Source organism: Procambarus clarkii, chromosome 3, assembly GCF_040958095.1.
Source record: "Procambarus clarkii isolate CNS0578487 chromosome 3, FALCON_Pclarkii_2.0, whole genome shotgun sequence".
In the NCBI taxonomy this organism is placed as follows: domain Eukaryota; kingdom Metazoa; phylum Arthropoda; class Malacostraca; order Decapoda; family Cambaridae; genus Procambarus; species Procambarus clarkii.
This window is the reverse complement of record NC_091152.1, coordinates 4,128,896-4,200,984: the sequence shown is the minus strand read 5'-3', so window position 1 is coordinate 4,200,984 and position 72,089 is coordinate 4,128,896. Positions and strand designations below refer to the sequence as shown.

The 72,089-nt window shown below is 47.0% G+C and overlaps 1 long non-coding RNA gene across 1 annotated transcript; it reads left to right on the top strand.

Annotated features, from left to right (window-relative positions):
• The first annotated feature begins 27,599 nt into the window (after positions 1 to 27,599).
• LOC138368188 (uncharacterized) lies at positions 27,600 to 63,771 on the top strand. Its single transcript, XR_011229521.1, has 3 exons — positions 27,600 to 27,710; positions 43,620 to 43,703; positions 63,079 to 63,771. It is a non-coding gene; the product is annotated as an uncharacterized lncRNA (long non-coding RNA).
• Positions 63,772 to 72,089: the final 8,318 nt, after the last annotated feature.

The following is a 72,089-nucleotide window of genomic DNA, read 5'->3' as shown; positions in this document are numbered from 1 at the left end:
CCTTACCCGTCACCACCTCCCTTACCCTCACCACCTCCCTTACCCCTCACCACCTCCCCTACCCCTCACCACCTCCCCTACCCTTCACCACCTCCCTACCCGTCACCACCTCCCTTACCCTTCACCACCTCCCTTACCCTCACCACCTCCCTTACCCCTCACCACCTCCCACCCCCCCACCCCCCTCACCACCTCCCCTACCCTTCACCTCCTCCCCTACCCTTCACCACCTCCCCTACCCTTCACCACCTCCCCTACCCTTCACCACCTCCCCTACCCTTCACCACCTCCCCTACCCTTCACCACCTCCCCTACCCTTCACCACCTCCCCTACCCCTCACCACCTCCCCTACCCTCACCACCTCCCCTACCCTTCACCACCTCCCCTACCCTTTACCACCTCCCCCTACCCTTCACACCTCCCCTACCCTTCACCACCCTCCCTACCCTTCACCACCCTCCCCTACCCTTCACCACCTCCCTTACCCCTTCACCACCTCCCTTACCCTTCACCACCCTCCCCTACCCCTCACCACCTCCCCTACCTTCACCACCCTCCCTCCCCTTCACCACCCTCCCCTACCCTTCACCACCTCCCCTACCCTTCACCACACTCCCCTACCCCTCTCCACCCTCCCCTACCCCTCTCCACCTCCCCTACCCTTCCCCCACCTCCCCTACCCTTCCCCACCCTCCCCTACCCTTCCCCACCTCCCCTACCCTTCCCCACCTCCCCTACCCCTTCCCCACCTCCCCTACCCTTCACCACCCTCCCCTACCCCTCTCCACCTCCCCTACCCTTCCCCACCTCCCCTACCCTTCCCCACCTCCCCTACCCTTCCCCCACCTCCCCTACCCTTCCCCACCTCCCCTACCCTTCACCACCTCCCCTACCCATCACTACCTCCCTTACCCCCTCACCACCTCCCCTACCCCTCACCACCTCCCCTACCCCTCACCAACCTCCCCTACCCCTCACCATCTCCCTTACCCTTCACCACCTCCCCTACCCCCTCACCACCGTCCCTACACCTCACCACCTCCCCTACCCCTCACACCTCCCCTACCCTCACCAACCTCCCTTACCCTCCACCACCTCCCCTACCCTTCACACACCTCCCCTACCCCTCACCACCTCCCCTACCCTCACCACCTTCCCTACCCTTCACCAACCTTCCCTACCCTTCAACCACCCTCCCTATCCTTCACCCACCCTCCCTACCCTTCACCACCTCCCCTACCCTTCACCACCCTCCCCTACCCCTCTCCACATCCCCTACCCTTCACCACCCTCCCCTACCCTTCACCCACCTCCCCTACCCTTCACCACCTCCCCTACCCCTTCACCACCTCCCTACCCTTCACCACCCTCCCCTACCCCCTCTCCACCCTCCCCTACCCCTCTCCACCTCCCCTACCCTTCCCCACCTCCCCTACCCTTCCCCACCTCCCCTACCCTTCCCCCACCTCCCCCTACCCTTCCCCACCTACCCTACCCTTCCCCACCTCCCTTACCCCTCACCACCTCCCCTACCCTTCACCACCTCCCTTACCCGTCACCACCTCCCTTACCCTTCACCACCTCCCTTACCCCTCACCACCTCCCCTACCCTTCACCACCTCCCCTACCCCTCACCACCTCCCCTACCCTTCACCACCTCCCCTACCCTTCACCACCTCCCCTACCCTTCACCACCTCCCCTACCCTTCACCACCTCCCCTACCCTTCACCACCTCCCCTACCCTTCACCACCTCCCTACCCTTCACCACCCTCCCCTACCCTTCACCACCTCCCCTACCCCTCACCACCTCATCTACCCTTCACCACCTCCCCTACCCTTCACCACCTCCCCTACCCTTCACCACCCTCCCCTACCCTTCACCACCCTCCCCTACCCTTCAGCACCCTCCCCTACCCTTCACCACCTCCCTTACCCTTCACCACCTCCCTTACCCTTCACCACCTCCCCTACCCCTCACCACCTCCCCTACCCTTCACCACCTTCCCCTACCCTTCATCACCCTCCCCTACCCTTCATCACCCTCCCCTACCCTTCATCACCCTCCCCTACCCTTCACCACCTCCCCTACCCTTCACCACCCTCCCCTACCCCTCTCCACCCTCCCCTACCCCTCTCCACCTCCCCTACCCTTCCCCACCCTCCCCTACCCTTCCCCACCTCCCCTACCCTTCCCCACCTCCCCTACCCTTCACCACCCTCCCCTACCCCTCTCCACCTCCCCTACCTTCCCCACCTCCCCTACCCTTCCCCACCTCCCCTACCCTTCCCCACCTCCCCTACCCTTCCCCACCTCCCCTACCCTTCACCTCCTCCCCTACCCTTCACTACCTCCCTTACCCTTCACTACCTCCCCTACCCCTCACCACCTCCCCTACCCCTCACCACCTCCCCTACCCCTCACCACCTCCCCTACCCCTCACCACCTCCCCTACCCCTCACCACCTCCCCTACCCCTCACCACCTCCCCTACCCTTCACCACCTCCCCTACCCCTCACCACCTCCCCTACCCCATCACCACCTCCCCTACCCCTCACCACCTCCCCTACCCCTCACCACCTCCCTTACCCTTCACCACCTCCCCTACCCTTCACCACCTCCCCTACCCTTCACCACCTCCCCTACCCCTCTCCACCTCCCCTACCCCTCTCCACCTCCCCTACCCTTCCCCACCTCCCCTACCCTTCCCCACCTCCCTTACCCTTCACCACCTCCCCTACCCTTCACCACCTCCCCTACCCTTCACCACCTCCCCTACCCCTCTCCACCTCCCCTACCCCTCTCCACCCTCCCCTACCCCTCTCCACCTCCCCTACCCCTCTCCACCTCCCCTACCCTTCCCCACCTCCCCTACCCTTCCCCACCTCCCCTACCCTTCACCACCTCCCTACCCTTCACTACCTCCCCTACCCTCACCACCTCCCCTACCCCTCACCACCTCCCTTACCCTTCACCACCTCCCCTACCCCTCACCACCTCCCCTACCCCTCACCACCTCCCTTACCCTTCACCACCTCCCCTACCCCTCACCACCTCCCCTACCCCTCTCCACCTCCCCTACCCCTCTCCACCTCCCCTACCCTTCCCCCCCTTCCCCACCTCCCCTACCCCTCACCACCTCCCCTACCCTTCCCCACCTCCCCTACCCTTCACCACCTCCCCTACCCTTCACCACCTCCCCTACCCTTCACTACCTCCCTTACCCTTCACCACCTCCCCTACCCCTCACCACCTCCCCTACCCCTCACCACCTTCCCTACCCTTCACCACCTCCCCTACCCTTCACCACCTTCCTACACTGTGCCTGCTCTTCACCATCCCCTTCATCACTATCACCATCTTTACTACCTACTACAGTCCTCGTCAATAAAGTACATAAGACAAACTTATATAATCATGTAAAATATAATATTCTGGATGACCTCCGACGACGAGTTACAATAACGTGGCTGATGATATGATGACTAAACCACACACCAGAAGATGAGGAGACGACGACGTTTGGGTCAGGGAGAGATGGAAGGGAAGAGGAGTGTAAGAGGAGAATTATGAGAAGAAAGAGCTAAGAAAGGAATGAACAATCAAGGAAAAGATATAGCACTTGGAAGAGGACAGGATAAGGATTTGGGATGGGACAGGGGAAAGAAATGGTGCCCAATCACTTGGACGGGACGGTAGAGTGGTCTCTTCCTTGGGATGGGCCACAAGGACAAGCAGAGCCAGCAGTCTGATTGCCAATACGCCACATGCTACGCAGACTGCGGTGTCCCCAGGCCTTCTGAGGCCCTGGGGCACTGTAAGACACTTAATTAAGTCAGGCACTTGAGATGCACTCAAGTCTTCCTGCCAGGCAAGGTAAAATGTGTTTCCTGCCAGAAAGAATCGTGTAGAAAATAACTGAGAGGGAAACAGAAGGCCAGAAAATGTGCCACCTTCGCTGCCAAATTTCTTACCAGTTTGCTTTACCTGAGCCAGAATCTAGTTAGGTTTTTGTAAGGAGGGGAAGACGGCCGGAAATAGCACCATCTCCCTGGGGCCCCGTTGAACGAGCGCCTCAATACTTCACACAAAACACACATGACGTATTGACCTTTGTATCTCTTCCTTTCAACACTTTCTCATATACTCATTAAAGCTAATATTCCATGGATTTCTGATTAACTAAACAATACATTAAATATAATAGACGAAGACTGTGTTTAAATTCTGGCCCAGGAGGCCAGCGGGACTATCTAGACTCATCTAGATGGGCTTAAAGGGCCGAGCTTCAGCTCCTGAGCCCCTGATTTCTAACTGTCAATTTATAATAATAATAATAATAATAATTTTTATTTAGGTAAGGTACATACATACAATAAATTTTTACAAAGATTGGTTGACTTATAGGTAGAGCTAGTACATACAATGCCTAAAGCCACTATTACGCAAAGTGTTTCGGGCATGATAAACTTAAATGACAAGCTTAATACTAATTGAGCATAATGAGTAGAATGAAAACAAGAAATGAAAACATAGATGAAAAAGCAGCACAAATACAAGTATGTCGACAAACAGCGCTCTTTAAAGAAAAACAGACATTGGTTGACAATAGAAGGGTAAGGTAGGTTACAGGGAATTTATTAGGTATAGCTTCGTTTTTAACTTAAACTGGTTGAGAGAGGTACAGTCTTTAACATGGTTGGGAAGGTCATTCCACATTCTGGGCCCCTTGATTTGTAGAGCATTTCTAGTTTGATTAAGTCGTACTCTAGGAATATCAAAACTGTATTTATTTCTGGTGTGGTGCTCATGGGTTCTGTTACAACCTTCTATGAAGCTTTTGAGATCAGGATTGGCATTATAGTTTAGTGTTTTATATATGTATAATACACATGAGAGAATGTGCAGTGACTTAATGTCTAACATATTCAGAGATTTGAGTAGGGGTACCGAGTGATGTCTGGGGCCAGAGTTGGATATTGTCCTAATAGCAGCTTTGTGTTGAGTAATTAGAGGACGTAAGTGATTTTGGGTAGTAGAGCCCCAAGCACAAATACCATAGTTGAGATATGGATAGATAAGGGAGTAATAGAGAGTCACCAGGGCAGGGCGTGGTACATAATATCTGATCTTAGAAAGAATGCCCACAGTTTTTGAAACTTTTTTTGATATGTTTAGAATGTGCCCCTGGAAATTCAGCTTGTGGTCAATGAGAATGCCAAGGAATTTGCCATCTAATTTGTTACAAATTTGGGTATTGTTTATTTTGAGATTTATTTGATTAGAGGATTTATTGCCAAACAGAATATAGAAAGTTTTGTCAATGTTAAGGGTGAGTTTGTTGGCAGTTAGCCACAGATGGACTTTATTTAGCTCAGTATTTACTGTGGCATTTAGAGCAAGGGGATCAGGACTGGAGTAAATGAATGTTGTGTCGTCAGCAAATAGAATTGGTTTGAGGTGTTGGGAGGCATTTGGAAGGTCATTAATGTAGATGAGAAAGAGGAGGGGGCCAAGTATGCTGCCCTGGGGAACACCAATGTTGATGGGTAGGGTGGGAGAAATTGTATTATTCACAAACATATTGGAGCCTGTCAGTAAGGTAGGATTTGAGGTATTGTAGGGAGTGTCCTCTGACTCCATAATGATGTAATTTAAGAAGGTGGTTTTGGTGGTTGACAGTATCAAAAGCTTTACGCAGGTCCACAAATAACCCAACAGGGAACTCATTTTTATCAAGAGCTGTATGAATCGAGTTAAGCATACTAGTAAGTGCATCGTTAGTGCTTTTTTTGGGACTGAAGCCATATTGGCAAGGGCTAAGTATATTGAGTTTGGCTAGATATGAGTAAAGCTGCTTATAGATTAGTTTTTCAAAAATTTTTGACAAGTTTGGCAGGATTGATATAGGTCTGTAGTTGTTAACATCTGTGAGATCACCACATTTGTGGACAGGCGTTACTCTCGCTTTTTTTAGAATATCTGGAAAGGTTTGGAGTTCAAGTGACTTGTTGAAGAGCAAAGCAATAGCAGGGGCTAAAGATCTGGAGGCTTTTTTGTAAATTAAAGTTGGTATCTCCTCAAGGGCACCAGACTTGGTTTTAAGGGAAAGGATTATCTCATTGACGTCAGTGGAATTAATAGGCTTTAGGTACAGAGACTGTGGATAGTTACCTGTAAGATAGTCCTTAATGTCAGTACTGGAAGATGGAATATCATTTGCAAGGGATGAACCAATGGAAGAGAAGAACCTATTGAACTCAATAGCAGAATCAGAGGCTGAAAGCTGACCATCGTTATTAGACAGGAGAGTCAGTTTGTTATTTAAAGACTTCTTTGATCCCAATATTTGTGAAATTGTTCTCCAAGTTTGTTTAATGTTGCTCTTTATTTGGGTAAATTTATCTTCGTAGTATTTAGTTTTGGCTCGTCTAATTATCTTAGATAGCAATAATGAGTAATTCTTTGAGAATTCTTTGGAGACAATTCCTAACCTATACTTCTTCTCAAGGTGATGTTTTTTATTAATAGATTTCAGTATCCCCTTTGTAAGCCAGGGATTGTTAAACCTTTTGGTTGTGACTTGCTTTGTAAGCATAGGACAGTGAGTATTATAAAGGCTAAGAGTTTTTTGAAGAAAAGATTGCACTGCTAGGTTGATGTCCTCTATGTTACCTAACTCGGACACCCAGTTGACATTATCCGCAGCAGTTATAAAATTGTCTATAGCAGTTTCATTGTGTAGTCTAAAACGTATCTCTCTTGACTCAAGAGGTGGTTTGCTAATGTTAGTTAAGAGAAATGTGGGGTAATGGTCTGTAGTGCTATCGGTGATTATACCTGAAGTAAGCGGAAAGGTTATGTTTGTCCAGATGTGATCTAGAGTCGTGGCAGTGCTATCAGTGATTCTAGTAGGTCTAGTGATTAAGGGTATGAGGAAGCAGGAATTCATACAGTTGAGGAAGCTAACAGCAGTAGGGTGTTCTGGCTCGCAGAGGTCAATATTAAAGTCCCCTGCGATAATTAGGTGGTTTTTGTTCAGTCTGTTATCAAGTAGTAGATTTCTTAGGTTTGAGTTGAATTCGGACACATCAGTGTTAGGAATTCTATAAACTGCACCCACACTCAGGACAGACTCGGCACCCTTGACTCTGAAGCTGGCGATGATATACTCCCCATAGCAGACTCTAGTTCTAATTTCTTTTAAGCATGTTAGTTCTTGGTGGTAGTAAAGAGCAGTGCCACCACCTCTCTGAAGTTGACGACAGTTGTGGATTGCTGAGTAGTTAGGCATGTTGAAGAGTTGAGTAGTATCCTCTTTCAACCATGTTTCAGTAAGTATAATAAAAGAGAATTTGTTGTCAATAGCTTCAATCAAGGCACTAACATCATCGAAGTGTTTACCTAGGGATCTAACGTTCAAATTGATTACAGAGATATTGTGATTATGAGTTAATACATTGTTTACATCATGTGCTGCAAAATATCTGCAATTTAGATCATTAAAGTGATTATTGTCATAGATAGTGGATAAGAGGTTAAGTTCTGGGTCTATACTTGTCTGCATAAAAAAAGCTGATTGCAGGAAAAACAAGGAAAGAAAGGCAAATTACAAGGTAGAAATAAGCTATAAAATAGGGGAAAAAAAAATGTACACAATACTGTACAAAACAAACACAAAAGGGGCTTACAGGGGTACAATGGAGTAAGGGAGTATGGCGAGGCTAGGCAACCTAGGTAATAAATGAGATTAAAGAAAAAACATATAAACATGGACTATACAAAACAAAAGATATAGAAATACAAAACAAAAATATAAACAAGTAAACAAGACTAAGCAATACAAAAACAAATTGAGCAAAAATGAAAAATGAGGTAGATTGCTTACAAGTATTCTCAGGTACACTGTAAGTAACAATTTGCAATTTGAGATGCAGGCAAAGCCAGGGGTACAATGGAGTAAGGGAGCATGGCGAGGCTAGGCAACCTAGGTAAAAAAAAAAAAAAAAAAAAAGGTAGCTTACAAGGGGCTTACAGGGGTACATAAATGAAATTAGGTAATAAATGAAATCAAAGAAAAGTTGAATAATAAACATAGGCAAATTTAAGCTAATGATTATTAACTATAAATAGTTCAGTTATGACTGTATAATTAATAAGACCTGAAGAACTATTAATGCACTCAATTAAATAATTTCAGTAAATGACTAGTTAAGAGTAAGTTAAAAATTAAGTCAGAAAATGAAACAAGGAGACTTAGGATACCTAGCCCCACTAGTTGACAGGGGGTTAATTAAGTTAATTCACTGGGAGTGATAATGTGGTGAGACAAACCACATTGGGAGAGGAAAGTGTTGAGGTTCTCTTCTTTAGTAATTGTGAACATTTTGCCCTCTGCGGTTTTTCTCACCTTTATCAGTCCATCTCTAACAAAGCACTGATGAATCGCATCTGGGTTTTGTTGACGGATTTGACGCAGGCGGTAGAGGAGTTGCTGTCTGTTCCTAGTCAAGCACTCGTTGATGTATAATCCCTTCCGTTGGGATGCAGCTGTCCTGACTATATGGGATTTCGTGAACTGGGAAGACAGCTTCAGGCGAATTTTCCGCTGGTTTTGACATGATGGATTCTTTTTGCCTACTCTGTAGGCAGCAATAACGTCAGTTTTGTTTAGAATGAGCTGCAATTTGTTTTTAAAGAGATCCTGAGCTATTTCGACACAGTTTTCACCTTCATGTTCCACAGGTATATCTTGGGACGACACGATAACAGAGTCTAGCAGCTTTTGCTGGTCTTGTTCATCCTGGGAGACGGAACGTTGGGCTGAAAATGTACTGATACATGCAGTCATTTTGCTGAGAGCTTCCTCCTGTTTTTTTATGGCTTCATCAGTTATCAGAAGGTTGTTTTGCTCACGGAGATCATTCAAATCATGCTGTAGTTGGTCTTGGCTTGCCTTGCAGTTTCTAATATCCTCGCGGAGGAGGGTTATTTCTTGGTGTTGTTGATGGAGATTAGCGCGGTTCGCTAGATTCTCATTTAGAAGACTCAAGATGATAGTATTTTGAGACTCGAGGACTAGGCACAACTTTTTGAACCACTGATTCTCGGTCCAGTTTGCGAATTCCTTTGAAGGACCGGAAGCTCGCTTGAGTTGCTTAAACTGGGATGCTAGCATGTCCATAGGATAGGGTTGAGAGGACTCTGCTCCCTTGCTCAACTTGCTCAATGGGGTGGAGAGGAGGGCAGCACCGTCGCCCCGGACCCCAGAGCTTCCAGACGGAGAAACACGAATATTGTTAGAGTTGGCCGGGATGGATGCCTTGTTAAGGGGTTTGTTGTCCTTATTTCCCTGCACAGTCATATTTTTAGGAGACATGATTGGTTAGAATGGACTGGGGGTATATTTTGTGAAGAAACTTGCGTCAGGCAGCGCGGTGGCGGCAGCATGCACTGGAACTCACAGCCGTAGAGATTGTTTTGAAACTTATTTGAGATGGAATGAGTTGATTTTGGTCAGTTACTTTGGTTTTACTATAACATGCTTGGACTCCATGTACTTAGCTGCCTGTGGGTGGCGGTCTACATCATCTGGCGATAGTTTAAGGGCTAATATACACCTTAGAGTGAGGAGCGTAGCGTGCACTCAACCGCGTCAGACGACAGCCGATATAGTGTCTATGATTATTACATTTCACGTCATTACATTTCTTAATTTAATGACGTGTTGCTGGTGCTGCTTCACCCTGTGGTGGTGGTGCTGCTTCACCCCTGTGGTGGTGGTGCTGCTTCACCCCTGTGGTGGTGGTGCTGCTTCACCCTGTGGTGGTGGTGCTGCTTCACCCCTGTGGTGGTGGTGCTGCTTCACCCTGTGGAGGTGGTGGTGCTGCTTCACCCTGTGGAGGTGGTGGTGCTGCTTCACCCTGTGGTGGTGGTGCTGCTTCACCCCTGTGGTGGTGGTGCTGCTTCACCCCTGTGGTGGTGGTGCTGCTTCACCCCTGTGGTGGTGGTGCTGCTTCACCCCTGTGGTGGTGGTGCTGCTTCACCCTGTGGTGGTGGTGCTGCTTCACCCTGTGGTGGTGGTGCTGCTTCACCCTGTGGAGGTGGTGGTGCTGCTTCACCCTGTGGTGGTGGTGGTGCTGCTTCACCCTGTGGTGGTGGTGCTGCTTCACCCTGTGGTGGTGGTGCTTCACTCTGTGGCAGTGCTGCTGCTTCACCCTGTGGTGGTGGTGGTGCTGCTGCTTCACCCTGTGATGGTGCTGCTTCATCCTGTGGTGGTGGTGCTGCTTCACCCTGTGGTGGTGGTGCTGCTTCATCCTGTGGTGGTGCTATTTCACCCTGTGGTGGTGGTGGTGCTGCTTCACACTGTGGTGGTGGTGCTTCACTCTGTGGTGGTGCTGCTGCTGCTTCACCCTGTGGTGGTAGTGCTGCTTCACCCTGTGGTGGTGGTGCTGCTTCACACTGTGGTGGTGGTGCTTCACCCTGTGGTGGTGCTGCTGCTGCTTCACCCTGTGGTGGTAGTGCTGCTTCAACCTGTGGTGGTGGTGCTGCTGCTTCACCCTGTGGTGGTGGTGGTGCTGCTTCACCCTGTGGTGGTGCTGCTTCACCCTGTGGTGGTGCTGCTTCACCCTGTGGTGGTGCTGCTTCACCCTGTGGTGGTGCTGCTTCACGCTGTGGTGATGGTGCTGCTTCATCCTGTGGTGGTGGTGGTGCTTCACCCTGTGGTGGTGGTGGTGGTGCTTCACCCTGTGGTGGTGCTGCTGCTTCACCCCTGTGGTGGTGGTGCTGCTTCACCCTGTGGTGGTGCTGCTTCACCCTGTGGTGGTGCTGCTTCACCCTGTGGTGGTGCTGCTTCACCCTGTGGTGGTGCTGCTTCACCCTGTGGTGGTGGTGCTGCTTCACCCTGTGGTGGTGGTGCTGCTTCACCCTGTGGTGGTGGTGCTGCTTCACCCCGTGGTGGTGGTGCTGCTTCACCCCGTGGTGGTGGTGCTGCTTCACCCCGTGGTGGTGGTGCTGCTTCACCCCGTGGTGGTGGTGCTGCTTCACCCCGTGGTGGTGGTGCTACTTCACCCTGTGGTGGTGGTGCTGCTTCACCCTGTGCTGGTGCTGCTGCTGCACCCTGTGGTGATGCTGCTGCTTCACCCTGTGGTGATGGTGGTGCTGCTTCACCCTGTGGTGATGGTGGTGCTGCTTCGCCCTGTGGTGGTGGTGCTGCTGCTTCACCCTGTGGTGCTGGTGCTGCTGCTTCACCCTGTGGTGGTGCTGCTGCTTCACCCTGTGGTGGTGGTGCTGCTGCTTCACCCTGTGGTGGTGCTGATGCTTCACCCTGTGGTGGTGGTGCGGCTTCACCCTGTGGTGGTGGTGCTGCTTCACCCTGTGGTGATGTTGCTGCTTCACCCCTGTGGTGGTGCTACTTCACCCCTGTGGTGGTGGTGCTGCTACACCCATTTGTGGTGGTGCTGCTTCACCCCTGTGGTGGTGGTGCTGCTTCGCCCTGTGGTGGTGGTGCTGCTTCGCCCTGTGGTGGTGGTGCTGCTTCACCCTGTGGTGGTGCTGCTGCTTCACCCTGTGGTGGTGCTGCTGCTTCACCATGTGGTGGTGCTGCTTCACCCTGTGGTGGTGGTGCTGCTGCTTCACCCTGTGGTGGTGGTGCTGCTGCTTCACCCTGTGGTGGTGGTGCTGCTGCTTCACCCTGTGGTGGTGGTGCTGCTGCTTCACCCTGTGGTGGTGGTGCTGCTGCTTCACCCTGTGGTGGTGGTGCTGCTGCTTCACCCTGTGGTGGTGGTGCTGCTTCACCCTGTGGTGGTGCTGCTGCTTCACCCTGTGGTGGTGGTGCTGCTGCTTCACCCTGTGGTGGTGGTGCTGCTGCTTCACCCTGTGGTGGTGGTGCTGCTGCTTCACCCTGTGGTGATGCTGCTGCTTCACCCCGTGGTGGTGGTGCTGCTGCTTCACCCCGTGGTGGTGGTGCTGCTTCACCCTGTGGTGGTGGTGCTACTTCACCCTGTGGTGTTGCTGCTGCTTCACCCCGTGGTGGTGGTGGTGGTGCTGCTGCTTCACCCTGTGATGATGCTTCACCCTGTGGTGGTGCTGCTGCTTCACCCTGTGGTGGTGGTGCTGCTTCACCCTGTGGTGGTGGTGCTGCTTCACCCTGTGGTGGTGGTGCTGCTTCACCCCTGTGATGGTGGTGCTGCTTCACCCTGTGGTGGTGGTGCTGCTTCACCCTGTGGTGGTGGTGGTGCTTCACTCTGGTGGTGGTGCTGCTGCTTCACCCTGTGATGGTGCTGCTTCATCCTGTGGTGGTGGTGCTGCTTCACCCTGTGGTGGTGGTGCTGTTTCATCCTGTGGTGGTGCTGCTTCACCCTGTGGTGGTGGTGCTGCTTCACACTGTGGTGGTGCTGCTTCACTCTGTGGTGGTGCTGCTGCTTCACCCTGTGGTGGTGCTGCTGCTGCTTCACCCTGTGGTGGTGCTGCTGCTGCTTCACCCTGTGGTGGTGGTGCTGCTTCACCCTGTGGTGGTGGTGCTGCTGCTTCACCCTGTGGTGGTGCTGCTTCACCCTGTGGTGGTGCTGCTTCACCCTGTGGTGATGGTGCTGCTTCATCCTTTGGTGGTGGTGCTGCTTCACCCTGCGGTGGTGGTGCTGCTTTGCCCTGTGGTGGTGGTGGTGCTTCACCCTGTGGTGGTGCTGCTGCTTCACCCCTGTGGTGGTGGTGCTGCTTCACCCTGTGGTGGTGGTGCTGCTTCACCCTGTGGTGATGCTGCTGCTTCACCCCTGTGGTGGTGCTGCTGCTTCACCCCTGTGGTGGTGGTGCTGCTTCACCCTGTGGTGGTGGTGGTGCTGCTTCACCCTGTGGTGGTGGTGGTGCTGCTTCACCCTGTGGTGGTTCTGCTGCTTCACCCCTGTGGTGGTGGTGCTGCTACACCCTGTGGTGGTGGTGCTGCTACACCCTGTGGTGGTGGTGCTGCTTCACCCCTGTGGTAGTGGTGCTGCTTCATCCTGTGGTGGTGGTGCTGCTTCACCCTGTGGTAGTGGTGGTGCTGCTTCACCCCTGTGGTGGTGGTGCTGCTTCACCCCTGTGGTGGTGCTGCTGCTTCACCCCTGTGGTGGTGCTGCTGCTTCACCCCTGTGGTGGTGCTGCTGCTTCACCCCTGTGGTGGTGCTGCTGCTTCACCCCTGTGGTGGTGCTGCTGCTTCACCCCTGTGGTGGTGCTGCTGCTTCACCCCTGTGGTGGTGGTGCTGCTTCACCCTGTGGTGGTGGTGGTGCTGCTTCACCCTGTGGTGATGTTGTGTCGTGACGCTGAACCCCGGTTCATTCCGAACACAGTGATTACACAACACATAACACCTTGCCTCAGCAACCGTTACTACCACCATGTACTCCTACACACACCAGACCCTTGCGGCGTACCACTAGGTTTGTACTGGAACACAATGAGTGAACATATGGAAGGTATTTAAAGGCCGTCGGGTTTTGTCATTTAATTATAAAAAATAGACTCTGACAAATAATTACATATTAACATACTCTATTAGGTCAATACACTTCCAATACCCATAGACCACTTGACCTCCGCGGTCACCACTTGCGCTCGTAACTTCCACCTAACTCCCTAATACGGAATGATTACTACAACGCTCCACACCCGGTTAGTCTTTCATTCAATACTCACATACTGCAGACTTAACTTGGTCACTAAGATCACATCAGGTTCTCGCATAGCTGTCTGCTACACTTCGCTGCTGCCACACACAGAGACCTCGGAGGACTTGCCAGTTCCACTCCCACAACAAGACTGCCTTCAGCCAGCCATGGCCTCAACCATTTCACCCTGCCTCTCAAGGAAGGTATAATCCGATTAACCTTATCCCTAGAAGCGGTAACCTTGTTCCTAGAAGCCTGAGTCCTCTTTCCAGGAATTATTAGTTTGGCTAATAGCTGCGGTCTTAATCCCTTTGACCTTTCTTAGATATGTGATCCATAGTCTGTCTACTTGTACTTCCAATCATCATTCGTTAAGTGTTGTAGTAATGATCCTCTAGCTAATAATCCCTACTAACTTGTGGATTACAACACCTGCTTCACCCTGTGGTGATGCTGCTTCACCCTGTGGTGGCGCTGCTTCACCCTGTGGTGGTACTGCTTCACCCTGTGGTGGTACTGCTTCACCCTGTGGTGGCACTGCTTCACCCCTGTGGTGGTGGCACTGCTTCACCCTGTGGTGGTGGCACTGCTTCACCCTGTGGTGGTGATGCTTCACCCTGTGGTGGTGCTGCTTCACCCCTGTGGTGGTGCTGCTTCACCCCTGTGGTGGTGGTGCTGCTTCACCCCTGTGGTGGTGGTGCTGCTTCACCCCTGTGGTGGTGGTGCTGCTTCACCCCTGTGGTGGTGGTGCTGCTTCACCCCTGTGGTGGTGGTGCTGCTTCACCCCTGTGGTGGTGGTGCTGCTTCACCCCTGTGGTGGTGGTGCTGCTTCACCCCTGTGGTGGTGGTGCTGCTTCACCCCTGTGGTGGTGGTGCTGCTTCACCCCTGTGGTGGTGGTGCTGCTTCACCCCTGTGGTGGTGCTGCTGCTTCACCCCTGTGGTGGTGGTGGTGCTGCTGCTTCACCCCTGTGGTGGTGGTGGTGCTGCTGCTTCACCCCTGTGGTGGTGGTGGTGCTGCTTCACCCCTGTGGTGGTGGTGGTGCTGCTTCACCCCTGTGGTGGTGGTGGTGGTGCTTCACCCCTGTGGTGGTGGTGGTGCTGCTTCACCCCTGTGGTGGTGGTGGTGCTGCTTCACCCCTGTGGTGGTGGTGGTGCTGCTTCACCCCTGTGGTGGTGGTGGTGCTGCTTCACCCCTGTGGTGGTGGTGGTGCTGCTTCACCCCTGTGGTGGTGGTGGTGCTGCTTCACCCCTGTGGTGGTGGTGGTGCTGCTTCACCCCTGTGGTGGTGGTGGTGCTGCTGCTTCACCCCTGTGGTGGTGGTGGTGCTGCTGCTTCACCCCTGTGGTGGTGGTGGTGGTGCTGCTTCACCCCTGTGGTGGTGGTGGTGGTGCTGCTTCACCCCTGTGGTGGTGGTGGTGGTGCTGCTTCACCCCTGTGGTGGTGGTGGTGGTGCTGCTTCACCCCTGTGGTGGTGGTGGTGGTGCTGCTTCACCCCTGTGGTGGTGGTGGTGCTGCTTCACCCCTGTGGTGGTGGTGGTGCTGCTTCACCCCTGTGGTGGTGGTGGTGCTGCTTCACCCCTGTGGTGGTGGTGGTGCTGCTTCACCCCTGTGGTGGTGGTGGTGCTGCTTCACCCCTGTGGTGGTGGTGGTGCTGCTTCACCCCTGTGGTGGTGGTGGTGCTGCTTCACCCCTGTGGTGGTGGTGGTTCTGCTTCACCCCTGTGGTGGTGGTGGTGCTGCTTCACCCCTGTGGTGGTGGTGGTGCTGCTTCACCCCTGTGGTGGTGGTGGTGCTGCTTCACCCCTGTGGTGGTGGTGGTGCTGCTTCACCCCTGTGGTGGTGGTGGTGCTGCTTCACCCCTGTGGTGGTGGTGCTGCTGCTTCACCCCTGTGGTGGTGGTGCTGCTGCTTCACCCCTGTGGTGGTGGTGGTGCTGCTTCACCCCTGTGGTGGTGGTGCTGCTGCTTCACCCCTGTGGTGGTGGTGCTGCTGCTTCACCCCTGTGGTGGTGGTGGTGCTGCTTCACCCCTGTGGTGGTGGTGGTGCTGCTTCACCCCTGTGGTGGTGGTGCTGCTGCTTCACCCCTGTGGTGGTGGTGCTGCTGCTTCACCCCTGTGGTGGTGGTGGTGCTGCTTCACCCCTGTGGTGGTGGTGGTGCTGCTTCACCCCTGTGGTGGTGGTGGTGCTGCTTCACCCCTGTGGTGGTGGTGGTGCTGCTTCACCCCTGTGGTGGTGGTGGTGCTGCTTCACCCCTGTGGTGGTGGTGGTGCTGCTTCACCCCTGTGGTGGTGGTGGTGCTGCTTCACCCCTGTGGTGGTGGTGGTGCTGCTTCACCCTGTGGTGGTGGTGGTGCTGCTTCACCCTGTGGTGGTGGTGGTGCTGCTTCACCCTGTGGTGGTGGTGGTGCTGCTTCACCCTGTGGTGGTGGTGCTGCTTCACCCTGTGGTGGTGCTGCTGCTTCACCCTGTGGTGGTGCTGCTGCTTCACCCTGTGGTGGTGCTGCTGCTTCACCCTGTGGTGGTGCTGCTGCTTCACCCTGTGGTGGTGGTGCTGCTTCACCCTGTGGTGGTGGTGCTGCTTCACCCTGTGGTGGTGGTGCTGCTTCACCCTGTGGTGGTGGTGCTGCTGCTTCACCCTGTGGTGATGCTGCTGCTTCACCCTGTGGTGATGCTGCTGCTTCACCCCGTGGTGGTGGTGCTGCTGCTTCACCCTGTGGTGGTGGTGCTGCTTCACCCTGTGGTGGTGGTGCTGCTTCACCCTGTGGTGGTGCTGCTGCTTCACCCCGTGGTGGTGGTGGTGGTGCTGCTGCTTCACCCTGTGATGATGCTTCACCCTGTGGTGGTGCTGCTGCTTCACCCTGTGGTGGTGCTGCTGCTTCACCCTGTGGTGGTGGTGCTGCTTCACCCTGTGGTGGTGGTGCTTCACCCCTGTGATGGTGGTGCTGCTTCACCCTGTGGTGGTGGTGCTGCTTCACCCTGTGGTGGTGCTGCTTCACCCCTGTGATGGTGGTGCTGCTTCACCCTGTGGTGGTGGTGCTGCTTCACCCTGTGGTGGTGGTGGTGCTTCACTCTGGTGCTGCTGCTTCACCCTGTGATGGTGCTGCTTCATCCTGTGGTGGTGGTGCTGCTTCACCCTGTGGTGGTGGTGCTGTTTCATCCTGTGGTGGTGCTGCTTCACCCTGTGGTGGTGGTGCTGCTTCACCCTGTGGTGGTGCTGCTGCTTCACCCCGTGGTGGTGGTGGTGGTGCTGCTGCTTCACCCTGTGATGATGCTTCACCCTGTGGTGGTGCTGCTGCTTCACCCTGTGGTGGTGCTGCTGCTTCACCCTGTGGTGGTGCTGCTGCTTCACCCTGTGGTGGTGCTGCTGCTTCACCCTGTGGTGGTGGTGCTGCTTCACCCTGTGGTGGTGGTGCTTCACCCCTGTGATGGTGGTGCTGCTTCACCCTGTGGTGGTGGTGCTGCTTCACCCTGTGGTGGTGCTGCTTCACCCCTGTGATGGTGGTGCTGCTTCACCCTGTGGTGGTGGTGCTGCTTCACCCTGTGGTGGTGGTGGTGCTTCACTCTGGTGCTGCTGCTTCACCCTGTGATGGTGCTGCTTCATCCTGTGGTGGTGGTGCTGCTTCACCCTGTGGTGGTGGTGCTGTTTCATCCTGTGGTGGTGCTGCTTCACCCTGTGGTGGTGGTGCTGCTTCACACTGTGGTGGTGCTGCTTCACTCTGTGGTGGTGCTGCTGCTTCACCCTGTGGTGGTGCTGCTGCTGCTTCACCCTGTGGTGGTGGTGCTGCTTCACCCTGTGGTGGTGGTGCTGCTTCACCCTGTGGTGGTGGTGGTGCTGCTTCACCCTGTGGTGGTGGTGGTGCTGCTTCACCCTGTGGTGGTGCTGCTTCACCCTGTGGTGATGGTGCTGCTTCATCCTTTGGTGGTGGTGCTGCTTCACCCTGCGGTGGTGGTGCTGCTTTGCCCTGTGGTGGTGGTGGTGCTTCACCCTGTGGTGGTGGTGGTGCTTCACCCTGTGGTGGTGCTGCTGCTTCACCCCTGTGGTGGTGGTGCTGCTTCACCCTGTGGTGGTGGTGCTGCTTCACCCTGTGGTGATGCTGCTGCTTCACCCCTGTGGTGGTGCTGCTGCTTCACCCCTGTGGTGGTGGTGCTGCTTCACCCTGTGGTGGTGCTGCTTCACCCTGTGGTGGTGCTGCTGCTTCACCCCTGTGGTGGTGGTGCTGCTACACCCTGTGGTGGTGGTGCTGCTACACCCTGTGGTGGTGGTGCTGCTTCACCCCTGTGGTAGTGGTGCTGCTTCATCCTGTGGTGGTGGTGCTGCTTCACCCTGTGGTAGTGGTGGTGCTGCTTCACCCCTGTGGTGGTGGTGCTGCCTCACCCCTGTGGTGGTGCTGCTGCTTCACCCCTGTGGTGGTGCTGCTGCTTCACCCCTGTGGTGGTGCTGCTGCTTCACCCCTGTGGTGGTGCTGCTGCTTCACCCCTGTGGTGGTGCTGCTGCTTCACCCCTGTGGTGGTGGTGCTGCTTCACCCTGTGGTGGTGGTGGTGCTGCTTCACCCTGTGGTGATGTTGTGTCGTGACGCTGAACCCCGGTTCATTCCGAACACAGTGATTACACAACACATAACACCTTGCCTCAGCAACCGTTACTACCACCATGTACTCCTACACACACCAGACCCTTGCGGCGTACCACTAGGTTTGTACTGGAACACAATGAGTGAACATATGGAAGGTATTTAAAGGCCGTCGGGTTTTGTCATTTAATTATAAAGAATAGACTCTGACAAATAATTACATATTAACATACTCTATTAGGTCAATACACTTCCAATACCCATAGACCACTTGACCTCCGCGGTCACCACTTGCGCTCGTAACTTCCACCTAACTCCCTAATACGGAATGATTACTACAACGCTCCACACCCGGTTAGTCTTTCATTCAATACTCACATACTGCAGACTTAACTTGGTCACTAAGATCACATCAGGTTCTCGCATAGCTGTCTGCTACACTTCGCTGCTGCCACACACAGAGACCTCGGAGGACTTGCCAGTTCCACTCCCACAACAAGACTGCCTTCAGCCAGCCATGGCCTCAACCATTTCACCCTGCCTCTCAAGGAAGGTATAATCCGATTAACCTTATCCCTAGAAGCGGTAACCTTGTTCCTAGAAGCCTGAGTCCTCTTTCCAGGAATTATTAGTTTGGCTAATAGCTGCGGTCTTAATCCCTTTGACCTTTCTTAGATATGTGATCCATAGTCTGTCTACTTGTACTTCCAATCATCATTCGTTAAGTGTTGTAGTAATGATCCTCTAGCTAATAATCCCTACTAACTTGTGGATTACAACACCTGCTTCACCCTGTGGTGATGCTGCTTCACCCTGTGGTGGCGCTGCTTCACCCTGTGGTGGTACTGCTTCACCCTGTGGTGGTACTGCTTCACCCTGTGGTGGCACTGCTTCACCCCTGTGGTGGTGGCACTGCTTCACCCTGTGGTGGTGGCACTGCTTCACCCTGTGATGGTGATGCTTCACCCTGTGGTGGTGCTGCTTCACCCCTGTGGTGGTGCTGCTTCACCCCTGTGGTGGTGGTGCTGCTTCACCCCTGTGGTGGTGGTGCTGCTTCACCCCTGTGGTGGTGGTGCTGCTTCACCCCTGTGGTGGTGGTGCTGCTTCACCCCTGTGGTGGTGGTGCTGCTTCACCCCTGTGGTGGTGGTGCTGCTTCACCCCTGTGGTGGTGGTGCTGCTTCACCCCTGTGGTGGTGGTGCTGCTTCACCCCTGTGGTGGTGGTGCTGCTTCACCCCTGTGGTGGTGGTGGTGCTGCTTTACCCCTGTGGTGGTGGTGGTGCTGCTTCACCCCTGTGGTGGTGGTGGTGCTGCTTCACCCCTGTGGTGGTGGTGGTGCTGCTTCACCCCTGTGGTGGTGGTGGTGCTGCTTCACCCCTGTGGTGGTGGTGGTGCTGCTTCACCCCTGTGGTGGTGGTGGTGCTGCTTCACCCCTGTGGTGGCGGCGCCGCTTCACCCTGGGGAGTGGGGGAGAGGGGTGGAGGGACAGGATACTACGAGCCTTTAACCGATGATAACACAACTGAATTATAGGGACAGGTTAGGGAACTCTCCCTAATGACACTATATGATATCAAATTCAGAGGAGAAAACCTGGATTGTACCTAGATTGGGTTTTGGGAGTTCATCTACTCCCCAAGCCCGACCCGGGGGCCAGACTTGACTTGAGAGCTTGGTTCAACAGTCTGTTGCTTGCAGCAGCCCACATATGACCACTGGTGTTGGAATTATCACTGAATGGAATTATCGAGAATGGTAGGGACGAACTACACAGCCTGTGTACTGGACGTGGGGAACCCCAGTGATTCAGAGACACTGGATGTGGGGAACCCCAGTGATTCAGAGGTACTGGACATGGGGAACCCCAGTGATTCAGAGACACTGGACGTGGGGAACCCCAGTGATTCAGAGACACTGGACGTGGGGAACCCCAGTGATTCAGTGGTACTGGACGTGGGGAACCCCAGTGATTCAGAGACACTGGACGTGGGGAACCCCAGTGATTCAGAGGTACTGGACGTGGGGAACCCCAGTGATTCAGAGACACTGGACGTAGGGAAGTATTGAGAGTAGTTAACGTGAGAAGAGAAATTTGGGCAGAATAGGTATACAGCTGACCCATTAACAGCTTCAATAATTAGGCACCTCCCAGCTCCTCTATGGACCTCCCAGCTCCTCTCTGGACCTTGCAGCACCTCCCTGGACCTCCCAGAACCTCCCTGGACCTCCGAGCACATCCCTGGACCTCCCAGCACCTCCCTGGGCCTCCCAGAACCTCCCTGGACCTCCGAGCACATCCCCGGACCTCCCAGCACCTCCCCGGACCTCCCAGCACCTCCCCGGACCTCCCAGCACCTCCCCGGACCTCCCAGCACCTCCCAGGTCCTCCCAGCACCTCCCCGGACCTCCCAGCACCTCCCAGGTCCTCCCAGCACCTCCCCGGTCCTCCCAGCACCTCCCCGGTCCTCCCAGCACCTCCCCGGACCTCCCAGCACCTCCCCGGACCTCCCAGCACCTCCCCGGACCTCCCAGGACCTCCCTGGGCCTCTCGGCACCACCCAAGACCTCCCTGGACCTTTCTCTATGGAAAACATATCCCTGATCTCATTTTAAGCAATAAAAATAACAAGGGCAGAATTTGCTATGGATCGTGATATTTATTAAACGGTGGCACTTGGGCCGACCCTGACTGTCCTGTGGCCCTTCCATATACCCCTTCCCAATCCCATGTTACATTCTAGCCCTAGGCTTATGGCCTCCTACTTTAGACAGTCATACAGACAGACACAGACACACACACTCATACAATTATATATATACCACAGAATCTTGCAGATTCCTAATATGTCCTCTTGTGTTGGGGTTCTGTGAAGTTTCAGCTTTACTCAACTGTAACAGTGTTTTGCGCTCTCCAACACACCAACCTCACACTCTCGTCTACCAGCCTGCAATGGTTCCCCCCAACCACTTGGTCTGGATGGTCTCGCTTCATGCAGGTCTGCGCTCAATCCCCGACCATGGTGCTTTCTTCTGATAATTCCTTCATTTCCCCTGATAGTTCCCTTCCCATACCTTTATCCATTGCATCCATAACTACAATAATTCTATCTAAGACATAAATATGTGCTCAGCAAGCCAGTACAAGGATTATTATTTCTTATCTTGCCTAGACTGTCAGCAAGGAGACAAGATGGCGGCACACAACCGGAACAGAACAAACCAAGGAATCGAAAACAAGACATTTTTTGACTATTTCGAATTCCAGCAGCAGCTGCAAGAGCTGGACAATGGAGTAGTTGTCTATCCCAACTCTATTGTGACATACATCATTCCTCCCAACACCAATATACACAAACTCCGGGCACATGTAAAGCAAGAAATTGTTTAGGCAAAAAATATAAAATCCTGTGCTAACAGGAACTCCGTTATTGATTCTTTGCGGCAAGTTTCAACGTATTTAGAAAATTGTAAGGAGTTCTCGCAAAAAAATGGTGTAGCCATGTTTTTTACCAATCATTTTCGTAACGAAAATGTTGGGATTGACGGCCCGCTGGAGTGTGTGATGGAGCCCCCCTTCAAAATTAGGTCGACAATTTATAGGTGTAGCAACAAAATATGCACCGAGCCCCTGTGGAAGCAGGCCAAAAACTCACAGGGAAATCTCATATATGTCATCATTGATGCCAGCGATATTTTGATCGCGCTGGTAAGTGTCCACGAAGAAAAAGTTCTTTACCACAAGAACAACAACGCTCCCTCCAAGCACGGCCGAGGGGGGCAATCCGCCTCCAGGTTCGAGAGAATAAGGACTGAAAAGGTTTAACAGTTTACAAAGAATTGTGTTGACCGGTTGACAGAAGTGTTGACGCAACACGAGGACACTGACGTTGTGCTAGGAGGCGTCGGCCAAGTTAAGGACACGTTCCTACAAATGATAAACAAAACCCAAAAACAGAAAATAAAACTAACTCTTTCCTTTGGGAAAAATGGCGGCGAAGGACTGCACGAAGCAATCCAAAAGTCTCAACCTCTCTTGAAAAACATCGGCGGAGACACAAACACAAAGCTGATCGAAGAGATCTTCGGACACCTAAAGCAGGGGGAGGACGACATGGTGTGTCTGGGTCAACAGGCCGTCACTGCAGCAGTGACCTGTGGTGCAGCCCGCGTCGTGCTTCTCTGGGATGGCCTCCCTCTTAACACTGATCTAATAAACAGTTGTTTCGAGTTCCGTACTGAAGTGAAAATATTCCGGAACACAACCAGCGATACGGACACTCTTGTTAAGACCTTCGGAGGACTGGCAGCAATCAATAGGTTCCCTTACACTCCATTGGAAGCCCTCCTCAGCGAGATCCACCTCGACCACTGAGTTCATGAAGGAAACGAGGAGCTCCGTGCCCACCCCGGATAGTGAGGAGCTCCGTGCCCACCCCGGATAGTGAGGAGCTCCGCGCCCACCCCGGATAGTGAGGAGCTCCGTGCCCACCCCGGATAGTGAGGAGCTCCGCGCCCACCCTGGATAGTGAGGAGCTCCGCGCCCATCCCGGATAGTGAGGAGCTCCGTGCCCACCCCGGATAGTGAGGAGCTCCGCGCCCACCCCGGATAGTGAGGAGCTCCGTACCCACCCCGGATAGTGAGGAGCTCCGTGCCCACCCCGGATAGTGAGGAGCTCCGCGCCCATCCCGGATAGTGAGGAGCTCCGTGCCCACCCCGGATAGTGAGGAGCTCCGTGCCCACCCCGGATAGTGAGGAGCTCCGTGCCCACCCCGGATAGTGAGGAGCTCCGTGCCCACCCCGGATAGTGAGGAGCTCCGTGCCCACCTGAGGAGAATTGACCTGTAACATTTATATGTATTTAATTTATATGGAATTTATATTTATTTCAAAACAAACTGTAATAGTAAAAGTGAACTGTATTTCTTAAAATTCAATAAATATTATTGACCACATAGGTAATTTAATTGTCTTCAACTCATACACTGATGCTAGGTAACTAGTTAATTCTTCTTCCTCTTCTCTTACACCTGTCAAAGGTCACTCACAAATAATAGCAGGAATCCTACATGACAGCTATATCAGAGGAAATATTGGTATATTGATCATGAGATAATGACCAAGGAATATTTACCATATATCAGAGGAAATATTGGTATATTGATCATGAGATAATGACCAAGGAATATTTACCATATATCAGAGGAAATATTGGTATATTGATCATGAGATAATGACCAAGGAATATTTACCATATATCAGAGGAAATATTGGTATATTGATCATGAGATAATGACCAAGGAATATTTACCATATATCAGAGGAAATATTGGTATATTGATCATGAGATAATGACCAAGGAATATTTACCATATATCAGAGGAAATATTGGTATATTGATCATGAGATAATGACCAAGGAATATTTACCATATATCAGGGGGGGGGGGGGGGGGACACGAATGAGCGTCGCATCAGGATGATGACAACTTGCTTGTTTCCTCGTTTTTCTGAGAGGAAGTTTTTAGTCCATGTTGTGGTCTCTGATTGCAATTTTCTACCAGTTGGGGTCTGTTTTGGGGCGTCTACCTTTCTGGGTGCCTAACCACGGTCGATGACGAACATGACTATACTCTCAAAGAGTGGAGTTTTCATAGGCCATTGCTCTGTGTGCCTCTCTGAGGGAACCAGGTTCTGGCTCGTGGTTCCTGGTAGACATGCCAACTCCATATGACTGAAGCCCCCTCAGACTAATATAGCTATTATCAATCCTATAGCTCCAGGGAGTCATTATAACAATACTGTATAATAAATAAAATAAATAAATAAATATGTTTATTCAGGTAAGGTACATACATACAAGTGATGTTACATTAATGGATTGATATAAAGATAGAGCTAGTACATACAATGCCTAAAGCCACTATTACGCAATGCGTTTCGGGCAAGAAAAACATTAATATCTAGAACTTAATACTAATTGAGCATAAAGAATAAAAAGTGTTGAAAACAAATACAAATAAAGATAAAAAAAAGGGGAAACATGACTGAAAAAGCAGCACAAATACAATAGGTTGACAAACAGTGTTGATTAAAAAAAAAAAAATAATAATAATAAAATAAAATAACAGACATGGGTTGACAATAAAGGAGTGAGGTGGGTTACAGGGAATTTATTAGGTAGTGTTTAGTTTTTATCTTAAACTGGTTGAGAGAGGTACAGTCTTTAACATGGTTGGGAAGGTCATTCCACATTCTGGGTCCCTTGATTTGTAGAGCATTTCTAGTTTGATTAAGTCGTACTCTAGGAATATCAAAACTGTATTTATTCCTGGTGTGGTGCTCATGGGTTCTGTTACAACCTTCAATGAAGCTTTTGAGGTCAGGATTGGCATTACAGTTCAGCGTTTTATATATGTATAATACACAAGAGAGAATGTGCAGTGACTTAATATCTAACATATTCAGAGATTTGAGTAAGGGTACCGAGTGATGTCTGGGGCCAGAGTTGGTTATTGTCCTAATAGCAGCTTTGTGTTGGGTAATGAGAGGACGTAAATGATTTTGGGTAGTAGAACCCCAAGCACAAATACCATAGTTGAGGTATGGATAGATGAGGGAGTAATAGAGAGTAACCAGGGCAGGGCGGGGTACATAATATCTGATCTTAGAAAGAATGCCAACAGTTTTTGAAACTTTTTTTGATATATTTAGAATGTGACCCTGGAAATTCAGCTTGTGGTCGATGAGAACGCCAAGGAATTTGCCATCTAATTTGTTACAAATTTGGGTATTGTTTATTTTGAGATTTATCTGATTAGAGGATTTATTGCCAAACAGAATATAGAAAGTTTTGTCAATGTTAAGGGTGAGTTTGTTGGCAGTTAGCCAAAGATGGACTTTCTCTAGCTCAGTATTTACTGTGGCATTTAGAGCAAGGGGGTCAGGACTGGAGTAAATGAAGGTTGTGTCGTCAGCAAATAGAATTGGTTTGAGGTGTTGGGAGGCATTTGGAAGGTCATTAATGTAGATGAGAAAGAGGAGAGGGCCAAGTATGCTGCCCTGAGGAACACCAATGTTGATGGGTAGGGTGGGAGAAATTGTATTATTCACAGAAACATACTGGAGCCTTTCAGTAAGATAAGATTTGAGGTATTGCAGGGAGTGTCCTCTGACTCCATAATGATGTAATTTAAGAAGAAGGTTTTGATGGTTGACAGTGTCAAAAGCCTTACGCAGGTCCACAAATAACCCAACAGGAAACTCCTTTTTATCAAGAGCTGCGTGAATTACGTTAATCATACTAATAAGTGCATCGTTAGTGCTTTTTTTGGGTCTGAAGCCATATTGACAAGAGCTAAGTATATTGTGTTTGGCTAGAAAAGAGTAAAGCTGCTTGTAGATTAGCTTTTCGAATATTTTTGACAAGTTAGGCAGGATTGATATAGGTCTATAGTTGTTAACATCAGTGAGATCACCACATTTGTAGACAGGGGTTACTCTTGCTTTTTTTAGAATGACAGGAAAGGTTTGGAGTTCAAGTGACTTGTTGAAGAGCAATGCAATAGCAGGGGCTAGAGATCTGGAGGCTTTTTTGTAAATTAAAGTTGGTATCTCCTCGAGGGCACTAGACTTGGTTTTAAGGGAAAGGATTATTTCATTGACATCAGTGGAACTAGTAGGCTTTAGGTACAGAGACTGTGAATAGTTACCTGTAAGATAGTCCTTAACATCAGTACAGGAAGATGGAATATCATTTGCAAGGGATGACCCAATGGAAGAGAAGAACCTATTGAACTCAATAGCAGAATCAGAGGCTGAAAGCGGACCAACGTTATTGGAAAGGAGTGTTGGTTTGTTATTTAAAATCTTCTTTGATCCCAATATTTGTGAAATTGTGCTCCAAGTTTTTTAATGTTGCTCTTTATTTGGGTAAATTTATCTTCATAGTATTTAGTTTTGGCTCGTCTAATTATTTTAGATAGCAATAACGAGTAATTCTTTGAGAATTCTTTGGAGACTGTTCCTAGCCTATACTTCTTCTCAAGGTCGTGTTTTTTGTTAATGGATTTAAGTATTCCCTTTGTAAGCCAAGGATTGTTAAGTCTTTTGCTTGTGACTTGTTTTGTAAGCATAGGACAGTGGGTGTTATAAAGGCTAAGAGTTGTTTGTAGAAAAGATTTCACTGCTAGGTTGATGTCCCCTATGTTACCTAACTCGGACTCCCAGTTGACATTATCAGCAGCAGTTATAAAATTGTTTATAGCAGTTTCATTGTGCAGCCTAAAGCTTAACTCCCTTGTCTCTAGAGGTGGTTTGCTAATGTTAGTTAAGAGAAATGTGGGGTAATGGTCTGTAGTGCTATCGGTGATTATACCTGAAGTAAGCGGAGAGGTTATGTTGGTCCAGATGTGATCTAGAGTCGTAGCAGTACTATCAGTGATTCTAGTTGGTCTAGTGATTAAGGGTATGAGGAAGCAGGAATTCATACAGTTGAGGAAGCTAACAGCAGTAGGGTGTTCAGGCTCGCAGAGGTCAATATTAAAGTCCCCTGCGATAATTAGATGGTTTTTGTTCAATCTGTTATCTAGTATTAGATTTCTAAGGTTTGAGTTGAATTCAGACACATCAGTGTTAGGAATTCTATAGACTGCACCCACAGACAGGACAGACTCGGCACCCTTGACTCTGAAACTGGCGAAGATATACTCCCCACAGCAGTCTCTAGTTCTAATTATTTTTAAGCATGTTAGTTCTTGGTGGTAGTAAAGAGCAGTACCACCACCTCTCTGCATTTGACGACAGTTGTGAATTGCCGAGTAGTTAGGCATGTTAAAGAGTTGAGTATTATCCTCTTTCAACCACGTTTCAGTAAGTATAATAAAAGAGAATTTGTTGTCAATAGTTTCAATCAAGGCACTAACATCATCGAAGTGTTTACCTAGGGATCTAACGTTCAAGTTGATTACAGAGATATTGAGATTATCTGTTAATACATTGTTTACATCATGTGCTGTAAAATATCTGCAATTTTGATCATTGAAGTGATGATTGTCATAGATAGTGGATAAGAGGTTTAGTTCTGGGTCTATACTTGTCTGCATAAAAAGGCTGATTGCAGGAAAACAAGGTAATAATTAATAATTAATATCTATTATTCATTATCTATTATTAATATCTATTCCTCATGTTATTCGAACCAATCCTTCATTGCTCTATTCATCTTTTTGCCTTGACTGACCTTTCTCTTACAGTTGTACAAATTCGTCTATAACAATTCTTATCCCAGGTGTGTTTAATCAGCCACTTCTAGCCCTTCACTATATTATATGTTTTGAACAAAAATTCATATTCCTGCACATGTGAAACAAGTTAGTTCCTAATAATTACAGGACATGTTTGAGCGTGTGTACGTCTCTGCCAGTGGACACGACTCTCACAGACAAGCAGAAACAACGTGCCAAAAGCTTTCCTCCAAAACTTCTCAAATTTATCACTGAGGTAATAGAGTAATACAAAATATTTTAATCTTTGTTCTATGGATTAAGAAGTTTTTGTTTTCCCGAGTAAATTAAAAATATTTTCTGGTGTAATAATTTTATCTATGAATCTATTAGAAAATGTGTTATGATGTATTTACTGGTTGGGGCAAGTTGTTACTCCCAGTAGCTAGTTGCACTGAGATTGTTCCATATGTTAGAGCATCCCTTGTTTGTCATAAAAGCCTACCGTAAGAAGCCAAAACGTGGTACTTTTAGACAGGCACAGAACTTGTCAAAAATATTTGCCTAAATATTGTCAAAAATAACTTGCCTAACTTGTCAAAAATATTTAGAAAACTAATCTACAAGCAGCTTTACTCTTATCTAGCCAAACACAATATACTTAGCTCTTGTTAATATGCCTTCAGACCCAAAAAAAGCACTAACGATGCACTTATCGTATGATTAACTTGATACATGCAGCTCTTGATAAGAATGAGTTCCCTGTTGGGTTATTTGTGGACCTGCGTAAGGCTTTTGACACTGACAACCACCAAAACCTTCTTCTTAAATTACATCAATATGGAGTTAGAGGATACTCCCTGCAATACCTCAAATCTTACCTTACTGACAGGCTCCAGTATGTTTCTGTGAATAATTCAATTTCTCCCACCCTACCCATCAACATTGGTGTTCCTCAGGGCAGCATACTTGGCCCTCTCCTCTTTCTCATCTACATTAATGACCTTCCAAATGCCTCCCAACACTTCAAACCAATTCTATTTGCTGATGAAACAACCTTCATTTACTCCAGTCCTGACCCCCTTGCTCTAAATGTCACAGTGAAATACTGTGCTAAACAAAGTCCATCTTTGGCTAACTGCCAACAAACTCACCCTTAACATTGACAAAACTTTCTATATTCTGTTTGGCAATAAATCCTCTAATCTAATCAAAAAAATCTCAGGATAAACAATACCCAAATTTGTAACAAAATAGATGGCAAATTCCTTGGCGTTCTCATTGACCGCATGCTAAATTTCCAGGGACACATTCTAAATATATCTAGAAAAGGTTAAAAAACTGTTGGCATTCTTTCTAAGATCAGATATTATGTACCTCGCCCAGCCTGGTGACACTCTATTACTTTCTCATCTATCCATATCTCAACTATGGTATTTGTGCTTGGGGTTCTACTACCCAAAATCATTTACGTCCTCTAATTACTCAACACAAAGCTGCTATTAGGACAATATCCATCTCTGGCCCCAGACATCACTCGGTACCCTTACTCAAATCTCTGAATATGTTAGATATTAAGTCACTGCACATCCTCTCGTGTGTGTGTGTGTGTGTGTGTGTGTGTGTGTGTGTGTGTGTGTGTGTGTGTGTGTGTGTGTGTGTGTGTGTGTGTGTATGTGTGTATATATATATATATATATATATATATATATATATATATATATATATATATATATATATATATATATATATATATATATATATATATCTCACACACACACACACACACACACACACACACACATATATATATATATACACATATATATATACACATATACATATATATATATTATTAAATATGACCGAAAAAGTAAGATTAATAATTCTAACACGAATTTTCTCAATCTTTCGTACATTTCGTTTCACTGTTGGAGGTAAATAAAAAATCAATTCTCCAAAATTCATTTTTATTTCTAGTCTGACGCGACACAAGCGCGTTTCGTAAAACTTATTACATTTTCAAAGACTTTAGTTCACAAATACACAACTGAATAGAACTTACGCATCTCCGATTTTATATCTACATTTGAGTGAAGTGGAAGGGGTGATGTGGCATTAACACAAGACAGAACAAGATGTCGTATTAATAGGGTATTAATTTCATCAACACAAGACAGAACACGAAACAATGGATATTGAATAGAAGTGTTTGTAGAAAGCCTATTGGTCCATATTTCTTGATGCTTCTATATTGGAGCGGAGTCTTGAGGTGGGTAAAATATAGTTGTGCAATAATTGGCTGTTGATTGCTGGTGTTGACTTCTTGATGTGTAGTGCCTCGCAAACGTCAAGCCGCCTGCTATCGCTGTATCTATCGATGATTTCTGTGTTGTTTACTAGGATTTCTCTGGCGATGGTTTGGTTGTGGGAAGAGATTATATGTTCCTTAATGGAGCCCTGTTGCTTATGCATCGTTAAACGCCTAGAAAGAGATGTTGTTGTCTTGCCTATATACTGTTTTTTTTTGGAGCTTACAGTCCCCAAGAGGGCATTTGAAGGCATAGACGACGTTAGTCTCTTTTAAAGCGTTCTGTTTTGTGTCTGGAGAGTTTCTCATGAGTAGGCTGGCCGTTTTTCTGGTTTTATAGTAAATCGTCAGTTGTATCCTCTGATTTTTGTCTGTAGGGATAACGTTTCTATTAACAATATCTTTCAGGACCCTTTCCTCCGTTTTATGAGCTGTGGAAAAGAAGTTCCTGTAAAATAGTCTAATAGGGGGTATAGGTGTTGTGTTAGTTGTCTCTTCAGAGGTTGCATGGCTTTTCACTTTCCTTCTTATGATGTCTTCGACGAAACCATTGGAGAAGCCGTTATTGACTAGGACCTGCCTTACCCTACAGAGTTCTTCGTCGACTTGCTTCCATTCTGAGCTGTGGCTGAGAGCACGGTCGACATATGCGTTAACAACACTCCTCTTGTACCTGTCTGGGCAGTCGCTGTTGGCATTTAGGCACATTCCTATGTTTGTTTCCTTAGTGTAGACTGCAGTGTGGAAACCTCCGCCCTTTTCCATGACTGTTACATCTAGAAAGGGCAGCTTCCCATCCTTTTCCATCTCGTAAGTGAAACGCAGCACGGAACTCTGCTCAAATGCCTCCTTCAGCTCCTGCAGATGTCTGACATCAGGTACCTGTGTAAAAATGTCGTCAACATACCTGCAGTATATGGCCGGTTTCAAGTTCATGTCGACTAAGACTTTTTGCTCGATGGTACCCATGTAGAAGTTTGCAAACAGGACACCTAGGGGAGAACCCATGGCGACCCCATCTACTTGCTTATACATGTGCCCATCCGGGCTCAAGAAGGGTGCCTCTTTAGTACAAGCTTGGAGTAGTTTCCTCAGAATATTTTCTGGTATGTCAAGAGGAGTACAGGCTGGATCACGATACACTCTGTCGGCTATCATTCCGATTGTCTCGTCCACAGGTACGTTGGTAAACAGCGATTCTACGTCCAACGAGGCTCTTATCCCTGTGGCCCGTGTGCCCCGCAGTAAGTCAACAAATTCCTTTGGAGACTTAAGGCTGAAGGCGCAAGGAACATAAGAAGTCAGCAGGCCGTTGAGTCGCTTCGCCAGTCTGTACGTGGGTGTGGGTATCTGGCTAATGATTGGCCGAAGTGGGTTTCCAGGCTTGTGCGTCTTGACATTTCCATACGCATATCCAGGTTTATATTCCCCAATGATCTTTGGCAGGTGGAGTCCGGATTTCTTGGCGTTCACAGTTTCAATCAGTTTGTTGACCTTTGCTTTTAATTCGGCTGTAGTGTCCTTCGTTACCCTTTGGAACTTAGTTTGGTCAGAGAGTATGATGTTCATTTTCGCCAGATATTCGTCTTTTTTAAGAATGACATATATTGGCGACTTGTCACCTCTCCTGACAACTATCTCCTTGTTCTCACGAAGGCTTTTAGCTGCCGCTTTAAGCTCGGGGAACAGTATGGTGCTTCTGTAGTTGCCTCGATTCTTTCCTCCTTCTGCAATAAGTTCTGCTTGTAAGGTATCTTTGGTAGTGACCTTCTTTTGTGTCTCGAGGTCGAATATGTCGTCCAACAGAATTTCCAACTCTACTTTCCGGGCCATCTCACTCGGTCTGGACATAACATGACAGTTTATGCCCAGATTTAGGAGAGTGACTTGGTCCTCAGTGAGGTTAATTCCTGCAAGGTTCAGGAAGCCATCTCTTGGTCGTGGAATTGCCATAGGTCCTCCATATAATGTTGTTAGTTTCTTGATAATCCTTGTTTCAGTGCTGAGGTGATGTTGGTCTGTGAGGATGTCGAGGTTTCCTTGTCGAGAAAGAGCGGAGGTTTCCACACTGCAGTCTACACTAAGGAAACGAACATAGGAATGTGCCTAAATGCCAACAGCGACTGCCCAGACAGGTACAAGAGGAGTGTTGTTAACGCATATGTCGACCGTGCTCTCAGCCACAGCTCAGAATGGAAGCAAGTCGACGAAGAACTCTGTAGGGTAAGGCAGGTCCTAGTCAACAACGGCTTCTCCAATGGTTTCGTCGAAGACATCATAAGAAGGAAAGTGAAACGCCATGCAACCTCTGAAGAGACAACTAACACAACACCTATACCCCCTATTAGACTATTTTACAGGAACTTCTTTTCCACAGCTCATAAAACGGAGGAAAGGGTCCTGAAAGATATTGTTAATAGAAACGTTATCCCTACAGACAAAAATCAGAGGATACAACTGACGATTTACTATAAAACCAGAAAAACGGCCTGCCTACTCATGAGAAACTCTCCAGACACAAAACAGAACGCTTTAAAAGAGACTAACGTCGTCTATGCCTTCAAATGCCCTCTTGGGGACTGTAAGCTCCAAAAAAAACAGTATATAGGCAAGACAACAACATCTCTTTCTAGGCGTTTAACGATGCATAAGCAACAGGGCTCCATTAAGGAACATATAATCTCTTCCCACAACCAAACCATCGCCAGAGAAATCCTAGTAAACAACACAGAAATCATCGATAGATACAGCGATAGCAGGCGGCTTGACGTTTGCGAGGCACTACACATCAAGAAGTCAACACAAGCAATCAACAGCCAATTAATGCACAACTATATTCTGCCCACCTCAAGACTCCGCTCCAATATAGAAGCATCAAGAAATATGGACCAATAGGCTTTCTACAATCACTTCTATTCAATACCCATTGTTTCGTGTTCTGTCTTGTGTTGATGAAATTAATACCCTATTAATGCCACCTCACCCCATCCACCTCTCTCAAATGTAGATATAAACAAAATCGGAGATACGTAAGTTCTATTCAGTTGTGTATTTGTAAACTAAAGTCTTTGAAAATGTAATAAGTTTTACGAAATGCGCTCGTGTCGCGTCAGACTAGAAATAAAAATGAATTTTGGAGAATTGATTTTTGATTTACCTCCAACAGTGAAAAGAAATGTACGAAAGATTGAGAAAATTCGTGTTAGAATTATTAATCTTACTTTTTCGGTCATATTTAATAATATATGTCTACAGGAAAGACTGCTACCGAAATATTATATATATATATATATATATATATATATATATATATATATATATATATATATATATATATATATATATATATATATATATATATATATATATATATATATGTCGTACCTAGTAGCCAGAACGCACTTCTCAGCCTACTATGCAAGGCCCGATTTGCATAATAAGCTAAGTTTTCATGAATTAATATTTTTTCGACTACCTAACCTACCTAACCTAACCTACCTTTTTCGGCTACCTAACCCAACCTAACCTATAAAGATACGTTAGGTTAGGTTAGGTAGGGTTGGTTAGGTTCGGTCATATATCTACGTTAATTTTAACTCCAATAAAAAATAATTGACCTCATACATAATGAAATGGGTAGCTTTATCATTTTATAAGAAAAAAATTAGAGAAAATATATTAATTCAGGAAAAATTGGCTTATTAGGCAAATAGGGCCTTGCATAGTAGGCTGAGAAGTGCGTTCTGGCTACTAGGTACGACATATATATATATATATATATATATATATATATATATATATATATATATATATATATATATATATATATATATATATAAATAAATATAAATATATATACAGTATATAAAAAGGCTGTACTGTAATGCCAATTCCTGACCTCAAAAGCTTCATTGAAGGTTGTAACAGATCCCATGAGCACCACACCAGAAACAAATACCTATTTGATATTCCAAGAGTACGACTTAATCAAACTAGAAATGCTCTACAAGTCAAGGGACCCAGTATGTGGAATGACCTTATCAATCATGTTAAAGACTGTACCTCTCTTAACCAGTTTAAGATAAAAACTAAGCACTACCTAATAAATTCCCTGTAACCTACCTTACCCCTATATTGTCAACCCATGTCTGTTGTTTTTTAAACAATCGCTATTTGTCGACCTAATCGTATTTGTGCTGCTTTTTCTGCCATGTTCCCCCTTTTTATCTCTATTTTTATTTGTTCTCAACACATTTTAAACTTTAATCTCAATTAGTATTAAGTTTTAGTCTTTAATGTTTTTCCTGCCTTAAACGCTTTGCGTAATAGTGGCTTTAGGCATTGTATGTACTAGCTCTATCTATAAATCTATCAATTTTTGTATAACCTCTTGTATGTATGTATTTTACCTGAATAAACATTTGAATTTTTTAACTTGAATTTGAGAAATCACAGGATTCATGATAACCTTCAAGCAAAAGAATTCAACCCCCGAAATTGAGAGGCAAAACAGACAACTGCAAGATCTACAAAAAGTAAACAAACAATGCAGAAAAACGAATCTATAGACTATTCACCCAGTAATTAGGTAATTACCAAAGTGTAGCTACAGGATGAGAGCTACGCTCGTGGTGTCCCGTCTTCCCAGCACTCTTTGTCATATAACGCTTTGAAACTACTGACGGTTTTGGCCTCCACCACCTTCTCACCTAACTTGTTCCAACCGTCTACCACTCTGTTTGCGAAAGTGAATTTTCTTATATTTCTTCGGCATCTGTGTTTAGCTAGTTTAAATCATTACCTCTTGTTCTTAAAGTTCCAGGTCTCAGGAAATCTTCCCTATCAATTTTATCAATTCCTGTTACTATTTTGTATGTAGTGATCATATCACCTCTTTTTCTTCTGTCTTCTAGTTTTGTCATATATAATGCCTCTAACCTCTCCTCCTAGCGCTTGCCCTTCAGTTCTGGGAGCCACTTAGTAGCGTGTCTGCACCTTTTCCAGTTTGTTGATGTGCTTCTTAAGATATGGGCACCACACAACAGCTGCATATTCTAGCTTTGGCCTAACAAAAGTCGTGAACAATTTCTTTAGTATATTGCCATCCATGTATTTAAAAGCAATTCTGAAGTTAGAAAGCGTGGCATAGGCTCCTCGCACAATATTCTTTGTGGTCCTCAGGTGATAGTTTTCTATCTAGAACCACCCCTAGATCTTTCTTTATCAGAATTCTTTAAAGATTTCTCACATAATATATAGGTTGTGTGGGGTCTATGTTCTCCTATTCCACATTCCATAACATGGCATTTATTAACATTAAATTCCATTTGCCAAGTGGTGCTCCATATACTTATTTTTTCCAGGTCATCTTGAAGCGCATGACAATCATCTAAGTTTCTTATCCTTCCTATTATCTTAGCATCATCAGCAAACATGTTCATATAATTCTGTATACCAACTGGTAGATCATATGTAGACAATAATCACTGGTGCAAGAACTGAACCCTGTGGTTCTCCACTTGTGACATTTTTTCAGTCCGATACATTGCCTCTGATCACTGCCCTCATTTTTCTATGTCAGAAGATTTTTCATCCATGTTAGAAGCTTACCTGTCACCCCTCCAATATTTTCCAGTTTCCAGAACAATTTCTTATGTGGAACTCTGTCGAAAGCCTATTTTAGGTCCAGATAGATGCTGTCAACCCAACCATCTCTTTCCTGTAGTATATCTGTTGCTCGATCATAGAAACTGAGTAAATTCGATACACAGGCTCTTCCAGATCGAAAACCATACTGTCTGTCTGATATTATATCATTTCTCTCCAGGTGTTCTACCCATTTAGTTTTAATTATTTTGACTATTACACTTGTCAATGATAGAGGTCTATAATTAAGGTGGTCTTCCCTGCTTCCACTTTTGTAGATTGGAACTATGTTAGCCTTTTTCCACACATCAGCTACAACTCCTGTAAACAGGGGTGCCTGAACAATCAGTTGAAGTGGAATGCTGAGCTCAGGTGCACATTCTCTCAGAACCCATGGTGAAACTCCATCTGGACCAACTGCTTTGTTCTTATTTAGCTCCTTGAGCATTTTTTCCACTTCGTCTCTAGACACCTCTAATGTGCTCTATGTTGTTCTCTGGAATTCTTATTGTCTGGTTCCCTGAAGATTTCATTTTGTACAAACACACTTTGGAACTTTTTGTTTTAATATTTCACACGTTTCCTTTTCATTTTCTGTGAATCTATTTCCCATTTTCAACCTCTGAATATTATCCTTTACCTGCAATTTGTTGTTTATGAATTTATAGAATAGACCTGGTTCTGTTTTACATACATGTCTGCAATCCCATTTTCAAAATTTCTTTCTGCCTCTCTCCTCACTGCCGTGTAGCTGTTTCTTGCATCTTTGTATCGCTGGTATGTTTGGGGGTTTGGCCTCTTCCTGTATTGATTCCATTTTTGTCCCTTTTGGTCTCTGGCCCTCTTGCAATTTCTGTTGAACCAATCCTGTTTCCTAGTTCTGCATCTCTGTTTTGGTATAAATGTTTTTGTGCCTTTATCATATATTTCACAAAACTTGACATACATCTCATTCACTTCCTTGCCTAGCAACAAGTCTGTCCAATTATACTCACTAAAAAAATTTCTAAGGTTGCCATAATGTCCTCTCCTAAAGTCAGGTTTTTCAATTGCATCAGCCTTATTTTCTTCCAGATTATAATGCATTGCATACTTTATTCCCAAAAAGACATGGTCACTTTTACCCAAGGAAGGAAGGTACTGAATTTCAAATATTTCTTCCTCCTTCCTGATAAATATCAAATCTAGCATGGAGTGAACGTCCTCTTCCCTCATCCTCGTAGCTTGTTTAACATGTTGATAGAAGAATGTTTCCAGGATGAGGTCTACAAATTTACAGGTCATTTAGCATGGGTGCTGCAGTGCTGCCAGCTGCTGGTGTTAATCCTCAGTCATTCACTTGATGTCAGATTAGTTGACTGCTCTGAGTCACAAACCCTTAGGTCCCAGAAATTTCAAAATGTGTGTCAGCTATCTTTTGAACTCTGGCCTGATGGGACCTATATGCCTGTGTACCATTCCAATCTTTAGTACTGTAGTTGCTTTTCATATGCATGTTTACAAGCCTCACTTGTTGAGTGAAATTTTGGTAACTGTTTACCTGGAGCTGCATGTGCTTAGGGCTACTCTTCCCTAGATACTTACTGGTGCTGCCCCTGCCCTGACAGGGTTACATTCCCGCTAGGTTCAGGTACGTGTTCTATAGAGATTGGCCTCCAATGGAGAGTGCCTCACTCTGAGTAGTGCAAGGGTACCTCCTCACTGAGGTTCTGCATTTGGGTGCATTTTAACCACTGCAATGCACTGAATTAAAATGACACCCCCTGTGGTGCGCCAAAAATAAATTCTTTCTAAAAGATTATTTTCTCTTCTTATATTGTTAAAATCCAGTCACTGATCACAGGAAACTAAAAAAAAAAAAAAAATATTGTATGTGACATACTTTAGCTGTGATGGTGCTGGGACGTTGAGCAAATTATGGGCACTGAATGATGGAGCGCTCAGGGTCACTCGGCCCCGCTATTCCATGGGGCAGCAGTTGCAGCGAATATAATGTTTCACGATTATTTTGATGTTTCACATTCATTTCTTCTCTGGATTTTTGCTGTAATAATATTCAAAAGTGTATAATTTGTAGAATTTATATACAGTGGAACCGTGAGTGACGCACGACTCCAGTTACGAGCATTTTGAGTAATGAGCGAGCCACTCGCAGAAAATATGTCTTGATTTACGAGCTTTCGCTTGATTAACGAGCATACTACATGGTGCTTCCTAGCATTCCCGCTGGTTCTTGGACACCTCCGATGACAGTGGTGGTGTTGTTTTCGCAAGACGAGCGTTTCGCATTACGAGCTCAGTGCAGGAACTGATTAAATTCATTAATAGACGTCCCTTCCACCTCTCTTGCGACTGCTGGGTTCGGCCTCCGGAGGCCTTGCATCGGTTGCTGCATCGCTGGCTTCCTCTTCGGGTTTTTCGGGGTTCAGTGCCTTGGCGCCGACCTGAGCCCTCGCTCGATGTGTTCATGGACACGTCGTCTCTAGCGGGGATATGTGACCAGTGCTTACCAGGCCTGCCAGGGGCGATGGGTTCCATCCCTCCATTGGGCTCGCAGCACGGTGTGGGAGTTCGTGGCTGTGTGGATCTCGCTCCAGAGGACTCGGGTCTCTCGCGGATTGAGGGTCTGGCTCCATTCGGACTGTTCCCCAGTGGGTCATTGCCTGAACAGTGGGGGTATGTGGGCCTGCGGGCCGCTCTAAGCAACAGCCTGGTGGACCAAACTATTACACGTCAATCCTAGCCTCGGGCCGGGCTTGGAGTAGAAGAACCCCATCAACCAGGTATCAACCAGGGTTCAATGTGGTCTTTGGCTCTTTGGGGCTGGTCACTTCGGGTGACTAAGTTCTGAGTTTTTGGGGCTTGGCTCTCCTGGCAGTTCACGTTTGGGGGGGGGAGGGGGGTGCCCAATGTCATGTCAGATGGCCTGTCCAGGTTCATTCCCCTGTCCACAGAATGGATGGTCGCCGCCAACTCGTTCAGTTGGCTAAGCCGGATGTTTGGGCCTTTGCGTCAGCGTGGTCGAGGCGTCTCCCGGTATACGTGGCGCTCTTCGCCAACTGCTAGGCCGTCTGGGTGGATGCCTTCAGGCAGGACTGGAGGGAGGTGGGATTACCTGTACCTATTCCCCCACGTTCAGCTGTTGCTCCAAGTCCTGGCTCGCTTGGTGACTTACCTGGGAAGAGTAGTCCTCTTGGCCTCTTGGTGACCGGCCCAGCCTTGGTTTTAGGCACTGCTTGCTTGGTGTTCAAACCTGAGGGTCTTCCCACAGCTTTGCCTCTTTCAGGATATTGGTCATGCCTGTTACAAGGCTGGTTTGCTCTTCTCGAGACTTTGCGTCTGGCCTTTCTGACTTGAGTATATCACCATTTGTATGGGGCGCAAGTGACTTCATTTTGGCTTCGTCTCCCATCTGCGTGCCTTGTCTTGGCGGCAGTATGAGGTGTCCTAGCGGTCCTTCCATTTTTTTCCTAATACTGCGTAGGTGTACTTTTATCTGATATGGTTGTTTTGTCCTTGTCGTGGTTGTTTCAGGACCGTCATCTTATGTCGCCTCCTATCATGCGGCGCTGGCGGAGCCACTCCAGCTTGCGTTTCCACAAGTTGCTCCATTCCGCAAGTTGTCTCGTACGTTGTTTCACCTCTGGCCTGCTCATGCGTCGCCTGAGTCCTGGTCCTTGGACCGGGTGCTCTTTCCTCTCCTCCTCGGTTTGTAGTGGCTCTTTCAGTTCAAGATTGTTTTTCCATGACTTTTTCCTGTTGGCATTGGCCTCTGGGGGTCGGGTCGGGGGAGTTTCATGCTCTCCCCCGGCGCAAGGGTTTCTGCTCTTTTGGTCCTGGTGGTAGGTTTGTTCGGTTGCAGCCGTCTCCCTCTTTTCTGGTGAAGAATGAGGCTGCTGCTTTCCGGAGTGGTCCTTGGGTTGTTGATGCTTGGTTGGTCAGGCCGGGGGTGCATCATGTCTTGTGTCTGGTTGCAGCTCTCCTCCGTTATTTGCACGCCATGGCTTCGGTGGCCAGGGATGCGCTTTGGGTTGATCTGGTTTCCCTTCTTCCCTGTTCCCGGGCTCGGGTCTCTCAGGTTGTCCATAGGATTATTAAGGCTAACCAGCCTGTGGTCTATTCTTGTGCCCACGACATGTACAAGTTTACTGCTTTGGCTGCCGTCTTTGGTTGACATTCAGGCACAGGGTTTTTAGAGGTCGAAGAGGGTCCTGGCCACTCTCTAACTTGTCATTGTCCCTGATCTTCAAACACAAGGACACGAGAGGTCCTGGTCCTCTCTACCTTGTCAGTGTCCCTGGGCCTGCGTTGCATTGGGTCGGCAGTTGCAGCCAGTTGTCTTGGCTTTGTATTGAGGAGTGAGGACTGACCGCTATCTGGGTAAGTCCCTGTTTTTCCTTGTCTTTAGATAGATAGCTCCTGGGAGCTGATGGGGCTTCCCCAGCGTTGAACGTAATTAAACGCCATTTTCTGAGCGAGTCCCGGAGTCTCACTGGCATACCTCCTGCGCTCCGGTCGGTGGGGTATTTGTGTATTTTGACATCCAACCTAAGAACTGAAGGTTGGATTGCCGGCATGGTGGGTCTTGGGCTCCTCCTTTCCCCCTCTCAGGGGGGGGGGGGGAGGGGGTTTGCACAGGCAGCGGGGTGGCGACATGTCATGTTCATTTGCTAATATTTGTTTGTGGAGTTCTGTATACTCGTTTGGCTTTTGGTTGCAATAGTTTCACCAGAATAGGGGGTTTGTTTTGGGGTGCTTACCTTTCTGGGTGCCAGATCCGTTCGATGACACACATAGAATGCTCCCAACCATATGGGGTTTTCTATAGGCCATTGTTCCTCATGCCCCTCTTGAGGGGGCCAGGTTCTGGTTCATGGTCCTCTGTAGGCAAGAACTCCGTGCACATTGACGGATGCCAGAAAGTTGTACATACCCATTCAGCCTGGATAGCTCTTGGGAGCCTCTGGGACTCGCCCAGAAAATGGCGTTTCATTACATTCAACGCTGGTTTTATGTGCATATTTTTCAGATTGTTTTACAATAAATCCAATTGTTAGAAAGCAATCAGGCTAGATTGCAGTCATGTCCTTCATTCACTGATACTGGTTCGGGTTGTGAGGTGTTGCACCCGGATTTATTATTAAAACAAAATTGTAAAAAAATCAATTTCTTAAAACATTGGGAAGAACTTTTCACAATGGTGATGCCAAATAATGTGATCCTTAGGTCAAATCATTACACATTACATAATTATCTGGGCCACAAAAGGTATAATTTTAGTGTTTAAAAATTGACAATAACCCATAAGTTAGAACAGTGCACTAGGGATTTGTTCCAGATTTATATCAATAGTTCCACTAAGTTCAATTGATTTATTTTCATTTAAATTTATAAGTTAGAAACAAAATACTAAGCATGATAAAAATACATGGTCAAGACAAGTATGGATAGTTATCAATTACTTTTAGTAATTTCTTAACTAGATTTATAACCCGAGTATGTATACTGTAACCCCGCGATTATCCGGGATTCAAACATCCGGAAAACGCCCTTATACGGCCAAAATCGTGATCGGATAAAGTTATCACAATATCCAGCCAAAATGGCCACAGGATCCGGATAAAAGCTGGTTTAGCCGGATGAAAATACGGCCATACCGTATTAATCCCGTCTGTGGCTCTAGACGCATGGTGGAGGAGGAGGTGGGGTGGGTAGGTGGTGTTGGGACGGTGGAAGGGGAGCGTCAGGAAGGACCACCTGGGTACAGGAACTACCATTAATTTTAGAACAATTAATCATAGCCAAAAACAAATGAAATAAGTACTAGTAATTATGTAATAACAAATAAATAAGTTTTCTAAAAGCATTGTTCACAGGCTGAAGTTTCCTTCAAAAATATTGTGAATTTTTTCCTCCTGGCGGCCTACGTAACGTGCTATAGCTGCCCCACCCCAAGTGGACCTGTCCAACACTGGTCAACCCATGTGCGTCCGTCCCTCGTGTTATACACAGTGCTGCGCCATTAGCGAAATATTTTTTTACATAGCTTTTTTATTTTCATAGTAACTGAACAATTTTGGCCAAGACTATGTCTGGTAGCAGCATCAATCGTTCTAGAAGTGTTAGGACAACTTTCTTCCTCTTAACAATTAAAGACAAGTCACTGTTATACACCTCAACCAGTGCGGCGTCACAGTGCTGCGCCATTAGTGAAATATTTTTTTAAATAACTTTCTTAATTTTCATAGTAACTTTGAACATTTTTGGCCAAGAATATGTCTGGTAGCAGCATCAATCGTTCTGGAAGTGATAAGAGGAAGAAGATTGTCCTAGCAATTAAAGACAAGTTACGTGTTGTTCAACCAGTGAGGCGTCACAGGCAGCCAAGCGCCTTCAACAAGTGAGGCGCTACAGGCAAGCCAAGCACTTTCAACAAGTGAAGCGCCACAGGCAGCCAAGCGCCCTCAACAAGTGAGGCGCCACAGGCAAGCCAAGCTCCTTCAACAAGCGAGGCATTACAGGCAAGCCAAGTGCTTTCAACAAGTGAAGCGCCACAGGCAAGCCAAGCGCCTTCAACAAGTGAGGCGCAAGCAAGCGCCTTTAACAAGTGAGGTGCCACAGGCAAGCCAAGCGCCTTCAACAAGTGAGGCGCAAGCAAGCGCCTTTAACAAGTGAGGCGCCACAGGCAAGCCAAGCGCCTTCAACAAGTGAGGCATTACAGGCAAGCCAAGCGCTTTCAACAAGTGAAGCACCACAGGCAAGCCAAGCGCCTTCAACAAGTGAGGTGCAAGCAAGCGCCTTCAACAAGTGAGGCCTCACAGGCAACCCAAATGCCTTTAACCAGTGAGGCTTCAGCAGCTGGCAGTCAAAACTAACTTAGCTTATGAACTGTACAGTAATTTTAAGTGTTAATTTTAGTGTTGTGTTAGTATAGGTTACGTAAATTGTTAAGAATTTTTAACTTCAAGATGTGTGGCATCAATCAAGAAAACGAACACCAAGAAGGTAAGTTGAGGTTTCTAGTTGAATATTTAATAATTGTATGTGGCAAGGCAATTCAAATTATGTTGTTTGTAGTATAAAAATAGTTGGAAATGGTCACTTTTGGACTCGTAGGTGAAAAAGTACCATTATCCGAAAAATGTGATAATCCGGCTGGGGGTCCTTCCCATATAGTCCGGATGATCGAGTGGAGACAGTATACAGTGGCACCTCGACTAACGATTGCCCCTACTTACGATAATTTCGAATTACAATGTAAATTTCATCAGAAAATGCGACTCGACATCCAATGGTGTCGTCGACTTAAAATATTTGTTGGTACACGTTCGGGTCGACCGAGCTCGTGGTTCCCAGTCACGCCGCCGACCTGCTTCAGTTTACTACAGCTGCCTGCTTAGTGACGATCGCGCCTATAAGAAATTTCGCTTTTGTAGTGATTTGTTGCATTTTGAACATTAAAGTGATTATTATATATCACGCCATGAGTCCCAGGAAAGTCAGTGGTAAGGCTCAACATATGAGATCCCATGTAAGGATGACCATAGAGCAGAAACAAGAGATCATTCGTAAATATGAAGATGGTGTGCGGGTTGTTGGACTGGCTAGGCAGTACAACAAATCTCAGTCAATGATATCCACCATACTGGCTAAGAAAAAGGACATTATGGGTGCTAAAGTGATGCATCATTACAGACAAATGTTAAAACGAAGGGAAAAACAAATGTCTCTTGACAAATTTGTAGTGAGACAAACAAGCACTGAACCACAACCAGGTCCTAGTGGTATTCAGGCAAAACGTAGGAGAGAGAGTACCCCCAGAGAAAACATCACTGCCTGTTGTGATAATGGAAGGGAACTCCCCTTCCAGACAGTAAGAACTTTCCTTCCCCCCTCTCATCACCATCTTCTATATGCCATCAAGAGCCCTCCATAAAGGTAAGATAAACTTAGGTACTGTATTGTAGTTAGAAAAAAACATTGTATTCAGTATAAAATGTATTTGTATGTTAATATTTTGGAGGGTGGGGGAACGGATTAATTCAATTCCCTTTATTTTTTGTGGGAAAAATTGCTTCGACTTACGATATTTTGACTTACGATCCATCTCTGGGAACGAATTAGCATCGTAAGTCAAGGCCCCATTGTACTACTAATTTTTTCTAATTTTGTTCCAAATTAATGTAATATAGATGTGTCATTATAAGTTTGTATTCTTTGTGTTGACAGGATGAGATGAGGCAAGCAAGACGGATGATGCTCTGTAAGTGGCTGCTGGACTGTGCTAGGCAAGACGGCAATGACCATAATGTGGTGAGTATCATCCCCTCCATCATAATGTGTTGTGTATCATTCCCTCCATCATAATGTGGTGAGTATCATCCCCTCCATCATAATGTGGTGTGTATCATCCCCTCCATCATAATGTGTTGTGTATCATCCCCTCCATCATAATGTGTTGTGTATCATCCCCTCCATCATAATGTGGTGAGTATCATCCCCTCCATCATAATGTGGTGTGTATCATTCCCTCCATCATAATGTGTTGTGTATCATCCCCTCCATCATAATGTGTTGTGTATCATCCCCTCCATCATAATGTGTTGTGTATCATCCCCTCCATCATAATGTGTTGTGTATCATTCCCTCCATCATAATGTGGTGAGTATCATCCCCTCCATCATAATGTGTTGTGTATCATTCCCTCCATCATAATGTGTTGTGTATCATCCCCTCCATCATAATGTGGTGAGTATCATCCCCTCCATCATAATGTGTTGTGTATCATCCCCTCCATCATAATGTATTGTGTATCATCCCCTCCATCATAATGTGTTGTGTATCATTCCCTCCATCATAATGTGTTGTGTATCATCCCCTCCATCATAATGTGTTGTGTATCATCCCCTCCATCATAATGTGTTGTGTATCATTCCCTCCATCATAATGTGTTGTGTATCATTCCCTCCATCATAATGTGTTGTGTATCATCCCCTCCATCATAATGTGGTGAGTATCATCCCCTCCATCATAATGTGGTGAGTATCATCCCCTCCATCATAATGTATTGTGTATCATCCCCTCCATCATAATGTGTTGTGTATCATCCCCTCCATCATAATGTGTTGTGTATCATTCCCTCCATCATAATGTGGTGAGTATCATCCCCTCCATCATAATGTGTTGTGTATCATTCCCTCCATCATAATGTGTTGTGTATCATTCCCTCCATCATAATGTGTTGTGTATCATCCCCTCCATCATAATGTGGTGAGTATCATCCCCTCCATCATAATGTGTTGTGTATCATTCCCACCATCATAATGTGGTGTGTATCATCCCCTCCATCATAATGTGTTGTGTATCATTCCCTCCATCATAATGTGTTGTGTATCATCCCCTCCATCATAATGTGGTGAGTATCATCCCCTCCATCATAATGTGTTGTGTATCATTCCCTCCATCATAATGTGGTGAGTATCATCCCCTCCATCATAATGTGTTGTGTATCATTCCCTCCATCATAATGTGTTGTGTATCATTCCCTCCATCATAATGTGTTGTGTATCATCCCCTCCATCATAATGTGGTGAGTATCATCCCCTCCATCATAATGTGTTGTGTATCATCCCCTCCATCATAATGTGGTGAGTATCATCCCCTCCATCATAATGTGTTGTGTATCATTCCCTCCATCATAATGTGTTGTGTATCATTCCCTCCATCATAATGTGTTGTGTATCATCCCCTCCATCATAATGTGGTGAGTATCATCCCCTCCATCATAATGTGTTGTGTATCATTCCCACCATCATAATGTGGTGTGTATCATCCCCTCCATCATAATGTGGTGAGTATCATCCCCTCCATCATAATGTGGTGTGTATCATCCCCTCCATCATAATGTGGTGTATCATCCCCTCCATCATAATGTGGTATCATCCCCCTCCATCATAATGTGGTGTGTATCATCCCCCTCCATCATAATGTGGTGTGTATCATCCCCTCCATCATAATGTGGTGTATCATCCCCTCCATCATAATGTGGTGTGTATCATCCCCCTCCATCATAATGTGGTGTGTATCATTCCCTCCATCATAATGTGGTGTGTATCATTCCCACCATCATAATGTGGTGTGTATCATCCCCCTCCATCATAATGTGGTGTGTATCATCCCCTCCATCATAATGTGGTGTATCATCCCCTCCATCATAATGTGGTATCATCCCCCTCCATCATAATGTGGTGTGTATCATTCCCACCATCATAATGTGGTGTATCATCCCCTCCATCATAATGTGGTGTGTATCATCCCCCTCCATCATAATGTGGTGTGTATCATCCCCCTCCATCATAATGTGGTGTGTATCATCCCCTCCATCATAATGTGGTGTATCATCCCCTCCATCATAATGTGGTGTGTATCATCCCCCTCCATCATAATGTGGTGTGTATCATTCCCTCCATCATAATGTGGTGTGTATCATTCCCTCCATCATAATGTGGTGTGTATCATCCCATCCATCATAATGTGTTGTGTATCATTCCCTCCATCATAATGTGGTGTGTATCATCTCCTCCATCATAATGTGGTGTGTATCATCCCCTCCATCATAATGTGGTGTGTATCATCCCCTCCATCATAATGTGGTGTATCATCCCCTCCATCATAATGTGGTGTGTATCATCCCCCTCCATCATAATGTGGTGTGTATCATTCCCTCCATCATAATGTGGTGTGTATCATCCCCTCCATCATAATGTGTTGTGTATCATTCCCTCCATCATAATGTGGTGTGTATCATCCCCTCCATCATAATGTGGTGTATCATCCCCTCCATCATAATGTGGTGTGTATCATCCCCCTCCATCATAATGTGGTGTGTATCATTCCCTCCATCATAATGTGGTGTGTATCATCCCCTCCATCATAATGTGGTGAGTATCATCCCCTCCATCATAATGTGGTGTGTATCATTCCCTCCATCATAATGTGGTGTGTATCATCCCCTCCATCATAATGTGGTGTGTATCATCCCCTCCATCATAATGTGGTGTATCATTCCCTCCATCATAATGTGGTGTATCATTCCCTCCATCATAATGTGTTGTGTATCATTCCCTCCATCATAATGTGTTGTGTATCATTCCCTCCATCATAATGTGGTGTGTATCATCCCCTCCATCATAATGTGGTGAGTATCATCCCCCTCCATCATATTGTGGTGTGTATCATCCCCCTCCATCATAATGTGGTGTATCCCCCCTCCATCATAATGTGTTGTGTATCATCCCCTCCATCATAATGTAGCATGTATCATCCACTCCATCATAATGTAGGATGTATCATCCCCTCCATCATAATGTGGCATGTATCATCCCTCTCCATCATAATATAGCATGTATCATCCCCTCCATCATAATGTAGCATGTATCATCCCTCTCCATCATAATGTGGCATGTATCATCCCCCTCCATCCATAATGTGTTGTGTATCATTCCCTGTGGGAAAATCTGACTCCAATATTTGAATTAAATAATGAAAACTTCAATAGCTATGAAGGACCACCACTTTATGAGAGTGGAAAACAAAAATGAGCAAGTGGATTAAGGGGCCGTTAGATAGTTCTTTTAAAAGTTGTTCAATATCGACCAATATTTTTTGACTAGTTATATATGAAAAGGGCTGCAATTGTTCAAAGTTTCAGTACTACAGCCTAAATAGAAAGGGAGATTTAATTTTTTTGTTTTTTCAACGAATATTACACAATTTCAAATGAGTTGAAACCTTTCACCTTTTCAGATATAATCATACTATGACACTTTTCTGACACATTAACATATAATAAAGGATCTGTAGAAAAGGGTTTTCCAAAACATCTTTAGTTTTCCTAATACAAATAGTCAAAGTTCCCCCCCAAATATTATGCAAATATATCATGTTTATTGCTATTTATAAAATCAATAAATGAACTTAGGAAAAAATGCTTCCTTCAGATTTTAGAGACCTAAACTTTACATATAAGGTGTAAGTTTCATGTAAATTGAATAAAAATGAAAGTCCCGACTGGTTTATGTTACTTGAAAAATAAATCTTTAAAATATTAAAGTCTAAGGTACTGCCATTTGTGGCTGAGGTTGACATCAACCAATTTCATCCAAAATTGGCACCCTTCAGATAGGCTTACGTGCAGTCAGGTGTATAAGTTTCATGCAAATCGCCCGATAAACAAATAAGAAAAAAAATGTTAATTTTTTTTTAATAAAACTAATTATAATTTGTTTTTAATATATGCTATTGTGATAGCTGAGAGTCATAGACATGATTTCAGTTGACACTTTTGTTTGATAATCGTTTTTGACCATTTTGGAAAATTTTTTACATTAAATATTTTTTTCTCCCTTCCTATTTACGCTACAATGCTGAGACTTGGACCAGATGAAACCCTTTTCATATACAACTTGTCAAAAAAGTTTGATTGAAATTAAACTAGTTTTCATTTATTGCATATTTTTGGCATATTTGGAACTAACCACCCCCTAATATTGATACCAAGAACTAGTGTCCTATGGATCTTAACCCCTCAACTGCACAGCTTCCAAATATGGCACCACCCCCCTCCCCCAGTGTGCAGGAAATAAATTATCTGGAAAAAGTTTTGAAAGTGTCAAAAACCCTTCCCTGAGTATGGTTATAGTAACTGAAACTCAAATTTGTACTTACTTTGGCTGCTATGGGGTCCAAAAGTTGGCACATGATGTCATCATTACCTGTTCGCCCGTGGCGTACGCGCCCGGGGCAGGATGCGCGCGCTGCCGCGAATATATTTTTGTTAATTATTTGCGCACAGTTCCTAATACATTCTATTTGTTTTTGCGTATCAATCCTATGTATAATGAACACATACACTATATTATGCAAATACAAATACACATATTTATTCAGGTAAAGTACATACATACAAGGTGAGATACAAAACGATGATGGATTTATAGATAGAGCTAGTACATACAATGCCTAAAGCCACTATTACGCAAAGCGTTTCGGGCAGGAAAAACACTAAGACTGACCTACCTGACTTGTGAGGTTGATGGGGTTCTGGGAGTTGTTCTTCTCCCTAAGCCCAGCCCGTGGCCAGGCTCAACTTGTGAGAGTTTGGTCCACCTGGCTGTTGCTTGCAGCAGCCCACAGGCCCACCACAGCCCGGTTGGTCCGGTACTCTTTGCAGGAAACAATCTAGTTTCCTCTTGAAGATGTCCACGGTTGTTCCGGCAATATTTCTTATGCTCGCTGGGAGGGTGTTAAACAACCGTGGACCTCTGATGTTTATACAGTGTTCTCTGATTGTGCCTATGGCACCCCTGCTCTAAACTGGTTCTATTCTGCATTTTCTTCCATATCATTCACTCCAGTACGTTGTTATTTTACTGTGTAGATTTGGTACTTGGCCCTCCAGTATCTTCCACGTGTATATTATTTGATATCTCTCTCGTCTCCTTTCTAGTGAGTACATTTGGAGGGCTTTGAGATGATCCCAATAATTTAGGTGCTTTATCACATCTATGCATGCTGTATATGTTCTCTGAATTCACTCTATTTCAGCAATCTCTCCTGCTCTGAAGGGGGAAGTGAGTACTGAGCAGTATTCAAGATGGGACAACACAAGTGACTTGAAGAGTACAACCATTGTGATGGGGTCCCTGGATTTTAAAGTTCTCGTAATCCATCTGATCATTTTTCTGGCTGATGCAATATTTGCTTGGTTATGCTCCCTAAACGTTAGGTCGTCAGACATCATTATTCCCAAATCCTTGACATGACGTTTTCCTACTATGGGCAGATTCGATTGTGTTTTGTACCCTGTATTATGTTTAAGGTCCTCATTTTTACCGTATCTGAGTACCTGGAATTTATCACTGTTAAACATAATGTTATTTTCTGGGGGGAGCCCCGTCGGCTCCCCGGAGCTATCCCAGGCTGATATGCTAATGTCAGACTTTGGCATCAGTCATGTGTATGGAGTTCTTAGGCCTACCGGGGACCACGGCTAGAACCGGGCCCCCTCAGAGAGGCAAGGGGAGCAATGGCCTATAGAAGCCCCCGTGTAGTTGGAAGCATTCTATGTCTGCCATCGACCGGAACAGGCACCCAGAAAGGTAAGCGCCCCAAAACAAATCCCTATTCTGGTTAAAATTGCTACCTAATACCGAACTAGTGGATAGAACTCCCCAACCGAAAACAAGCAAATTAGTGTGACGTCACACACTGCCGCGCCGCTGTCTGCGCAGCTCCCCCCTCCCCGGGAGGGGGAAGGGGGAGCCCCAGACCCCCCGCGCCGGCTACCCACACCTCAGTTCTTGAGGCTGATGCTATAGGCGATGGTCGTGTGCTCTGGCTCCGGTGTCGCTACTGCACTGTGCTTTGAGTGTGGTGTTAGTTTTGTGGGTGCGAGAGCCAGGAGTTATCTTCAGTACTCGGGCTGCATGCGCCTAGGGCTGCCTTCCCTAGGTGCCCTGTAAGTACTGCCCTTGGGGCTTGGGGCCGCCTTCCACAGGCTCCTCGGGGTCTGCCTCTGCTGGTCCGTTTTACCTTTCGGTTTTTCGGCCGCCTCTTGGGCTCTTGGGTGTTCTGTTCTCCCTTGTTACCGGCAGGTAAGAGGCAGTTTGCACTGGTAGGGGCGCAGGGTGCTGCTCAGCTTGTATTTCCCGACATCGCGGCCGGCTCTGTTCCTTGGGGTTCGCTGTCCTCTTGCGGGGTTTTGTTTTTCTTTTTGTTTTTGCCTGGTGGGGGGTTCTGTCATTTTATTCAGTTTGTTTTTGCCCTTCCACTGTTCTCCTCGGTGGCGCCCCCTGCTAGGTCCCCGTGAGTGTACACGTCCCTGGGGTTCAGCTTTAGAAGTGTTGCTTGGTAGTTTTGGGCGCCGGTTTGCAGCACCCTGCCTGGGACTACCTGAGCGCGAGTCCTCTTAAAGTAAACGCTCAGGACCCTGGGAATCCCCTAGGGGGCGCGTGGGTCCGATGGATGTGACCCCGGAGTCCCCACTCGCTGTGTGCGAGTTTGAGGGTTGCTCGGTCCCCTTGTCTCAGGGTGACCCTCGTTGTTTTTGCCTCTGCCACGCTGCCTGTTGGGTCGGTGATACTTTCGACCCTGAGTCCTGTGAGTGTTGCTGCTTGCTTATGACTCAATTTACCCAATCCTCTGATGATTCTATTCGGGTACAGGCGGCACGTGCGTTGCAGTCTAGGTTTCGTCTGTTGCAACGCGCTCGGTTGCTTGCTTCCCCGGATGCCCCGGGGCTGCCCCGCTTTGCTTTTCGAGACCCGGACTTGGGGGTGGGGGTCGCTTCGATCCTGGTTCAGTCCGCACCTCCTCGTCCTTCCCCTTCTGTTCGTTCTGGTCCCCCGCCCCTGCTTCCGGCCCCGAAGCGTCTGAGGGTTTCGGGTTCGGAGCAGGGGTTACTTGATCTCGAGACTCGGGCAGCTTCGGGGGTTGCCCCTTCCGGGGGGGCGGCAGAGGCATTCGAGTCTTGTCTCCCGGCCGAAGCTTCAGGGTCTGACCAGTGGGCCCCCCTTCCTCCAGCTTTTCTGGCTGCTCCGTCCTTGTCTTGTGGGGTCGGGGTTTGGGGAGAGGACTCGGCCTCGGGTCCTGTGGTGACGGACCTCGAGGCTGGGGAGGGGCTGACTTGGGGGGCCTTGGGCCCCGCTGGACCCCGCCTGGGTTTTTCTTCCCACTGAGCGGGGCTTATTGTTACAAGGAGTGGGGTTTTCTTTCCCCCCCTCTGCGTACGAGTTGGATTTGGTGTCGGCCCCTCCCCGGGTACGGTTCCGTGTTCCCCCGGGTACGTCGGTTCCGTCCTTCCGGAGGTTTTCAGCTTATCGCATCCAACCTGGTGTGGTGCGAGCGGCCTTTGCAGCTTACCTCCTGCGTGACCCGGATTATGCCTCGGAAATGGATCCGTCCACGTTCAGGTTTGGGACTTCGTTCCTTTTCTGGCTCCGTTACGAGGTTCCGGAGTCGTCCTGGCTAGCAGACTGCCCCTTGTTTGGTCTGGATTCCTGGCATTCCTTCTGTCGTTCCCGCACGCTGGAGTGGCGGGAAGCTTCCACGGTGCTTCAGGTTTTCCTGGGGGGTGAACTTGAGTACCTGAATGAGTGCTTGTTTGCCCCTGCCCTTCCCCGCGATGTGGGCGTTATTCAGCTCCATGTGCAGGTTCCCTCCCTTTCGGCGGCGCTCGTGGCGGAGGACTTGCGCGCTCGGGGCCTTTTGTGTTCGGCCTTGCGGTTCTTTTCCCTCCTGGAGCTGTCTTCGGATTGGCTCGTGGAGGATGTGGGGACGCTTGGGTCCGTCCCGGGGTCCGGCACCTTGTCCTCGGCTGCGCGTTCGTCGGCTGCCTTGTTGAAGCTGTTCACGCCGATTTTGCGGGATGCGGTTTCCCTGTTCTATGCTTCCCGTCTCGCGTGTCGGCAGGCGGTGCTGGGTTCCTCCGTGGAATCTGCTTGGGCTCTGGCTCTTAGGCGTTCTTCACCTTTTTGTCCTCTCCTGTTTGGGGAGTCGGCCGTGGCGCAGTTTATTCAGGCTGCGTCGGTGGCTTGTCGTCCGATGTCGGACTTGTTGGTTTTCCGGGGGTCCCGGGGTGGGTCTTCCCGGAAAGGTCGTGCCAGGGCTCGGGGTTCCTCTCGTCGTGGTAGGCCTCTGGTGTCAGGTTTGGGGTTGGCTCCTCCTGCGGACCCTCCCTCGTCTAGTCGGCGCGGTGTTCGCGCTGTGCGGGGTTCTGGGTCTCGTAAGGGTCGCCGGCCCTTTCGCAGTTTGCCCCTTTGACGGGGCGATGGGGGGGCGGCTTGCGCTGTTCGCCCGCGCCTGGTCCCACGATTCGTGGGCCTTTCGGGTCGTGTCTCGCGGCCTGCGGTGGCGTTGGGTGGCCCCTCCCCTCTTTGGGGGGTCGGGGCTGGCGGGGCAGGCTTCTTTCCCTGCGCTCTGTCGAGTCGTCTTGGAGTGGGTACGCTTGGGCGTCGTTGAAACGACGTCGTCCCTCAGATGGGTTTCCCGTCTGTTTCCGGTTCCGAAACGGGACTGCGCGGACCTGCGGTTCATTCTGGACTTGTCCCGTCTGAACCCCTGGGTTCATTGCCCCTCCTTTCGGATGACTACGCTGTCTCAGGTTCGGCTCCTCTTGGAGCCGGGTGCTTGGATGGTGTCCCTGGACCTCCGGGACGCTTATTGGCATGTCCCGATTCATCCGCGGTTCAGGGACTGGCTCGGTTTTGTAGTGGGGCGTCTGAGTTACCGCTTTCGTTGTCTCCCGTTCGGGTTGAACCTGGCACCTTGCGTGTTCACACGCCTTACATGGGTTGTGGTGGCTCGTTTGCGTCTCCTAGGTGTTCGGGTGTTGGCCTACCTCAACGACTGGCTGGTTTGGGCTCCCAGCCAGTCAGCTTGCTTGCTAGCCAGGGATTTGGTTCTTTCCCAGCTCGCCGGGTTCGGGTTCTTGGTGAACTGGAGGAAGTCCCATCTGGTTCCCTCTCAGGTTCGGACTTGGCTGGGTCTCGTGTGGGACTCTCGGACCGCCTCCTTGTCTCTCCCTCCGGAGTCTCTCCTGCGGCTGCGGTCCCGCCTTCGTCTGTTTCTGGAGGGCCCTCGGGTCACCCGGCGGTTGCTCGAGGGGCTGTGCGGGAGCCTGAACTTCGCGATGGTGGTCTACCCGCCGGGTCGGGTTTGGCTTCGACGGCTGTTCTGGTTCCTTCGGGGTTCCCCCTTCCGCCTCTCTCGCAATCGCAGAGTTCGACCCCCGGGGGACTTGCGTCGGTTGCTGCGTCACCGGCTTCCTCTTCGGGTTTTTCGGGGTTCAGTGCCTTGGCGCCTACCCGAGCCCTCGCTCGATGTGTACACGGATGCGTCGTCTCTCGGCTGGGGTTTTGTGACCAGTGCTCACGAGGCCGGCCAGGGGTGTTGGGATCCGTCCTTCCGTCGAGCTCACAGTACGGTGCGGGAGTTCGCGGCAGTGTGGTTTGCTCTGGGGAGGATTCGGGTGGCCCGCGGATCGACGATTCGGCTCCATTCGGACTGCTCTCTGGTGGTTCATTGCCTGAACCGCGGGGGTTCGATGCGGTCCTTGTCTCTTTGGGGTTGGTCGCTTCGGGTGACTCGTCTGCTGAGTTCTCGGGGTTTGGCTCTCCTGGCGGTTCACGTGCGGGGCGTGTCCAACGTCTTGGCCGACGCCCTGTCTCGCTTCGTTCCCCTCTCCACGGAGTGGACGGTCGACGACGAGTCCTTCCGTTGGCTTTGCCAGACGTTCGGGCGCCCCGAGGTGGACCTCTTCGCGTCGGCGTGGTCGCGGCGTCTTCCCGTTTATGCGGCGCCCTTCCCCCGATTGCGAGGCCGTCGGGGTCGATGCCTTTCGGCTCGACTGGTCGAGGTGGGGGTTCCTGTACCTCTTTCCCCCGGTTCGGCTGTTGCTCCAGGTCCTGACTCGCTTAGAGACTTACCAGGGGAGAGTTGTCCTTCTGGCCCCTTGGTGGCCGGCCCAGCCTTGGTTTCAGGCGCTGGTTGCTCGGTGTCCGAACCCGAGGGTTTTCCCGCGGCTCCGCCTCTTTCAGCAGATCGGGCCGGTACGTCACGTAGCTGGTTCGATCTTCTCCTCGAGTCTTCGCGTATGGTTTTTTTGACTCGAGTCTATCATCATCTCTATGGTGATCGGGTGGCCTCCTTGTTGGTGTCCCACCTGAGGGCTTCTTCTCGGCGGCAGTATGAAGTTTCCTGGCGGTCCTTCCGTTTCTTTTTGCGTCTTCGTCGTGTTAGCTCCTTGTCTGTTCGGGTGGTCTTGTCCTTCCTCTCGTGGTTGTTTCAGGACCGTCATCTTATGCCTAACACTGTCGCTTCGTATCGTGCGGCGCTGGCGGAGCCGCTTCAGCTTGCTTTCGGTATCGATGTTACGTCTGTGCCGTTTCGCAAGCTGTCTCGTGCATTGTTTCACCTCCGGCCTGCTCATGCGTCGCCCGAGCCGTCCTGGTCTTTGGACAGAGTGCTCGCTTTCCTTTCATCTCCTCGTTTCGTTGTGGCCCCTTCGGTCCAGGATTGTTTTTCCAAGGCACTTTTCTTGTTGGCTTTGGCCTCTGGGGGTCGGGTAGGGGAGCTTCATGCTCTCCTCCGGCGCAGGGGTTTCTGCTCTTTTGGTCGTGGTGATAGTTTTGTTCGTTTGCAGCCGTCTCCTTCTTTTCTGGCGAAGAATGAGACTGCTGCGTTCCGGAGGGGTCCATGGGTGGTTGATGCTTGGTTGGTCAGGCCGGGGGTGCATCATGTTTTGTGTCCGGTTGCGGCGCTTCGCCGTTATTTGCGCGCCACAACTTCTGTGTCCGGGGACGCGCTGTGGGTTGATCCGGTTTCCCTTCTTCCCTGTTCGCGGGTTCGGGTCTCTCAGGTCGTCCGCAGGGTTATTAGGTCTAGCCAGCCTGCGGTCTATCCCCGTGCCCATGACGTTCGTAAGTTCGCGGCTCTTGCTGCCGTCTTTGGGAATATGTCTTGGTCTGATATTCGGGCGCGGGGATTTTGGCGGTCGAACAGGGTCCTGGCTGCTCGTTACCTTGTGAATGTCCCTGGCCCTCGTCGGGCCTGTGTTGCTTTGGGTCGGCGGTTGCAGCCAGTTGTCTCGGCTTCGAGTTGAGGGGTGAGCGACGACCGCCTCCCGGGTAAGTCCCTCTTTTTCTGTCTGTGGGTAGTTAGCTCCGGGGAGCCGACGGGGCTCCCCCCAGAAAACCAGCGTTGAATGTAATGAAACGCCATTTTCTGGGTGAGTCCCGGAGGCTCCCCGGCATCCCTCCCTCCCTCCGGTCGGCGGTTTTTCGCGTTTTTGACATCCAGCCTCGAACTGAGGTGTGGGTAGCCGGCGCAGGGGGTCTGGGGCTCCCCCTTCCCCCTCCCGGGGAGGGGGGAGCTGCGCAGACAGCGGCGCGGCAGTGTGTGACGTCACACTAATTTGCTTGTTTTCGGTTGGGGAGTTCTATCCACTAGTTCGGTATTAGGTAGCAATTTTAACCAGAATAGGGGTTTGTTTTGGGGCGCTTACCTTTCTGGGTGCCTGTTCCGGTCGATGGCAGACATAGAATGCTTCCAACTACACGGGGGCTTCTATAGGCCATTGCTCCCCTTGCCTCTCTGAGGGGGCCCGGTTCTGGCCGTGGTCCCCGGTAGGCCTAAGAACTCCATACACATGACTGATGCCAAAGTCTGACATTAGCATATCAGCCTGGGATAGCTCCGGGGAGCCTCCGGGACTCACCCAGAAAATGGCGTTTCATTACATTCAATGCTGGTTTTCTGATGCCCAGTCAAAAACTTTATTAATATCAGCTTGAAGTTTTTCAATGTTTTCAGCCGAGGTAATTTTCATACTGATTTTTGTGTCATCTGCAAAGGATGATACGAAGCTGTGAGTTGTATTTTTGTCTATATCTGATATATGAATAAGGAAAAGCACCGGTGCAAGAACTGTACCCTGCGGTACAGAGCTTCTAACTGCGTTTGGACTAGATTTTATATGGTTGACTGTTACTCGCCGAGTCCTGTTTGACAGAAAACTGAGTATCCAGCATCCTACTTTACCGGTTATTCCCATTGACTTCATTTTGTGTGTTATCACGCCATGGTCACATTTATCGAAAGCCTTTGCAAAGTCCGTGTATATCACATCAGCATTCTGTTTTTCTTCTAATGCCTCAGGGACTTTGTCGTAGTGATCAAGTAGCTGTGAGAGGCACGATCTTCCCGCTCGAAATCCATGTTGGCCGGGGTTGTTAAGGTCATTGGTCTCCATGAAATTGGTGACCTGACTCCTAATCACTCTCTCAAATACTTTTATTATGTGCAACGTTAGTGCAACTGGTCTATAATTCTTTGCCAGTGCTTTGCTCCCTCCCTTGTGTAGAGGTGCTGTGTCTGCTACTTTAAGTGCATCTGGTATCTCCCCCGTGTCCAAGCTCTTCCTCCACACTATACTGAATGCCTGTGCTACCGGCACTTTGCATTTCTTTATAAATATTGAATTCCATGAATCTGGACCTGGGGCCGAGTGCATGGGCAAGTTTTCAATTTTTCTTTCAAAGTCTAGTACGCTCGTGTTGATATCGGTTATATTTACAGGGGTTTGGATGTCCTGCATAAAGAAATTGTCTGGATCTTCCACTTTTATGTTGTTTATTGGAGTGCTAAACGTGTCCTTGTACTGCTTTTTTTTTTTTAGGATTTCACTAATTTCTTTGTCATCCTCCGTGTATGAACCTTCACTTGTACGAATAGGTCCAATACTGGCAGTGGTTTCTGCTTTTGATTTTGCATATGTGAAGAAGTATTTTGGATTTTTCTTTATTTCCTGAATTGCTTTCTGTTCTAGCTGCCTTTCTTCAGTTTGATATGAGTGTTTCAATTTCCGCTCGATTTCTTCAGTCTTCCTATTTAAATTATTCCTTCTTTGACGGGAAATTCGTGTCTGCATAAGCATTTCCTTTATTTTTTCCTTCTTTTATAGTGTCGTCTACGTTCTTTCTTCGTTGGATCTCTTTCTGACTTTCCTCAAAGGAACATGTTTCAGACAGACTTGATACGCTTCCGAAGTCAGTTTTTCTATTCCTTCTGTAGGACTTGTATTACTTAGAACAGTTTCCCAAGGAATGTTTGTAAGTTCCCTGTTTATTATCTCCCAGTCTATCCTTTTATTATTAAAATTTAATTTACTGAATAATCCCTCTCGCTTTATCAACGTTTTAGGTTTATTCTGAGTATTAATGGTCGTTTGCACTTCAATGAGCTTGTGATCTGAGTATGTGGTATCTAATATCGTAATGTCCCTGATTGTCTTCATTGTTCGTAAAGACCAGATCTAGAATATTTTCATTTCTCGTTAGCTCCGATATCTGCTGGTTGAGTGAAAATTTGTCACAGAATCTAAGTAGTTCTCTAATCTGTGGTTGGTTAGGTCCCGATAGATTTCCTGGTATAATATTATTGTTTACTATTCTCCATCTGAGACTAGGCAAGTTGAAGTCACCTAGGAAGATAATATCAGGTATCGGGTAAAAACAGCCAAAGGTGATACAGCAACTGGAGCAAGGTTGCTAAAAGGAAGAGAGAGTGATGCAATCAGAGAATCTCACACGAGGCCCAGCCAAGTCCGAACCTGGAGACAGAACCAATTGGGACTTCCGCCAGTTCACCAGGAACTCGAACCTGGGAAGCTGGGAAAGAACCAGATCCATGGATAGCAGACAAGCAAACCAGATGGGAGCCCATACCAACCAGTCGTCGAGGGAGGCCAAAATCCAAAGACCTAGCAGATGCAGATAGGCCACCATGACCCGAGTCGTGGGAACGTGTGAAATTGGGAGGTACCAGATTCACGCCAAACTGAAGATGACGAAAGGGGTAAGCCTGTTGCCCCACCACGAAACCCAACCAATCCCTGAAACCCTGATGGAGGAGGACGTGCCAATATGCGTCTTTCAGAACTAGAGAAATCATCAAGCACCCTGATTGAGAATGAACCAAACCTAGGATAACGTAGTCATCTGAAAAGAGGGGCAAGGAATCAACCCGTTGAGATGAGACAAGTCTAGAATCTTCTGAAGATCCACACAGTCCTTTTTCAGAACTGGAAACAAGTGGGGGAAACCCACTTGAGAGACAAAATCATTTCAACCATGCCCCAAGCGCACCCACTCCGTGATGACCCGACAGATGGACGGGAAAGAGGCCTGTCCCGAAGACCTGACCCCCAATTGGGAGGATATGCCGCCCAAAGCCACCTAAGGCTGGAAGAAACGACTTGAAAAAAAAAAAAACGTGAATCATGGGAGTCGGTCGGCCGAGTGGACAGCACACTGGACTTGTGATCCTGTGGTCCTGGGTTCGATCCCGGGCGACGGTAAGAAACAATGGGCAGAGTTTCTTTCACCCTATGCTCCTGTTACCTAGCAGTAAAATAGGTCCCTGGGTGTTAGTCAGCTGTCACGGGCTGTTTCATGGGGGTGGAGGCCTGGTCGAGGACCGGGCCACGGGGACACTAAAGCCCCAAAATCATTTCAAGATAACCTCAAGATAACCTCTCAAGATGGGACCAGGCACAGGCAAAGAGAGGCAAACCTTCCCCCCCCCCTTCCCCCATCCCCCGGCCAATGGGACAACGCATGAAAGGGCCGATGTGAACCCTGAGAAGCCAAACTTCACACTGTATGAACACCGCACCGACCAGATGAAGACACTGGGGAACTTGGATAAAGAAACTGGCACCAAGGTCCGGTTGCAACCCGTTCTCGCAATTGCTTATAGTCAATATTGGTTTATTAATAAGTGCATATGTGACATACTAATTTATTGTGAATATTTTAGTTTACCTTGAAAAGCTGAATAGAAAACACCGACCTAACCCTAACCTTCTTAGTATGTTAAGATAAGCATGTTATTGCTTCTTAATTAAAATTAGTACTTAACCTATACCTATACAGTATTGATATTACAGTTTTATAAAAATAATAAAACAAAACCAAAATATTTACATAAATTGTAAAGTAACTCAGGATTATGTCAAATATTTTATAAAATCCCTATTGCTTAATAAAACTGAAAAATAAATTCCTAATATTAAAAAAGATGTTTAGCAAATCTATAGGAAGAGTTTGTACCTTAAAAACAAAATATAGCGTGGCATATACCACATATGTATGTATTAATCAGTCAAATAGTGACTATAAGCAATAAGTCATATATGTACTGTCTTGTGCGAGAGTGGGTTGCCAACCCCGACCAAACGAGGTCCAAGCCCTTGCAAGACCCAACCAAGAGGGTCAGAACGATCCCCATGGAGCACCAACAAGTCCAAAATAGGCTGCCAACTGGCAAAAGCCGCCGACAGAAACTGGAGAACACTGTTCTTCGGTAACAACAGAGGACAAAATGGCGAAGAAGGTCAAAGAGCCAGGGCCTAAGCTGAATCCAAAGACAGAGCAAGCACAGCCTACCGACATGTGAGACGAGAGGTGAAAACAACGAAACCCCCTCCTGGAGGATCGGGGTCAAACAGCTTCAGCAAGGCAGATAACGCTGCAGCAGCCGTAACCAGAACCCCCAACTGAGGGGGCCCCTCACGCAGTGCCCCCACATCCTCTGAAAGTCAATCCAAAGACAGCGCCAGAAAACCGAAGAAATGCAGGACCGAGGCCAAATGACCATGAGTTTATCCATGGTGCAACTGAGCCCATGGGTTTTCCAGGGCCAGTAGTTTCCAGGGTGAATCAGCCCTTTGGAAAGCCCAGGCACTAGGGCCAGTAAAGCTGGAAGAACCTTGTCTGTATGGGCAAACTGACTGCCAGTAGCAGTTGTGAATCCTCTGGGACAACAGTCGAGGACCACCAACACAATCTAGGCTAGCCTAATAAGGAGCTAAGCAGATTTCCTCTGTCCACAACAGGCAAAAAATAAAAAAAATAAAAATCACACCACTAGTAAACTAGCTGTCAGAAACAGACCGCCACATTGATAGTAAAGCTGGTTGTCTGTAGCCACAATGCAGCCAAAAAACACCCCCCCCCCCCTCAAAAAAAAAAAAAACTCTCCCAGCCAAAATAAACACCCCTACCTGGAGCAAGACGGAAAGCCCCCAAGACCCCCAAATAACCACATCCATGGATATTCCTTTCTCTCTTCCCCTCCAGTTTTTGCTGGGGCCCACAACTCTACTGTTCTCTTGATTCATCATGATATTCCCTTCGTTTCCCTACTTTTTCAGTCGCCCATTCAGTGTTCTGCAGCCTGTATCTTTGTGAGTAAATGGTGTACAGTCTGTTCAGTTTATCTTCCCCCAAATGTTCCGCTTTCTCTTCCTGATCTGTTGGACTCCTTTTTTGTGATTTTTTAACTGTCAGCATACCCTCTGGGGGAGATGTTCTGACGAACTCCCGGGGCTGCCACCTTGAACAATTTGTCCTCTCTTCTTCTGTCTCTTCTGCATTCTGATGAGCCCTCTCATGTTGACTCCTGCAATCCCATCCTTTCTTGTCTTGATCTTTCTCTCTGCTCATCTTCTCTTTATTTGGATTGCACCTGGTAGATTCTTAATGACCTATATAAGTGACCATTTCTGCAGCCTTGTCACCTTCTCTTTTCACTCTCCCCTCCGTAAGGCTAAGCGTGAGGGTCGGAGATCTTTTGTTTGTACCATTATGTCTGACACTCCTCTGCTCCTGATCTGGAAGAAAATTTGTAAGATAGTGGGCAAGTTTGTTCCAGATGTCTCGCCAGTCCTTTACCTCCGTGGTTCTATTGTGGCGGATTCGGTGTTGGTCGCGACGAACTGGGTTTACACTTTTCGACTGTTAGCACCAGTTTTCATCTTCCTCCTCCTTTCCTTACTTGTAAGCCCCTTCTCGAATCTTGTCCCCTTAGATTTTTGCACTCATCTTCAGCTTCCCTATAATATTACTTTCTCTCTCAGAACTCCAGTCTGCCCTGGCCGTCTGGGGTTCTACAGCTGTGGGCTCAGGTGATATTCATTATGAGATGCTTCGCCATCTCTATTTATGCACGTTTCAATACAGTATTTAATGAATGTTTATAACCATGTCTGGGAGTCGTTGTCAGTCCCTGAGGACTGGGAGGACTGGCTTGAGGTAGTTGTTCTTCCTTCTCGGAAACCTTGTTCTCTAGGGTCATCTCCTAAAGACTTCCGCCCTAGTGCTCTCACAAGTTGCGTCTGCAAACTCTTTGAACGTATGGTCAGTGTGTGTTTGATGTGGTTCTTGGAACACTCTCACCTCCTTCCCCTTCTCAATTTGGCTTTTGTAAGTGTTGCAGCACGATTGATGTCCTCGTGAACTTGAAGGTCTACGTTAGTACTGACTTTGCTTCGAAGACCTCCGTGGTTACTGTCCTTTTTGACCTAGAAAAGGTATGACACCACCTGGAGTGATCCTATTTTATCCCAACTCTTTTCTTTTGGCCTTCATGGTAATCTCCTTCTCTTCCTCCCGAGCTTCCTCTCTCGTCATTCCTCATGAGTGAGGCTTGGTACCATTCTCTCTGCCTCTTTTCAGCAATACGAAGGTGTATCCCTAGGTAGTGTTCTGAGCACTATTTTCTTGGTTACCCTCAGTGGTCTTCTTTCCTTCCTTCCCTCTGACATGTTCTCCACTCATTATGTTGACGATCTTACCCTCTGCTGTCAGTGATGACAGGCTTTTCCTCAAACTGCGGCTTCAACTTGCAATTGATGCCGTGTCGTCTTGGGCCACCAATTATGGCTTGAAGTTCTCTACAGCTAAGACTTGTGCTATGACCTTTACTCAGAAGCAGGTTTTTCTTCGACCACCACCCCCCTCCCCCCTCTGTCGCTTTATGGTAATCCTCTTTTGTACAACAATTCTGCTAAACTTCTGTTGTTAATCTTTGACACTCGTTTGTCTTGGTCACCCCATATCTCTTGCCTCGGAGTTGAATGCTCTAAGGCCCTTAACTTAAGGTCTTGTCCCATTTTCCATATTTAAAAGTACCGAATCACCTTCTGTGGTCGAGTGTTCAATAAATCCCTGAACTATATGTTTAACTGATCTCTAACCCTGTCCATGGAGGACAGAAGAAAATGTATATATGCTGGTTAGCATTGTAAATGTGTGGCCTTGTCTGTGGTAGAGAAAAAAAAAAATTGTTAGTCTGCAGGATTGCCTCCTTTATGAACTGGTGTTACTCTTGCTTTTTTAAGGATATCAGGGAAGGTATGACACTAGGGATTTGTTAAACAGCAGAGCTATAGGTGGCGCAAGGGCATGGGAGGCACTCTTGTATACAATGGATGGGATTTCACTGATGTTCCCAGCTTTGGTTTTTAGTGAGTGTATGATGGACACAACATCTGACAGGCTAACTGGTGAGAGAAGAAGATAGTTTGGATAGCTGCCTGAGAGATGTGTGTTGATATGTGTCTGAGGGATTTTTCTGGCAAGGTTAGCACCAACCGATGAAAAGAAGCTAATAAACTCATTTTGCCATTTCTAGATCAGTTGACAGTGTATAGCCATCCTTAGAGAGTTTTATCTGGTTGTGGGAGTGTTGTTTTCCTAGGATATAAGAGATGGTTTTCCATGTGCTTGTCTTGCTTTCCGACCGCCCCTCGCGGTCACCTGTCCCTCGATAGAATTCTTGGCGACTCGGATACTTTTGATATCGTTCGCCTTATGCGTTTTTGTTCTCGTATTGGCATCCTTGGTGATATTTAGCGCCCTCTGATTATTTTGCGTCTTTGATGGTGCTACATAGCCTTCCCGGTTTGGTGCCTTCTTTTGATAATTACTTACTTACTTTCCATGTGCTTTTCATGTTGCCTTAGATTATTTTAGATTATTGTGATTACTTAGATTATTTTGATCTGAGGATTTATTACCAAACAAAATATAAAAGGTTTTGTCAATGGTAAGGGTGAGTTTGTTAGCAGTTAGCCAAAGATATTTATAGATAGAGCTATATCTCCTATCTCTTTCTGAGAGAAAGGATGCCATCACTGGTTGGACAGGGGATCCATAACCTACAAAACATTAGAGGGGATTTTTAGGTCTTCCCCCCCCCCCTCCTCCAATTGCAGTTTCCATGTTCTTTGTCCAACACCCCCCCCCCCCACACTCATTTATATTTTCCTTTGGTTATTTTTCTACAGAAATATCATGGAAAAATTCTGAAACTTCTGAGCCTACAATCGCATGACAGCAACAAATAATCAAGTGAAGCCAAGAGATCCAACAGCTTCATCAAATCATGTTTCAAGACTTATTCCAGTGTTGTCTATATATTTGTCTTCATTACTTTCAGTGCATATATAATTTTTGTATGAAGGCTACTTAATCTCATCTTGAACTTGAAAATTGTTCTTTAGGTTATTTGTATGACTATTTCTGTGTACCATAAGAGTTTTTAGTCTTCAGTCAGTATATTAAGTCTATTGTTTGTTGTTGTAGCATCCTCTGTGTTATATTGTTTCACAGTGTGAAAATATTAGAGGTGCAGTATGTATATATTCAAGTAACACATTGCAGTTGTATTTTTGTTTACCATTTGGTATTAAAGGGAAAATTATTACAGTAGTGTACTTATTATAATATACATCATGTATAATGTTAGCTGTATATGTCTTAAAGCTGAAGAAATACCAAGATATTTTTTTTGCAATATTCATTTCATATGAATGCTATGCTGTACAAACTATTTTTGAAAGCTAATTTTCAGTCATATTTTTAGGCACTTTAAATGAAGATAAAGAATTTTCTAAATCCCTTTGTTTAATCACAATTTGCAATGGATATTTATTTTCTATGATATAGTTTGAAATTTATTTATTTAGGGTAGGAAATTATATTATTTTTTTTTAAATATATACATATGCTAATAGTAAATTTTTTTTTTTATTATTTCTTCTGGTGTTCCTTTCTTCCCTGCTCTTTCAAAGTAACTTGAAGTTTGTGGGATTTACTACTGAAGTTAACTCCCCGAGTTAATTTTTAAAGCGGTACGTAAATAAGTAGGTCAATTCAGGTAAATTAAATAAATACTTGAGAAAACTTCAGAAAAAAAATTATTAATTTAAAACTGCAGAATTACTATATCATTAAAACAACAAACTACAATCGTTAACTATAAATCTACTATAAAAAAAATTAAATGCAAAAAATAGCTGATATTGCCAGTGTAGACTCGTGGAGTTTGGGTGTTGCGGGAAAAGTGTCACAGTTTGCAGTATCAAGTCGCTGTTGTTGACCAAACCACACACTAGAAAGTGAAGGGACGACGACGTTTTGGTTCGTTCTGGACCATTCTCAAGTCAATTGTGTTGAGGGAAGGAGGCGAAGGCAATAAATAGGCAAGAGAGAGGTGAAGAGAAGAAAATCTTAGAGGAAGAAAAAGCAAGGCAAAAGGTAAAGTGTAATAAAGGATAATAATAATAATAATAATAATTTTTATTTAGGCAAAGGTACATACATAAAGAGATTTTACAAAGTTTGTTGGCTTTATAGATAAGAGCTAGTACATACAATGCCTAAAGCCACTATTACGCAAAGCGTTTCGGGCAGGAAAAAACACTACTGACTAAAGCTTAAAACTAATGGGTAAAAAGAAAAATATGCGTTGAGTACAAATAAAAATAGAGGTAAAAGAGGGGGGAACATTGTTGAAAAAACAGCACAAATACAATTACAAATTATTACAGAAAATTACATTAAAACAGCGTTGATTTGTAAAACAAAAAAAAAAAAAAAAAAAAAACATACATGGGTTGACAATAGAGAGGTAAGGTAGGTTACAGGGAATTTATTAGGTATAGCTTCGTTTTTACCTTAAACTGGTTGAGAGAGGTACTGTCTTTAACATGGTTGGGAAGGTCATTCCACATCCTGGGCCCCTTGATTTGTAGAGCATTTCTGGTTTGATTAAGTCGTACTATAGGAATATCAAAACTGTATTTATTTCTGGTGTGGTGCTCATGGGTTCTGTTACAACCTTCTATGAAGCTTTTGAGATCAGGATTGGCATTACAATTTAGCGTTTTGTATATGTATAGTACACATGAGAGAATGTGCAGTGACTTAATGTCTAACATATTCAGGGATTTGAATAGGGGTACCGAGTGATGTCTGGGGCCAGAATTGGATATTGTCCTAATAGCAGCTTTGTGTTGAGTAATTAGAGGACGTAAGTGATTTTGGGTAGTAGAGCCCCAAGCACAAATACCATAGTTGAGATATGGATAGATAAGGGAGTAATTGAGAGTCACCAGGGCAGGGCGTGGTACATAATATCTGATCTTAGAAAGAATGCCCACAGTTTTTGAAACTTTTTTTGATATGTTTAGAGATAGTAATAGGAATAAGAAAGGGATCGTAAGAGAAAACAAGGGAAAGAAAAAGAAAGAAGAAAAGAGAAAGAAAGATAAATGGAAGGGTAAGCTTATGTTAGGTCACGTTTGTTAGAAAGTTTAGAGCATTTGAGTATATACTGTGAAAGGGAAGAGTCAACAGCAACAAAGCCAGGACTCAAGTTCATGTTGGGTATGTTGTGTATCAGAGCTGATTCAATAAGATGACGTCTGTGTAGAGTAGAGGCAGGAAAGATTATTTTGGAGGAAGACCAATCAATAGGATGATTAGAATCCCTAACATGACAGAAGAGAGCATTGTTTATGTCTGCAGACTTAACACTTCTTCTGTGTTCTTTGTGTGTCATTAAGTGTACGGCCAGTTTCACCAAAGTATTGGAGAAGACAAGACGAAGAGGAAATAGAGTAAACACCAGCACCATTAGAAGCAGGAGCTGCAGTGTGAACTAGATTGCTATGAAGTGTGTTAGTTTGTCGAATGGTGAGCTTTATGTCAAGAGGACGAAAGGTATTAGTAAAAGTTTCGAGTTCAGATGTGAAGGGAACTCATATTACTATTCCCCTTTATTATACCTTACCTTTTGTACCTTTTGCCTTGCTTTTAGTTCCTCTAAGATTTTCTTGTCCTCACCTCTCTCTTGCCTATTTATTGCCTTTGCCTCCCTCCCTCGTCACAACTGACTTGAGAATGGTCCAGGACGGACCGAAACATCGTCGTCCCTTCACTTTCTAGTGTGTGGTTTGGTCAACATATTTCAGCCACGTAATTGTGACTCGTCTGCAAGTCGCTGTTCACGGATATCTGCTGTTGAATTCCACATTCAGTTTTATAAAGAAATGATTAGATTATTTCAGCGAAAACAATTCTCTCGGTGCATGCTGTCAAATCCAAAACCAGTAGCGAATTATAGCCTAGCCTAATCAGAAATTTCTATAATCATAAACATCATCTATCAAGAGTGTATGTACCTAACTCCCACTAATTTCTCTGGCGTTAATGATATAATCCTTTCTCTTTATATAATTTATATGCAAGAAGGTACAATGGATTTGTGAGAGTACATAATTAGTTTTTACTTTAGTTCATATATTATGCACCCCCCATACCCATCTTGTGGGTGGTAGTGAAAGGATTATAGAGGCATATAATGGACTCAGGGATTGTACCCCGCAATTCATTTAGCTAAGCAAGTTAGTCTAGGTGAGCTAGTTACAAAATTCAATGCACATCAACAATGGGCTCGAGATCGACCACAAGTATAGTTTCTAAATCATCTATTTGCTATCATAAAATCATGATGGTACAGTTGCTATCATATATCATGGTGGTTATATTGAATGCATATTTTACTATAATATACCTAGAAATAATTCTCAAATTAGGCTACAATGTATCTATTGATAATCCTCAAATTTTACTATTATGTCCGTACTAATCTTCTTCAAATTTTCTTAGTGTACCTACTAGTCTTCTTCAAATTTTCTTACAATGTACCTTTTAACATTTTTAAATTTTACTAGAAATTACCTACTTAAAATTATCCGTTAGATTAAGGACCTGCTCAAAACGCCATGCGTGTTAGTGGCTTTATAAGAAAGTACATAGCACTGATGTTTTTACAACCATAAACCCAATGTACTTTCTTATAAATAAATAAATAAATAAAGCAACTGACTTATGTCGAGAACTAGTCACAATTGATGTGTATCCTGTACACTGCTCCCCCATCCAGTGGCCAGCAGTGGATGTTACAATATTGGAATTTTTACATTTTTGCAAAACCACTAGCACGCATAGCATTTTGGGCAGGTCCTTAACCCTTAAACTGCACAAATTGTATATATAGAATTTGAGTAAATGTCGCTGAATTGTGCACATTGTATATATACAATTGAGGGTGCCGCTCATGATTTAAATGTCCTGCAACAACACAGGGTTCACATCAGCTTCCTCATGGCTTTAGTATACAGTATATTTAGTATACTGTATATATATTGTCACGGCGGGGTGGGCTGGGGCTCGGCTAGCAATCGGCTGCTAGGGCTCAGAAGGCAGAATACTCAGCCCCTCCGACTCTCGGGACTCACCGGAATCTCCTGGTCCCACAGGAGAGGATCAGCAGTACCCACCACCGCAGGTCTTTACTCCCACCACTGTGGGGTGCCACTGATTCACCCTGGGAGCCCTTCAGTCAACCACGGGGAAACTGCTGTTAGCAATTCCGACCTAGACCCATGGAGAAGTGAAGGAAGACCCAGGCTTACCTTTTAACAATAAATTTCCCTGAGTCTTGCCTGCCAGACAAAAAGGTTGCAGGAATTATTTTCCCGCCTGCCTTCCCTATCTTCCTTTAACAAGGTTGCCAGCTGGGTTGAGATACCAGCACCCCAGCAATGCAGTTCAGTGGGTGTATTCTATACTGCTTGTTGCCACAGTGTCGCTACTCTTTCGGCCTTGATACTGGTCGGATGGCCTAGGGTACACTCTTATATAAGTCTGTGCTGCTTTACCACTCTCCAGGCAATAAGACCTTCTGTAGAAAACGTGGTGTTCACTAGGTAGTACTATGATAACCCTCGTGTATGCTCATAGAAATTATTATGGAGGCACACTTAAACACAATGATAAAATGTGTGAATTTACTGACATAAACTACATGATCACACATACATTTACAAGCAATACAGGAATGGAAAAATGAGAATAATAAGTCTGGAGATCGTCAGCAACTCTTCTTTCACGACCTCCACTAACTCCTCCAACTGGGCAGATTAATAAAAGGGGGCCATACACTCCCTCACAGAGGGGCCTCTTCGTCCACGTCGGCACCTCCTCCTCAACTGCCCCGTCGTCCAAACACTGTCCTCGTCAACAGTCCTGGACACGAGCTGTCCTGCAGCCTATCCTACTACTGGTGTATCAACATTATGCTATAACACACATATATGAACATAATGGCCTATCTAGCCTAATCAAACAAGGGGTAATGGGAGGGAAATTGATCTGCCTTTACATTCCTGGCTCACGACGCCTGTCCCTCGATGGTGTGAGGTTCCCACGCTTCCCGAGTCGGTTCTTGACGATCCAGGAACGTTCCATAGGTCCTCAGGTGTCGTGAAACCTTCGCGTCGTCGCCGAACCACTCCCAGAGATTCAGATATCCCAATCCTGGTTCACCAGTGGGCAATGAGCTAATCACTATATGCACACACTCGTCCCTTCCGCAAGGCGTTGTGCCTTGCCCTAGGAATGGTGTCGTCCCTCCAAAGTCCTCAGTGAACGTGACTCGGTCACAGCTAGGCCTGCTCACCACACCTTCCAGACCTTCAACTCAAGCGGCGCCGCCCAGTGTCGTCGCCGACCGTTTTTCCAAGTTTAGCACTCCTCTGCTCAATGAACTTGGCTGCTTCTTGTTTCCCAGAAGCGCAAGGTCTCCAATAACGATGGTGGGTTGCGATGGCTAGCTCTAATCCACTGAGTAAGGCTTGTAGAGCCTCAAATCCTTGAGAGCTGACCGAGAAACGTCCTCTCCCTTTCGTAGTCAGACCAGCTCTGACGTTGGCGCCGCCCGGGGCACTCGGTGACGTCACGGCGGGCTCTGATTGGTCGCCCGGGACCTAAGTCTGCCAATTTGCAATCGGCTAGTGTCCTTTACAAAACTGCATATCTGCAGGTAGGGGGTACTCTTTCATTTATATCAGAGCGACGCTATCCCCTTACCTACAAATTATTATGTAAATTTCTCCCTTATCTGGCGGCCGATCTGGTCGCCACATATACCAACAGACTCCCTGTTTCTCAGAGAATCGGTAGGGAGAGCTGATATGACTCTTAAAACAGGCAAACAAAAGAAATAGGAGAGGGCACCGTAACATACCTCTCCCCTTAAAATAAGAGTCATATCTGTTAGTAAATCTGGGAGAGGGCATCTGCTACCACATTCTCCCTTCCTTTAATGTGCCTGATTTCTAGCCAGCACTCTTGTAACAGTAGGGCCCATCTTGGCAGCCTCTGGTTCGAGTTCTTCATCCTGTGCACGAACGTCAAGGGGTTATGATCGGTGAACACTCGCACTGGTCTAGTACTTCCACCCACATAGATGTCGAAATGCTTCAGTGCCAGGATCAGGGCTAAGGCTTCCTTTTCCACTGTACTATAAGCCCTCTGATACTTTTCGAATTTCTTCAAGTAGAATGCCACTGGACGGTGAACTCTGTCCTTCTCTTGAGCCAACATGGTTCCAATCCCCACATCGCGAGCGTCGACATACAAGATAAAGTCTGACTCAAAGTCAGGTGAAATCAGCACTGGCACTTCGGTTAACAACTTCTTAGTCTTCTCAAGGGACTCCTGTCATGCTTCCCCCCACTTCCATCTAACGTTCTTAGATAGCAATTCAGTCAGAGGGTGTGCCACTGTCGAGAAGTTCTTGCAAAATCCTCTATATAGTATCCAATCATCCCCAGATATCGTAACAATTCTTTTCTCATCCTGGGATTCGGATATTCTTTGATTGCCAGCACTTTCTGGTCTACTGGAGTCATTTCCCCTTGGCCCACGACGAAACCTAAGTATTCAAATCGGACCTTCCCGAACTCGCTCTTGGCCAGATTAACTCAGATTCGCTTCTTCCAACCGTTGGAACAACTCTGTCAGTCGATTCATGTGTTGTTTCCAGCTATCGGCGTACACCACTATATCGTCTATATACACGGCGCAGCCTTCCATCCTTCTTAGCACTTTGTTCATCATCCTCTGGAAACAACTTCTGTTGTTCTTCATACCAAACGGAAGCAATTTGTACTGGTACAATCCATCTGGAGTAGCAAACGCCGAAATCTTTTTCGCACTCGGAGACAAAGGGATTTGATAATATCCTTTCAGCAGATCGACCTTGGTGACAAACCTTTCGTTTCCCACTTGGTCGACACAATCACTTATTCGGGGCATCGGGTGAGAATCCAACACGGTTATGGAATTCACTTTGTGATAGTCGGTGCAAAAACGATATGATCCGTCACTCTTCTTGACCAGCACACAGGGCGAGCTCCACTCACCGTTGTTGGGCTCAGCGAGATCATTCGCTAGCAGATATTCCACCTCCTGTCGCATAATCTTCCTCTTCTCAGGACTCGCCCGATAAGCACTCTGCTTGATTGGCTTTCCTCCACACTCGTCCACCTCGTGCACCACACTCTTGTGCCGTCGGGGCACATCTGTAAAGAGTGACTTGTTCTTTCTTATCAGGGTCACTAGATCTCTCCTTTTCCCTTTATCCAGATGATGCAGCCTCTCCTCTAGATGTATCAAACTTTTTGTATTTGACAGGCGCGTACCATCGGCACGGGCCCACTTTTCTTCCTCTGCTGGCAACACTTGGCTCATCTCCATACACAGAACCAATTTCCCTTCTTGCGACTGTGTTACTCCCTTCACTCTCGCACTCTCTTGCTCCTCTGGGAAGTATGGCTTCAAACGGTTGATATGACATACCTGTGTCTTGCGGGGGCGATTCGGCTTGCTGATCTCATAACTTACAGGACCCACACACCGAACAACCGAGTATGGACCACCAAAGCGTGATTCCGTCACGCTACCTCTCCCAGGTAGCAACATCATCACTCTGGCTCCTGCCTCGAACTCCCTTGGGACAGCCTTCTTGTCGTACCAGATCGACATCTTCTCTTGCGTTGTCTTCAGGTGATCAGCAGCCAGTTCCTTCGCCGTTTTCAATCGTTCATGGAATCTTCACATACTCTTTCACTGTCCCTAACGTCTTCTCCGTCGTCAACTGCTCCTTCAGCATCAATAACGGGTTCCTTACTTCATGCCCAAACACTAGTTGGAATGGAGAGAATCCCAGAGACTCAACTATAGCATCTCTGATTGCAAACAGGGCTGGATAGACAGCCTCATCCCATTCTGCTCCCTGTTCTGCACAATACACTTAAAATGGTCTTCAGAGTGGAGTGAAACCTCTCAATTGCTCCCTGGGATTGCGGTCTATAAGGTGACGATCGTAGTTGGGCTATTCCCCAGCTTGCAACATCCTGCCTAAACCATTTCGACTGGAAAATACTTTCGCAGTCGGACTGGATTTCCTTGGGCACACCTACCCAAGCAAAGAACCGCTGAAGGTGTCCCATGATGCATCTCGATGTCACCTTCCGCACTGGGATCGCCTCTGGAAATCTCGTCGAAGCACACATGATGCTCAATAAGTAATTATTTCCCCTTCTTGTCCTGGGTAGTGGTCCCACAACGTCGATTATTAGGCGTTCAAATGCCTGGCCAAACGCAGGAACTGGAACCAAAGGCACTTTCGGGATGGCAGGGACGTTCTTCCCCACCCTCTGGCACGGGAAACATGTCTTGCAGATTCTTCTTACATCCGCAACTATGCCTGGCCAATAAAAATGTTCCCGAAGCCTGCTTAAGGTCTTTGTTACTCCCAAGTGACCCGCAGAACCAACTGTGTGTGCAAGCTTTAGCACCGCACCTCTGTACTGCGCTGGCACCACCACCTGACGCCTCACTCTCAGCATATCATCACCCGCTTCTTCCCTAACCGGTCTCCACTGCCTCATTAGCATTCCCTTCTCCATGAAGAAGTGAGTCGGTGATTCGGGTCCGGCGAGACCTCCCTTTGCCTCCCGTACCAACTCCGGAAACTCTTCCTTTTGCAGCTCACCTAGACAGGCGCTGTCAATACCTAGAGGACTGGTGAGAGTTACTTGGATGCTCCTATCCGACCCTTCCTCGCCTGTCCTCTGGCCGCCTCCTCTCGGAACAAATGATC